Source organism: Lissotriton helveticus, chromosome 2_1 (genome assembly GCF_964261635.1).
Source record: "Lissotriton helveticus chromosome 2_1, aLisHel1.1, whole genome shotgun sequence".
Lineage (NCBI taxonomy): Eukaryota > Metazoa > Chordata > Amphibia > Caudata > Salamandridae > Lissotriton > Lissotriton helveticus.
In genome coordinates, this window is record NC_136059.1 from 1995258850 (window position 1) to 1995330938 (window position 72089).

The following is a 72089-nucleotide window of genomic DNA, read 5'->3' on the forward strand; positions in this document are numbered from 1 at the left end:
CATAGTAGGAGCAAGAATGGTGAATACATATACTGGCTGTAGAGGTTTATGTTAATTGTGCCCACGGAATGTCATCATTGAGCCCTGTTACATGTGTGCCAAGGCGGAACACCCAACGCTGTTCTTTTACCAATAGACCTCTCTCATTCTGGATCTGTTCAATCACAGTCCACTGCAGATCTTTTATGCTATGACCCATTGTTAGGTAGTGGTTGGCCATCTTGGTTGTGCTTTTTTTGCATCGGATATTACTCTTATGCTCGCCGATCCGTATCTTGACCGGTCTCGACGTCATACCCACATATTCTTTGCCACAGGGGCAGGTGATCAGGTAGATGACATTCTTGCTGTTACAGTTCGTGAAAGTTCTCTGATCCCATGACATGCCATTTGCAAATGTTATAGTCTTGCTCTTCTTGGTTAATTCACAGGTGCTGCATGAGCCGCAGGGATGATGTCCCTGTACTGATTGTAATCTTGTCATGCAAGAGTTTTGTCCTCCAGTTATCCTTGGTCTCGTATGAACCAATATGTCCCTCAGATTTCTACCTCTCCTGTGTGAAAACATAGGTTTAGGGAAATCCAGAGTGCCACAATTGAGGATTTTCCAATGTTTATTAACTATTTTGGAGATCTTGTTGGAATTAGTGTTGTAGGTAGTCACACAGATGGGGCTTTTTTCTGGTTCCTTTGGTGACAGATTCTCTAACAGAGCTTCCCTGTTGTTGTTCCTAGCTCTTTTGAGACCTTTCTGTACAATTTTTATAGGGTAGTTTCTTTTTAATAGTTTCTGTTCCAGATCTGATGCTTGTTTTTTAAATTCAGAGACATCAGAACAGTTTCTGCGGAGGCGAAGAAACTGTCCATAAGGGAGATTGTCTCGCAGTTGTCTCGGGCGAAAGCTTTTGTACAGTAGGAGACAATTTTTGGCTGTAGGTTTGAAATGAGTGTTAGTCTTTAGTTTTCCTTTGTCTGGATAGATGTTGAGATCTAGGAATACCAGATTTTTATTGGATGCGGTGTGGGTGAATTTTAGGTACCTATATTGTAGGTTCAACCATACTATGAAATTTTCAACAGATTGTATGTCTCCCTTCCATATTACAAGGACATCGTCGATGTACCTCCTCCAGGTAATCACCTGGTTGTAGAAAGGGTTTTGTTTGTGTAAAATCCGGGTGGACTCCAAGTGGTGTACATAGAGACCAGCCAGGCTAGGAGCAAAAGTGCTTCCCATGCTGGTCCCATGCTTCTGTAAGTAGTGGACCCCTTCATAAAGGAAGAAATTGTTTTTCAGTGCCAGACTGATGCACGCCATGACAACATTTCTAGGTGTGTGGTAGTTCCAAGGTGTGGAAAACAGAACCTCCTCAATTATATCGAGTGTTTCGTTGTGGTTTAGACTGGTGTATAAGCTCTCGACATCCAGTCCCAATAGTAGGTTGTTTTCAGTGTCAAAAGAGTTGGAGTACAGCCTTTGTGTCCTTTAAGTAGGTGTTACTTTTTTGGACTACGGGTCTCAAAAAGGCGTCCGCGAATTTCGAGAGGGGTTCGAGTATGGACCCTATGCCGTATACGATCGGGCGGCCTGGTGGATATATCGCTTCCTTGTGGATCTTGGGGATTGTGTAGAAGTATGGTGTTCTTGGTGTCTTTTGGATGAGGAACTCTGCTTCATTTTTAGATACCCAGTCGTGAGCAATTGCCTCATCTACCATTATTAGGATTCTGATTCGGATTTCCTCAGTTGGGTCGTCTCGTAGAATTCCATAGTTCATTTGGTCATTGAGTAGCTTTCTGCACTCCTTGTCATAGTTTGTCAGGGTTTGGATGACAATTGCCCCACCCTTGTCAGCTGGTTTTATGACTATGTCAGGGTTATTTGCCAATTCGTGTAGGGCTGCTTTTTCCAACCGTGAGGTGTTTTGGAAGGTATCTTCCTCCTTAGCTGTCAGGTTTGCCAGGTCCTCCATGACCGCTTTCTCAAAGGTTAATATCTCCACATGTAAAGCTGAATCAAGAGGAGTGAAGGGGAATTTCTGTCGTAATCCTGTGTCAGTATGATGTTCATCCATTGTCTCATTGCTTTTGGAATCCTTGAAGAAGGCACGTAATTTCAATTTGCGTATGAACTCTTTCATCTCTTGACAAACTTTAAATTTGTCCATTTTATTTGTAGGGACAAAGCCAAGGCCTTTCTCCAATACCTTATGTGGCGATTCCGTAAATTGTAGATCGGACAGATTGACCACTAAGTGTTCCCGCTGGTTGAAGGTTGGTGAGTGGATGCCGTCAAGCTCCGTGTTGAAACCCGTGGTGGGTCTACCAGATTCTGGTTCCAATGCACCTGGTTGCCTCTCCGGTTTCTGCCTCTTCCTGGTCCGCGGCGTTGGCCTAGAAAAAGGCGGTGGACCATAGTAGCCATATTCCGGCGGTGGGTTTTGCTTCCATTGTGGGTACGGGTTGCCTGCAGCAGGGTAGCCTGGAAGATAATACATGTAATGGTTCCAGCCTCTCCCTCTTGGTAAGTATGGTCTTTGGAATATGGCTCCCAAATATATTTTGGGTATTGTAGTTCTGATTCACTTCACCTGTGCCCTTGGGGATAAAGTCATCTGGTAAATTTGAATATAGGAGTGTTATGCTTATTTTCTTGCACAGAAGACAGTACAAATAACACATTTTATAGCAAAAGTGCAATATTCTGCTTAGAATTCTGGGCCTTGTATTCTTACTGAACCCTAACTCAGGATACAACTAGGACCGCTATCCCTAGAACTCCACGGAAACAACAGGACTGGACTATTGAGTTACACATGGAACTGGGAAACTTGTCAGATGTGTAACACCCCTGCGAAGGGTTTTGGTTCAAGACTATTGTAACTAACCCAGCTTTTTGAAATGCTTTGGAAAATTACCTATACATTGGGGAGAGTGGAATCCTGCACATAGCATCCGGATTTGAATAATAACTTGTTAAAAACACAGACATGAAATGTATGCATGAGATAAATCCATTTACAGATGTATTTGGAGTTGAATTTTGAGCTCAGAGAGCTGCATATTGACCAGAGTCCATAATGTCACAGCATACAGTGAGCTGTTGGTCCATATTAACCTATCTAGATAACCTCCTATTCTCTCTCTAAAAAAGCATTTGGTTTGCATTTTCTTCATCTCCAAATGTGGCAATTTGCTTTGTTTACCTTGAGTATGATGCAAAAGAATGGAACACAAAGTGCACCCAATTAAAATGAGTATTTGCACACCCATAAGGGCCTGCATTACTGGCACTTTATTTGCATGCTGCAAATTAAAGGTGGGCGTGCCACTGAAAGTTTGAGCCTAAAGCCTGGCTCAGCTCAAGGCCATGCTGTAACCTCGAACAAATGACGAGCTAAACTTTCATGTGGCTTCTGCCTGCCCCCTCATTTTACCCAGAATGTTGCGTAATGGCCAACAGGGCCGGACTGGGAACCAAAACCGGCCCTGGCAAAGTGCTCGGCCGGCCCCCCCGCCCCCCAGGCGGGAGGGGGGCGAGCGCTTTGCCAGGGCCGCTTTTCAGCCGATTTTGTTACAGGGCCGATTTTGCAGCTATGCTGCAAAAACGGCTCTGCAACAAAAATGGCCCCCAGGGCCCAAAACCGGCCCCCACCCTTACGGCCGACCGGGGGATTGCCCGGTGCCCACAACGGCCAGTCCGGGCCTGATGGCCAAAGCTCCCGACTTTGGAGCTGGGTAACCAGGTTGGAATCTCAGTGTTGGTTCAATATACTGTGGTTCTGGGGAAAATGACTTGGGGGCACATGCATCAAACATATATTTTGCAATTAACAAATAGAGATTTTTACGGAATCGCTATTTGATAATCGCAAATGCCTATGCTTTAAAAGATTCGCATTATTTTAGGGAATCGGTAAAGATTTCAATAGCAAGTAGCGATTGCCAAATTGCAATTTGCAAAATAGCGAATCCGCAATTGGACAATCGCTAATAGCGATTCCGGGATTTTGATGCAGCATGATGACATCACAACCAGGAAGTGAGGCATCCCATGCTGTTACCTGTGTACTGGGAGAGAGGAGGAGAAGGCAGACTGCAGGAGCACAACACAAGGAAGCCTTTTGGGACAGCATGGCTACAGGCAACAGTGAGATAGAGGTAGCACAGCACAAAAGGGAGCAGAAGTTCAACAAAAAGGAGTTGGAAGTCCTCATTGAGGAAGTGGTCAAGAGCCATGAAAACTGTTCGGGAAACTGTCACTCCAGGTCCCTGAGTCAGAGAGACGAAAAGTATGGCTGGAAATCCAAGCTAAAATCAGCACAGTGGGGGATAACATAGTGCACCATTGCAGATCTGCGCAAGCGTTGGTATGACCTGCGTAGGAAACAGTTTCTGCAAGGCTTGCTGATAAAAAGAAGACTGGAGGAAGACCATCAACCCACTTTTGTCCTGATGAATGCCTGGTAAATTGACACCGTTTCAAGGCAGAAACATGTTGACTGACTATTTATAGTGGAAATAACCAAACAATTTATTTGGCCGAATTTTCCACGCCTTAACTTTTAATATGTCCAAGTGATCAAACATTAAATCTTCTTTTTTGATACACTATAGACATTTTTAACATCACTATCACCTTAAATCACTCACTTACACGTCTACTCACTAAAAACCTGCTCCGCAGTAGTTCTGGCGTTGTAGCACACTGGGGAGGCACTCGGCCTCTCCATTGAGGCCCAATGATGAAGCATGTCACCTACCAGGTAGGTGAGTGAGGGCTTTTTATACACACCTGAGTGGGGTCGTGTATTTACTCTATACAGTTGCTCCTTTTGTTACTTTTGACTGACCTTGGACACTCTTACTTTGTTGAAATTAACTTACAGATATGTGCATAATCATATGCTAATTGCGTGATAAATGCCCTTTCGGCCTCGTCAGAACGTGAAGGCCCCTTAGGGAATAGATTCTCTCTGGATCTCCTCAGTGCAATCCGAGGTGGGTGTTCTTGCCCGATCACTTTCAAAGATCGCCTGCCACCAATGATGTCACTGTTTCACCGAATAAGAGTTTCAAATGGAAGGGTGGGTGTTTCAAGAAGTTTCCCCTGTTTATTCTTAGCAGGTAAGGTGGTGGTAACATAACACAGCAATCAGGGCTTCTAGTTGGGGGTCCTCTTTTCAGAGGGTGGGCGCCGTCCCCCCTGCCAAGAAATTGGACCTCATGGGGCGTGGATGAAAAAGGAAACCGTTCGTGTAAGCAGTATTGTCCTAATTGCAGTAATATGAAACGGCGTTAATTTGCCGTCCAGTGACTTTAAAACACAAATCAGCGAAGGACTGGGTTAATCGTGCAGCATTCACGGTGATTCTTTGCTATCGAGTGTTAGGGGTCCATTAGGATGTCGCGGCAGTGGCGGGGCAGAAAAACAGCTTTTTCCGCCCGCGAGCAGTGGAATTGACGTCCGCCACATTAGGATAGGTAAACACAGGTCATTTCCCATCCGCCGCGGAGCGCCGCGCACCGCCATCAAGGTGCGCCCGCCACCGCGGCGGCTGCAGCCAATCGAGACCCTCCGCCGCGGCCGATGACGTCCGCCTCGCTCGACAAATTAGGATGGCCCAAACAAGCAGACGCACCGCAGCGGATACACCGCACAGCTCTAGCAGGCGGAAAGTCGACAGCGGAGCACGAACGCCGAGACCTGACAGGAACCCCATGGACCCAGCCCTCCACATGCATCCGGTCATGTACCTGCTGCAACACTGTCGCCAGATGGGCCGCCGCGGACGCCGTCGCAGGTACGCCACTACACATATGCACCACACATCTCACATGCCGACACAGGGCCCAAAGTGAACACTGGCATGCTGCTGGGGGGCACACCACATCCACATGGGCACCCACACATCACCCACCTCACAACAAGGCACCCCACGGCATCCGGAACACACAACGTCAGCCAACCTGCAGCAACGTCACGATCACGGACACGTCACCGCCGCGGTCAACACATGTGCACTATGCAGAAGGCAGGGCAACACCAAGGCATGGGCAGGGCCCAAACATCACAGCGACACACCACCCCGACCAACACTGCACACCACCCGAACTAGTCACAGGCCAGGTGCATATCCCGTGCACCCCCATGCACATCTACAAGCACTGTAACAACAAGCACAATACACACACACTGCAACACACAACCAGGGACACAGGCACTGCAGGATTGGCTGACAACGAACACACAACACCAGTGCACTCCCCACAGGCCACACAATTGCATACAATCATCCACACAGGGCAAGACAAAACAAACAACAGGCATACAACTCCTGGCTGACACATGTGTGTCTCACACCATACAGGGGAACACATACATACACTACAAACTAACGCCCTTCACACTGCACACCTCTGCCACACCCAATACCACACATGCCATGTAAGCCATGCCACCAGGACTAAGGGCCAACACAAGACGACCATACACATACACGCCTGGGCACACAGAAAGGAAAACACACACCTCATCACATCATAGACATCTACCACACCACAGCACAGCTGCACACCCTGTGCTGCCAGTGTCCCCCAAGGTGACCTGTGAACAGTGTATGCAGCAATAGCAAATCACCAACACGAAAACTGCATAGCCTGCAAAATAACCATCACAGAGTACAACATCAGCAGGGCCACAATGGACTGAAGACCCTGTCCCCCTGTCTAAAAATCATATGGCCACATAGAGCCTTGCAATGGTGATGTACAAAATAGACCATGGTACTCAGTCAAGCATATGCAAACAAGAAAAGGACTTTAATCAGTAAGGAGACAGAGAAAACACACCATAATTTACTGTATTTATTCACATATTGCACAGATGTAGCTACACAACATTAGTAGACACCAGCAAGTCTCAAAATCATGTACAAATGGCATAGACTATGCACTGGTCAAACACAATCGGGAACTGCAAAGTCCTTGGCAGGGCAGGGGAGAGCACATCAGAGCAACAGGCCCAGAGTCTTTGGCAGGGTACAGCACATCAGAGCAACAGGCCCAGAGTCCTTGGCAGGGTACAACACATCAGAGCAACAGGCCCAGAGTCTTTGGCAGGGCAGGGGAGAGCACATCAGAGCAACAGGCCCAGAGTCTTTGGCAGGGTACAGCACATCAGAGCAACAGGCCCAGAGTCTTTGGCAGGGCAGGGGAGAGCACATCAGAGCAACAGGCCCAGAGTCTTTGGCAGGGTACAGCACATCAGAGCAACAGGCCCAGAGTCTTTGGCAGGGCAGGGGAGAGCACATCAGAGCAACAGGCCCAGAGTCTTTGGCAGGGTACAGCACATCAGAGCAACAGGCCCAGAGTCTTTGGCAGGGTACAGCACATCAGAGCAACAGGCCCAGGAACACACCCACATCGCTAACAATGGTCTAGTGTAGCACACCTATGTGTGGCACAGGCGTCTGAGGGTGTTGACAACTCACTCCTGGCTGTCATGTGGAGTGGGACCTGGCTGTGTGTCAGGGACTGCAGGGCCACTTGACTGGTGTGACAGAGGGACATGTGATGTGGCTATTACAGAGGGCCTGCAAGGTGGAGGGCTGTGCGGCCCAGGTGGCACCGTGGCACGTGGAGGTGGAGTCATGCATGCCCTTGACACAGTGTGGGTGGGAGAGGTTGGAGGGGTGCCCTTCCACTTCTTTGGAATATGAATTTGCTTCCCTGTCATGGGGTTGATGGGAAGTGGCTTTGACACCACCGGCACACCCCCCAACTGTCCCACATCAGGGGCAGACACTGCCACTCCCTCTGGAGAAGTGCTTGATCCTGCAGTACGCTTGGGCTGGCTACGCCTCCGGACCACCTTACCCTCTCTGGAAGTTGTACCCCCCACAGTGACCACCTTCCCACTTACCCCAGGGGTGGTGTCTACAGTGCCCTCCTGTCCCTTCTTGCCAGGGATGGCCACTACACTGCCCTCCTTTGCCACAATGACTGGGCTGGTCACGACAGGGGTCTCCTCTGCCACAATGACTGGGCTGGTCACAACAGGGCTTCCCTCCACCTGCCTCAATGTAATTTGTTCTGGGGTTGATGTGGTAGGTGGTTGTGTCCCTGTGTTCTCCCCAGGTGTAGCCATGACATCCCACACATCCTTTGTGGGCATAGCAGAGTCAATTTCTGGTGATGGCTCTGCAGCATGTGAGCCTGGTGTCTGACACAATGCTCTTCTGGCCTTGCTCTTCTGTGACTTCACATTGTCTGTGCATATTGTGGGGTCCCTGCTCTTCTTTGGGGATGGAGTCTGTGGACGGGATTGTTTGCTTTGGGTCTGACCTGTGCTCCTAGTGTTGTAACGTTTACCCGATGTAGGTCCCAAGTGCTCACTGTCATCTGATGTGGCCACTGACTGGGTGGACGTCACAGGCACCTGAGCTGCAAAGGGGGCATGTGCTTGTTGGAGGGCTGACGTCACTGTACCTGACAATGACAGGAGTGTACGATGTAGGCCACCCACGTCAGAGTGTATGCCTCCATGAATGCCAGAACCTGGCCTAATTTGTTATCGTGTGCACTAAAGGCATTGAGCAGGGCGGTCTGGCCCACGCAAAGTTGCCGCAGGAGCTCTACGCACTCTGCACTGAGGGCAGCAGGGGGGACAGGTGCAGGTGCAGCGGTGCCATGTGTGAATGTCACACGTCCCCTCTTTGTGACACGGATACGGCCAACCCCCGAGGAAGTGGATGGGAGGGTGGGCAGTGGCCGTTGGTAGTCAGATGCAGCAGCAGACTCCCCATCTCCTGTGGCTGCTAACAGGGACGCCTCCCCCATGCCCTCAGATGAAGTGGTACTCCGTGTCTCAGCCACAGATTCCTCATGCATACTCCTGTCACCCTCATCAGCGCTGGTGTGGTCAGTGTCACTTTGCTCCGTCTCACTCTGCTCTGCTGCCGCTGTCGTGCTGGTCTCGCCACCACTTTTAGGATCATGTTCCGCCGTGGTGTCTTGCGAATCTGCATTAGTGACAAAAACATGGTTGTATAAGTCTCATTGTCTGGTCACACGATATCAGAGCAATGCAGCACATGAGAGGCCTAGAGCTACATGGTAACCACCACACCCTCAAATCAATGTGCAGCTACACACCATATAGACCACAACTGTGCCTGTCATGCGGACAAACAGGCAGGAGTGGACCAATGTCGATGACACACAGCACTACACCCTGCCCATGGATGTTGTTCCCCCAGCACACATGGACCTGCCCCATGGACATTATGTAGCCACAACTAACATCACCACTTACAGACCCAAAAGGGATCCAGAGGGGAATACACACACCTGTATTGTCTACACATGCCACATTGTCAAATAGGCCATTACAATCACCATGTGCCAATCTGGGTTCACATTGTTGTCAGATGTGTGGGCCACTACCATGAAGGTGCATGCAAAGTAGACAGACATGGTGTCACACTCATTAAGTGGACACAGCTGTACGGCATAATAGGGACTCCACCCACCATCACAAAGAAGAGTGACCATGTGGACAACAAAATATCTGTCAAGGAGTGAAAACTGCAGGCAGGAGCTGCAGAGTAAGGCCATGGTGGCCCAATGCCTCATACAGCCACACATCACAGTCGCCACTCACATCACATATCACAGCCTGGCAGCACACGCACATCACATGTGTCACCGCAGGCACAGGCACTGTACACATGCATCCACTCCCAGACAAACTCTCCCTCCCCGGATACTCACCATCTCTGTCTTGCTGCTGAAGGCCCTTCAGACGTGCATCCAGGTCTGGATTGGTCACTGCCAGTATGCGTCCCATCAGCGGAGTCATGGTGCGCCGTGCCACACGCCCTGTGCGTGGTACCATCCCCAAGTTCATCTCTGCCACTTGCTTAGCCAGCCGGCTGATGTCGTCCCACCTCTTGTGACAGTGTGTGTGTCGTCGGTTTGATACCCCCAGGGCTCGCACCTTTGCTGCTATGGCCCTCCAGACAGCCTTACGTTGGTGTACTTTGAGCTGCAGGTATGAGAGTAAAGAAAGCCAAATTAACATTTACACATTGTCATATGTCAGCATCTATCAGTACAGCAGCCAGACACTGAATCGGGACTCACAGTGACCGACCTCCCTCCACAACTGGGGGTACCCTCACAAGGCCACTCTGCATGGCATAAACATTAGTGAATGGATGCACACATTGAGCTTCGTAGTCTCCATGATAATCACACTAAATAATGATGCTTCAACACAAATGCATCGACAGCACTGTGTAAATCTGAAATTGTACAGGGCATTGATGGGGCATATCCACTAATCAGTGTGCAGCAACTGTAGCATGTAAGTTGGCTGATGGACAAACTTTGGCTGTGCAGCCACTGAACCTACTCTGTGTGGCACACTGACTATGACTACAGGGGCACCCTGAAATTACATCACAAGCGGACACTGTCCAACCAGCAACAAGGCAAACAACCGTTGGTCATGTCTGCCCCAAAAAGTAGCAAATCCCACTCACACATACAAGTATAGGCCTAGGACAGAGTCACAATGCAAAACACACTCTCCCACCACCTGGAAACATCTTGTCTGTCAGTGTTTGTCTGCACCCCACATCCAAAATAACATAGTGCAGCATCATGAATACACGTCTGACACCACCCTGCCCTACTGCTCCCTACATGGTGACTTACCACGACATTGGGGCCACCAAACAGGCGTGGGTACTGTGCCAGCACCTCGTTCACAAGGACATCCAGCTCCTCACTAGTGAATGGACTGGCACGGATCTTATCTGTTCTTGACATCCCTGTGGATATGGCAGACCTGTGGCGGAAGTGAGTTCTGAGGTGTCCCAGGCAGCAGGCTCTGTGAGCAGCAGGAGAGGGTCCCAGGCAGCAGGCTCTGTGAGTAGCAGGAGAGGGTCCCAGGCAGCAGGCTCTGTGAGCAGCAGGAGAGGGTCCCAGGCAGCAGCAGGAGAGGGTCCCAGGCAGCAGCAGGAGAGGGTCCCAGGCAGCAGCAGGAGAGGGTCCCAGGCAGCAGCAGGAGAGGGTCCCAGGCAGCAGGCTCTGTGAGCAGTGGGAATGTGTGGCTCACTCCCACAGATTTATAGGCCCCTGGGGTCGTAAGGAAGCTAATAAGGTGCTACAATTGGTTGTCTGGGTCTGCCTTATTCAAAAGCATCCAATGACCGCCTCCGCGGCGGCGGAGCACTGCTTCCGCATTTTTGAAATCTGCATCATGCCACAGAGAACACCCATGCCATTGGCTGTATGCAATGCTCCACGGCGGTGACGCACCGCGGGTGTCCGGGGTGCGCTACCGCGATGGTGCATCATTCAAAAGCATCCAATGACCGCCTCCGCGGCGGCGGAGCACCGCTTCCGCATTTTTGAAATCTGCATCATGCCACAGAGAACACCCATGCCATTGGCTGTATGCAATGCTCCACGGCGGTGACGCACCGCGGGTGTCCGGCGTGCGCTACCGCGATGGTGCATCATTCAAAAGCATCCAATGACCGCCTCCGCGGCGGCGGAGCACCGCTTCCGCATTTTTGAAATCTGCATCATGCCACAGAGAACACCCATGCCATTGGCTGTATGCAATGCTCCACGGCGGTGACGCACCGCGGGTGTCCGGGGTGCGCTACCGCGATGGTGCATCATTCAAAAGCATCCAATGACTGCCTCCGCGGTGGCGGAGCACCGCTTCCGCATTTTTGAAATCTGCATCATGCCACAGAGAACACACATGCCATTGGCTGTATGCAATGCTCCACGGCGGTGACGCACCGCGGGTGTCCGGGGTGCGCTACCGCGATGGTGCATCATTCAAAAGCATCCAATGACCGCCTCCGCGGCGGCGGAGCACCGCTTCCGCATTTTTGAAATCTGCATCATGCCACAGAGAACACCCATGCCATTGGCTGTATGCAATGCTCCACGGCGGTGACGCACCGCCGGGGACCGGCGGTAGTTACCGCGACTCATGCGGCGGAGCATAGCCAGCGGCATGTACACAAGTCCATGTGCCAATGTCTACCTTGGCTGGGTAGATGGTGGTGCTGGGGTCACACCGCCGGGGACCGGCGGTAGTTACCGCGACTCATGCGGCGGAGCATAGCCAGCGGCATGTACACAAGTCCATGTGCCAATGGCTACCTTGGCTGGGTAGATGGTGGTGCTGGGGTCACACCGCCGGGGACCGGCGGTAGTTACCGCGACTCATGCGGCGGAGCATAGCCAGCAGCATGTACACAAGTCCATGTGCCAATGGCTACCTTGGCTGGGTAGATGGTGGTGCTGGGGTCACACCGCCGGGGACCGGCGGTAGTTACCGCGACTCATGCGGCGGAGCATAGCCAGCGGCATGTACACAAGTCCATGTGCCAAGGGCTACCTTGGCTGGGTAGATGGTAGTGCTGGGGTCACACCGCTGGGGACCGGCGGTAGGTTATGGAATTTTCGTACACATTGCTGTTTATGTCAATCCTGGACAATGTATAAGTACCATGCAGCTACATGGTGTAGGGCACATCATTGTACACACGATGCCACAGAGCCATTGCATCCACAGGAGGACGCACGTTCAGTGTGAGCCACTTTAGCATGTGTTTGTGCCATTTTAGTAAGGGTTTTGATGGGTGATGATGATTGACAGACGTCAGGTGCTCTACATAGATGTCGTGAGGTTTAATGTGTTGTTGGTCAGTGCAGACCTTGACCGGACTGGTGGCACTGCATTGTATCGTACATGACTTGTGCATTCACAACTGATCATGCACACAACCAGAAGTGTCCCTGCAATTGTGATCATTGTGTTAATGAATGGTTGCAGAATGTACATGATGCATTGAGGTGTGGCAGGTACGGCAGATGGGTATGACAGACATGTTAAGTCACATTAGATTTGTGGCTCTAGTGGCTCCATGTCTGCGCATGTCACAAGTTCAATCATTATATCCACTTTCACATTACTCGATGTGTTGCTGTAACTTGGGTATTGTCACTGGAGAGGCCTGCCCTCTGTGTGTAGCTATTGGCCAGCCATGTAACCAGATGTGCCATGCATCTCTCTGGCCCTTGATGTTTTCCCATTACATCATTGATGCTTTGTGCTATGGCCATCTCATGATGCTTGTCATTGACCTATTCTTTTTTAATCCTAAACTAGGAGGAGGCCAAATCTCCTACGTCAGTTGATTGTGCTTGAGGACATGGAGAATGAGGCAATCATCAGGAAATTCAGGCTGGACAGACCGACATTGAAGATCGTGTGTGATCTATTGGAGCCCCACCTGCAGCCTCGCCGTCACTATCCTACGGCATTCACACCCACCTACAAGGTAATGGCAGCACTACACTTCTTTGCGACTGGTTCCTTCCAGGAGACCGTGGCTAACGCTGGGGGAATGTCGCAGCCCATGTTCAGCATGGTGCTGAGGGATGTACTTGAGGCCATGATGATATATCGGAATCGCTACATCCATTTCCCCCGGGGACGTGAATTGGCTGCCGTTAAGGGGGACTTCTATCCACTTGGGCACATCCCACATGTAGTCGGTGCGATAGATTGCACCCATGTGGCTCTGGTGGCACCGCAGGCGACGGAGCACATTTATCGGAACCGCAAACACTACCACTCCATGAATGTGCAGATGGTGTGCCTTGCAGACATGACAATTTCACATGTGTGTGCTAAGTATCCCGGTTCGGCACATGACTCTTTCATTATGAGGAACAGCATGGTGCCACGGATGATGGAGAATCTGCATCCCGAACGTGCCTGGATTGTGGGTGAGTTACACTACTGCTATCACGTGCTATGTGTCACTGGCTTTACTGTGGCCGTACAACATTACTATGGGTGTTTTTTATTCACAGGGGACTCTGCATATCCCAGTAGGCCATGGCTGTTGAGCCCACTCCGGAATCCCCAGACACCAGCAGACATCCGCTACAATGAGGCCCATGGCAGGACACGACGGGTAATTGAACGGACTTTTGGACTGCTGAAGTCAAGGTTCCGGTGCCTTGACAGGACTGGAGGCGCACTCGCATACTCGCCTGGGAAGGTGTGCAAGATCGTTGTGGCATGCTGTATGCTACACAACCTGGCCATCCACAAGGGGGTCCCCCTGCTCCTGGACGACGGTGAGGAACCAATGGCACAACCTGCTCAGGGACCTGAATCCAGTGATGAGGACAGTGGAGAGGAGGAAGGAGTTGACCAACGGCAGCAGCTAATCCAACGCTACTTCACTTGAAGGTGTGTGACGAGTTTCAACGTCTACATAGTCTAGTGTGGTAGCTTATGTTGTGAATGGATATGCGCAGATGTTCCCAATAGCCACTTGTTCTGTCACCTATGTATGGTATTGTTGGAATGGACGTTACGTACGGAGATGTATTCTGGACGGTATTTGTGCATATCAGCTAGACAATGTGTATTGTACCTGTGATAATTTGGATATTTGTGGAGCAGTGATCTGTATGTGTTGCCACAATGAGACCAGTGACTGTACTTCTGTTGTGTCTCCCTAGGTGCTCCAGAGTGTTCCTGCCCTGCATACTGTACATCATGTTTACATATCATGGACATTATCATCATTGTAAATACTGCACTAAAGAATTCAATACACAAAATCTGGATTGTAAGGTATTTTATTTACGGGGTGGACATGTGAATTGTGCGGGAATATTTACAGGAAGGTGGGGAATGAACAGTGAGTTGACAGTCATGGTCGCAGAGATGCAAGAGTAGACACCACATGGATGTGGTGACCCAGTCCAACAGACAGGTGCCATTGCCAAGGCAATGTGGGGAAAGACAGTCCAAAAAGTCAATGCAGTTGGGGAGAGGGTTGTCTTCACGGCTGGCTCCGTGACTGGCGTGTGGCAGGTGCTTGGCTTCCAGAGACTCCCAGGCTCTTCTTCGGACGCCCCCTAGATCTTTTTTGCGGTGGGGGGCCTGCTGAATAGCCAGCGGCGTCAGAGGACTCGCCCCTCTCTGTTGGCGCAGGGGAGGATGGAACACTGTCATCCTGCGGCACAACAGGAGGGGACGGAGGTGGTGGTTGGGACACAGGCCTGTCCCTCTGCAACGCCACTTGCTGGCCCATGAGGTCCACCATCTGTCCCAGCCGGTTATCGATGGACCTCATCAGCAGGATGAGCTCCCTTAATAGTTCATCCGACCGGCCACTTGGTCCCTGGACCTCTTGGTAGGCCTCCACAACTCTGGTGAAGTGGTCCAGGGATGGTGTCCACTCCTCCCGAGGTCTGGTGTTGACCCTGGCCCTCCCACCTGCTCTGCTGCCTCTTCCCTCGCCACTAGTGCGCCACGCACTGGCTCCCTGCCCTCCACAGTTGTTGGTGTGGGCTGGTCATCCCTAGGGACAGGGAGGGTGCTGCAGGTGGTACTGGTGGTAGTGGTGATGTAGATGGCAGTGGCTGCGGTTGTGGTTGCGGTGGAGGCAGAGGCCGTGACAGCAGGGGTCTGCTGCGTTGTCGTTGCAGCAGAGGTGGTGGTGGGGAGGATGGGGGCCTGGGACCTCTGGGTCTGTGGAACACCGGATGGGCCGGCCTGGAGCTCATCATCCAAACTGTCCTGGGAGTCTGCATCTGTGAGTCCATGTGCCGGAGGTGGAGACTGGCTCTGCTGGTCGTTGGTGTTGTCCCCAGCAGTGAGTTCTTCATCACCTGTGGAGTAGATGGGGAGTGGTCAGTGTTTGTGTCATCTGCGTATCATCATCTGTCTGTACACTAGTGCATTTTGCTGTCATCAGTTGTACAAATCATGGCAACACCGTGTTACATTACATAGTGGAGAGTTACATCATGGAGTCCTAAAGGTTGATTGTCTATGCATTTTGTTCAATAGTAATTTGATTAATACACACACTTCATGAAGATATACGGTAGTTACATGCCTGTAAGGTGAGTGTGCAGGGTACAATGGCTGACACTTGCTCCTGGGTGGGGCAGGCCTCCATGCTGCTGGGCTGTGGAACAGGGGGGCATGCTGGGAGTAGTGAGACAGGCCTCCCTCCCTCCCTCACACCCACAAACAGGCTCCAAGTGAAGATGGCTACCAACCTGTAAGTTTGTTTGTGAAACAGTGCAATGGCTGACACTTTCTCCTGGGTGGGGCTGCGCTCCATGCTGCTGGGCTGTGGGACAGGGGGGCATGCTGGGAGTAGTGGGACAGGCCTCCCATCACACTCCCTCCAAGTGAAGATGGCTACCAACCTGTAAGTTTGTTTGTTAAACAGTGCAATGGCTGACACTTGCTCCTGGGTGGGGCTGCCCTCCATGCTGCTGGGCTGTGGGACAGGGGCTATGGTGAGAGTTGTTGTACTGACATTCCGGCCCCATACAGGCCTCCTCAGCAGAATGGCTGGCTACATGTTGGTTAGGGATGGACAGTGTATTGGTGGTTGGGTATTGCAAGGAGGTAAAAGTCAATGTGGTTGTCTGTACTTACCAGCCTCCGCTCCCCCGGCTACTCCTGTGAAACTCTCAGGTAGCAGGATAGCAAGCACCTTCTCCTCCCATGGTGTGAATGTCTTCAGTGGGATGGGAGGGCCACTGCCAGTCACGTTTGCCAGATTCCAGTTCTTGCTCCTCTTCTCCTTGACAACCCTCTTGAGATCATGCCACCGCTTCATGATCTCCTTCTTGGATCTTGGGGTGGCCCCAACTGCATTCACCCTTTGGACAATCCTTTCCCACATTTGGGTCCTGGTGGCTAATGGTGTCTGTTGGACTAGGTTCCCAAATAGTTGTGGTTCTACTCTCACAATCTCGTTGACCATGACTGTCAACTCAATCTCTGTGAATTTTGGCATTTTTTGTGATGTCATGGTGTGGGGGGGTTGAGGTGTTTGTGGGTGCAGGGGTGTGTGGGTGCAGGGGTGTGGTGATGGGGTGTGTTATGTGCTGGGGGTTTGATTGTGATGGTGTGATGGTGGTGTTGATGGTGGTGATGTGTGGATAGGTGTGGTGTGCGATTTTGCCTCTCCTCTCAGATGTGGTGTGTGGCCTTCTGTTCTGGAAAGATGCAAAGGATTGTGGTGAGTGGAGGGGGTGGCTTTGTACTCAGCTGTGTGGGTGTGTCCAATTGGGTTGTCGTTGTCAGGTGTGTTGTGGGTGTGGTTATGTAGTATTGTATATTTTTTTGCCATTTCTGTGTCTGTGTGTGTGTGTGTGTTGTATCTATTGGAGGCAGGGCTACTTTGTTTATGCAGTATTTGGCATCACTGCGGTGCTTTGACATCGACCGCCATGTATTTCATGTTCGTCCGCTGCGGTGACTTTGCTGGTGCGTGTCTGCCATTTATCCCATGCAATCCTGCCTTCGACCGCGGCGGTCGGTGCCTGCGGTTCCGCCCGCGCCACCCTCGGGGATATCGTAATTTCCTGTGCGGTGTCTCCGCTTTCCCTGTGGGTGGTTTTGTATTTTCCGCTGCTTTTCCGACCGCCGCGGTCGGAGTTTTGTCATCACCGCACACGTCGGGCGGTTTCATTATCACCGCTACCGCCGCGGTCGGTCTCTAGTGGCGGTCGATCCTAATTTGTCGGCCGGTTGCACCGCCTCCATGGCGGGCGGTTGTTTTCCGCCTCCATGGCGGGCGGGGTGGTTTTCCGCCCGCTATCCTAATGGGGCCCTTAGTATTTGATTTAATCTCGGGCAGCTTCCTCTAGTAATGCAGAGCCCCCCCGCCCCCGCTTTCCCATAATCTTGCGTGGGAAGTTCCCTCAGTCCAGGTTTTTACTTTGTTTACGATGTTTTTATTTGCGCATTTTCGAATGGGATAAGCAGGACTACAAGTTCCAGAATACAGAGTAAAAACTTGGACTGGACGTAGGAAACGTGCGAGCTCTGCTTTTCATGATGTCATGAGGTAATTTGCATATTGTCAGTCCGCCCCACTTCTTTTCATAGGACTTGTGCCTTGACAGCTATAGATTTTAAGTTATATGCTGTAAAGTAAATGCATTTGAGAAAGATGTAAATTCAGCAAGCTCCTTCCAGGCATTGTCACCTGACAATGTTCTTTGAGAAGCATGCCTTTGAATGTGTTATCAGCTTTGTAATTGAAGATAAAATATAATTCCGATTTCATATCGTGAGTTGAATTTTATAATATCTCGCTTTGATGAAGATAGACAAAGGATACATGGGTGAGTTTTTGATTTCTGAGTTCTCAGTGAATGCGCCCAAGCTGAAAGAAATAAAGGCCCTGTAAGACAAGAACAAGTGGATCCTGTCGCAGACAGTGGGATTGTGTTACCACTCATAAAAAGAACGTGCACTTTGTTAAAGACAAATGGCTGCTGTGCAAGCGAACAATGCCGTCCACTGAAGAGCGAACCAAGCTTATGATGGAATAAAAATAGACAAAGCGTAGCCTAATACACTTTGTTTACTGTGCTGAAAGCATGAATAGGGTACAACTCAAAGTGCGAACTACAAGAAGGCACCTTTATCAGTGTTCAACACAACGGCTTGCAAATCGGGGCGCGCTTTTGATACCCTTAAGGTTCATCTCTTCTATGATCTTCTTTTCTCATTCCCTAATTTTATCTTGAAAGCTACTGTGCAAAGTCTGTGAGTGAATTTGGAGTGTGAAAGTAATGCTTGTATGATACTGGGTTGGGAGCGGTGCAAACTGAAGTCACCCCATAGCAGTGCCAAGTTACGCTGCTCCAGGTAGGCATCATACTGGCTCAGACTGAGGAGCAGGGCAGATTAAAGCTTATGCAATCTTTCCTCTTCACTGAGAGCGACCGCCAAAGTAGCCATTGGCATAGATAGAGGGGCAGATTTACGAGCCCCTTGCGACACTTTTACACCGCCGTTGCGTCACTTTTGTGACGCAGTGGCGGCGTAAACAATGCGCCATGTTGCGACTTATTTACAACTTGACGCATCTAGGCAGATGTGTCACGTTGTAAAGCCCTGCGCCACATGAAATCTGCGTCAGGTTTCATGTGGGCGTTCTGTCGCAGGGTGGGCGTTCCCTCGTAGGAAAGCCCCGTAAAACTGACGCAGTGAAATCTACAAGATTTCACTGAGTCAGTTTTACGACGCTGCTGCGTCAAATCCTTACGCCTGCTTGAAGCAGGCGTAAGGAGTGACGCACCACGTTATGTATGGGTGGCCCCTGTGCATTGCAGGAGTTGCGTCGCGCTTGTGACGCGACTCCAGCAATGCGCCGCCCGTACGCCACAAGATGCGTCACGCATCTGCCCTTCCTTGCAACATGGTGCGCCGCATTGTAAATGCGGGGCATCTGTGATGGCGGAAGAAGGGAATTGCATGACGCATCAGTTCTGGCGCATCCCTGCTGATTTGCAGAGATGCGCCAGAACTTGTAAATATGCCCCAAAGTGTTTTGTGTCAAGTGGTAGCTAACTTCTCATCCATCTTCCTGTCACGGTCCTAACACAATGAGCAGTTCTCCACGAAAACCTATTACCTAGTCAAAAACGTTCCTCCATGATGGCACCTATTTTCCAGCATTCTAAAAAGGAGGGGCCTCATTTATGAAAAGTGACGCATCTCTGCGTGAAAACAGCGATGCGTCACTTTTCACTGCGCTCTCCCTGCGACATGAATAATGCGTCATATTTATAATATGACGCATCATGTCGCAAGGATTTACAGATATGTCAGTATTTCTGACGCATCTGTAGGCGTAAAAGTGACGCATTGCTGGAGTGTGTCACAAAAGTGACGCAACTCCAGCAATGCTTTCTTTCACATGGGGAAAGCCCCATGTGAAAGGGCTTGCGTCAGTCTTACGCCTGCTGTGAGGCAGGCGCAAGATTTTGACGCAACAGCGTCCTAAAAGTGACGCAGTGAAATCTCATAGGTTTCACTGCGTCACTATTATGAGGCTTTTTGCGGGTGAACGCCCTCTGCATACATTATACCTGACGCAGGTATAATGTAGCGCAGGGGTTTACAAAGTGACGCATCTGCTTAGATGCGTCACTTTGTAAATAGTGCGCAACAGGAGGCATGTTTTACGCTGCCGAAGCGTCACAAAAAGTGACGCATCAGAAGCGCAAAACTCACGCAAGGGCTCATAAATGAGGCCCGAGAAACTTAAGCTGATCACTAACTGAAATACAAAGCAAAAATGAAAGAAACAATCACCATGAAAATAGAGGGGAAGGAGGGAGGGGCTCAGGACTGAGACAGGCAGGCCTTTACTCAAGGTAATGAAGATTACCTGTAAGTAATTCGGCATTACACCTGTGTCCGTCTTCCTGTTCCCGTCCTAACACAGTGAGCCCAAGCGTATGGTGATTGGTCCCATCAGAGCTGGAAAATAGGTGCCATCGTTGAGGACGTTTTTTGACTTCGCTAGGTAATAGGTTTCTGTGGAGCATAAGAAATGCTCATTGTATTAGGACTGTGACATGAAGTTCTTGAATCTGAGTAATAAAGATTACCAGTAAGTAACAAGGCATTTGATCACTACCCTAATCCACACATGTTGATAGTTTGCCAGAAAATAAAAAATGTTCATCCTTACCTATCAATGTCAGACTGTTGACCACTTTGCTGTACCTAGCAGTTGCACCAGCCATTTTTTCCCATGCACAAGGGTTTTTTTCCTGTTATTTTCCTGCTTCAATATCTGAGACTTGAGCAAATATTCACAAGCCCCTATCACCACAAGAACATCACTTTTAGTGACTGTAAATGTTTGCCTTATTTACAAGGCAGCGTTAAGCCACGTAACATGGCTTAACCCTGCCTTGTAAATAAGACCCCCTTTCAGGATACACTCAGCATGAAAGGGAGTGTAATGAGTGTTGTGGTGGGCGTTCTGACACAACACCCATTGTTTTTGATGCTGCCCCCTATTTACAAGGATGGCATAAATAGGAGGCAGTGCCAAAATGAAGTCTAAAACAAACCTGGTTTTAACATGGCGAAACGAGAAGAAACACTTTATTTCTCCTTGTTTTTGCTTTTTCTATGTGTGCTGCATTGTGCAGCACACATAGAAACAGCAAATTGCCATTAATTATCGTTTACGTGCAGGAAAGTGTCCCTTACTGCACATAGGCAGTCATTTAAAAAGTGGCGATTTGCAACTTCTATGTGTGTTGCACAATTCAGCACACCTAGAAGTTACAAATTGCCATTCTGGATTCTGTGCAGGAAGGGACACCTTCCTGCACATAAAAAATCATACCCTCAATGCAGGCACCCTTGCACTATGGTGCCAGTGTGCCTGAATTGGTGCTAGGCAGTTGAATTTAGTGCTAGGGCAGGGATAAACACAGGGGTGCACCATATTATTGCAAATACGGCTCATCCCTGCGTTTCTAATGTGACTGAGCGCGGTGTTAGCAATTTTGTAGCTAACCTGCGATCTGCCACTTTACTTTCTTATACATATGCTACTGGGTGTAAGTTTTACTAAAATCTGTCACTGACTTCGAAGGTCTTTCTGACTGTTTGTACTCCTCTTTTAGGCATATAGGACCTAGATTCAATTACCTGGGCTTACTGAATCATGGAAGGGCCTACAGTCTCATTTTGTTTTTGTGGTTTAGACAACATCCATTCACTAAAGGCTTGTTTACCATTTTGCATATGTTGACCTAGAGATACTAATTGAACAATCAACACAATTTTGATAAGTTAGTTTTAGAAATTGGTTGACAATATTTTATAGGATAGCTGTTCAACTGCCTAAACTATCTTTGATGCGTCAGACCCCATATTTGGGGCAGCAGGGGGGGGGGGTTAGGGCAGACAGGGGCTACTGGGCCATAACCTTGGTGGGTGAAGTCATTTTCTTCTGGTGTAATGGCGGATGACATGCTACGGCTCTGCACCCTAAGTCAAGTATACCCTTTCTGCCCTTTACTCTAGCAGCAACGAGCAGTCAAAGGCTTCACAGGGGAGTAGTGTGAGGGGCAAGAGCAGAGTAGTCAGCCAACAGACACAATAATGTATTCACCAGCTAGAGATTATCTTTTAGATTGACAGAAAATACTTGATTCAAGCACTATAATGTAATGCTATACAGTGCAATCAAGGAGCTCAGATACAGTGTTTCAATCTTGTTTGCAATCTTTCATGAAGCACTACACCCCTTGTTACCCTCCCCCCACTGATGGAGTTTCCTAGTGCCTATTAACCCTGGTGGATAATTTTAGACACTTCACAGTTTAGGCATAAGTGCAGGTCAATCACAATGCCCTCAAGGAATAGTTCAGTTTATTTTACCTTGTTGTATTTACCCATTAAAAGTCTTAGGCTCATTTCACAGATCTGGGTCTGCTTCCTCAGCCTTTCATTCAACTCGCAGTTTAAGGCCCGGGTTACCTGCCCTTTGGCTTTGCAGTTCAGCTGGTGCAAGAAAGACATATGCAGCAGTCCTACTCCTGCGGTGGTAGTTCTTGCACTGTACGGGTTGCTGATGCAGCCTCACTCAGAACTTGATGCTTGGGAGATTTCAGCACAGCCACTCACTTAATCCATTACAGCTTCCCTAGGCCACGTGCAGATGAGACACTGCATTGGAAATTTTGACCTAATCATGTGAGCATCTTCAGCGGTAGTGGCCTCCAGGGCACTCAGACCTTGCAACATGGCAGCAAAGTGTTTTGACTCTGACTTTACAAGGTAGACTGTCAATCTCACACAAAGGATGGCACATGTTAGAAGACTTGATCAAGTTCATCACAAGAACTGCTCAGGAAGACCGTGGATCCCAGAACATATGGGTTGCCCTTGCCTTTGTTCCATCATAATCACTTTCTTTGGGAGTTCCCCATGCCAGGAATGTGCTGGCATCTCCTACTGGACAGACTCTCCTCCTACAGGGCCAAGGAACTCCTTTCCTACCTAAGGAAGCAGACAGACTTCTAAGCTACAGGCAGACCCTCAGCTTCCTCAGCAGAAAATGCAGACTCTATATGATGCCCCTCGCCTCTGGAAAACTCGCTGTCATACAGACACCAGCCCTTGTCATGCAGCAGTCCTTCGACTACTCGGTAGAGCACCTCTTCCTTGGTCTTGAAGATTTTGGAACTGTATCAAAGTAGGATGATGTTGACCCTACTTTGAAACACATTTTCGAAACAAGGGATGTGGATCCATTGTATAAGGTTTAAGAGCCATTGTTAGTTCTCTCTTTTTGAAATTTTTCACATTTTACTTGCTCCTAAGACATAGCTTTTGTGCAAAGCCATGGCTTTCACAACAGGTAGTAATGGTGCTGGTTCCAAGCAAGGGCACCCAAATAAGCAAATTCCTCAATGAAGAAGTCCATTTAATAACCAGCAATCCAGGAGTAGAGTCAGCACTCCACTAGCAGCAGGACTTGCTTACCACTCCTGGATTAGCAAGTGAATATAACAGCCTAAAAAGTTTATCTCACACATATATTTAAAAAATAAGTTTGAGATGTCATAAGTGATGTCATCAGTGATGTCACTGACCATGTCATGAGTGATGTAATATGTGACATCATCAACAGTGCATTGCAGGGTGCCAGTTATATTTATCTCAGCTAACTATAATGGCTGAATTTCTCTATTTGTGTATGAGTGGAATGTCAGCCTAACTATAACGTCCCAGAAACCTGTGTTTTTTTTTCAGTGAATGGCTAAAGTTTTTGAAATGCTAATACTAACTATAACGTCCCTGAAACCTGTTGTTTTTTTCAGTAAATATCTAAGGTTTTTGAAATGCTAATTTCTAACTATAGTTACGTAGGTAGGACATGAACAGAAAGAGGAAGAAAGGCGTAGAAAGAAGAAAGAGATGTGCAGAAAGATGCAAGAAAGGTGCAGAAAGAGGAAGAAAAGTGGAGAAAGAAGCAAGAAAAATGCAGAAAGAGGCATCAGGAGTCCAGGAAGAGAAAGAAAGGTGCAAAAAAAAGCAAAACAAGTGCCGAAAGAAGCAACAGGGGTGCAGAAAGAGGCTTACTTCGACTGTACCTTTCCACAGACTCATACAAAGTAGCCGCATCACTAATCCTTCTCCCAAGATGTCTTAAACCTCATTTTTCTCTAGAAGGTTCGCGAATCATCGACTGCTCAAAATCTTAGGCCTACCAAATGTAAAACAGCAATCTTAACCATATCACCGTTGTAAATCTGACTAAGTTTGTGCTAATCCTAGACCTGAACCAAGTTTGAGCGACTCAGTGGGGAACAGGATAGAACTTCAGATTGTTATTCACCATTAGCATCTCCAACTGGAACTTAATGAAATTGAGTAGGCGATTCGACCGAGCAAGCGCAGTAAAGCCCCAGGGACAGATGGCATTCCGCTAGACCTTTTGAAATATAATATAGATTTTTGGGTACTGATCTTAACTCAAGTCATCAATACATGCATTTTGACCAGCCTCATTTTAACTTGGAGTGAATCGATTCTGGTCCAGATCTTTAAAAAGGGAGATAGCCATAATCCAGCATGTTACTGGCCTATCTTGCCCCTAGACGCTACTGTTAAAATAATCGGGAGAGTAATTTTATCTAGATTACAGGTCTGGGCAGATGACCACTCCATTGTTAGTAATATCTAATATTCGGTTTCGAAAGGGCCTGGGAACAAAAGACCAGTGCCTAAATTTAGAACTAACCATCACTAAAAATACCAAGGCCAAAAGGGACCCTCTCTAACTGGCCTTTGTGGATTTGTCATCCACAACAAACTCTGGCTGATCATGGAGAAGCTGGGTCTGGAACCATCTTTAATCTCCTTAATGCGAGAATTTTACATCGGGGTCAGAGCCAGGGTGTAATTTGGCACAGGGGGCGAGTGTACCGTCCATTTTATCGTTGGAAGAGGAGTAAGGCAGGGTTGTGTCCTGGCACCCTTTCTATTCACCTTGTATATTAACAACTTTGACTCGGTGTTGAGAAAGGGGTGCCAGGACCTCCTGGGGGTAGGGAAGCATTCACTCCCTGTGCTCATGTACGCTGATGAGGCAGTGCTTATGGCCTGCACCCCAAATAGTCTACAGAAAGTTTTATGTAGTTTTGCAAATTTTATGTCCAATTTAGGCCTCACAGTTAATGCATCCAAAACATTTATACTGAAATGTGGCTTGGGGAGTAATAAGTGTCGCCCCTTTATTTCTAGAGAAGAATCGTCTAACCTGTGCTAACACTTTCTCATATTTGGGGGTCTATTTGACCGCAGTGGCTCATGGACACAGGCTGTAAATTTAAGGAGATTGTTATTTTCTAAGGCTGTGGCAGCCCTGACTAATTTTGGTAGAAAATTGGATAGACACCACCACCCCACAGAACCACTCCATATTTATAAAGCTAAATGCGTCTCAATAGCGATCTATGGAGCAAGAATTGTGGGACATGTAGACGTGACATCTTAGCAGAGGGTTGAAAACAGATTCCTTAGACACTTGCTTGCTGTCCCAGCCAGTGTCTCTACTTTCAACTGCCACTTGGAATTGGGTTTATTGCATTTAGAGGATGTCATCGGTATTCGTGTGGGAGAAGTGTGGCTCACTGGTTAGAGGAGGCAGACCCTGAAGCAGAGGTCAGACCCGGGACCAGGGTTCAATTCCCGACGCGGCAGGGTCTTGAGCCCAAATATCCACGGACTCGATAATTCTCGTTTCGGTGCCTACTCGAATCAAGGGTTCACACTCTGCAGCTCTGGGCATTAGCTGCTTAATCTCCACTACAGCCCCCCCGCGGCGGGATGCCTGGCTTTCACCTTGGGGATGCCCAGTACGGGTATCTCACAGGGAAAAAGCCAGGACGGGTTCCCAAGGCAAGCGCCGAGATGCCTACGGGTAATCGAGTGCTATATAAGAACGCATAATAATAATAATAATAATAATTCAACCAATCCTTCTCTGGCACCAAATCTGGACCACAGAGCAGACCCGTCTAAATCGCCAAATAATCAGTGACTGCTGTTGGTAAGATGGGGTTTCACACATAGGGTGGCTTAAGTATGTTAAGGATTTTATGTGCAAGCTAGGCCGTCAAGAATATTTTGACAAGCACATCACTCTGACTGCGATTGAAAGGAAAGTTTTTAAATGCAGCTGTCCGAAATATCTCAAAAATATAAGAACACATACAGAGATTCAAAAAACCTCAGGCTTGGCCCACCAAAATATTTTTACTACTTTTAAGATGCAGCCGTACTTAATTTATGTTATTCCTGATTTTGAAAGATTTTCATTAGCATGATTTAAGATGTGTATTGTTCACAGGCTACTTAACTTCCCAATACATAATGATTGGCCCAGACAGTTGTCCAATTGCCCATGAGATGACCTGTCTGCGCAATCCACTATGCATGTTTTATTCTTTTGTAAATTTTACACAGTCCAGAGAAAAAGGTGGATACTTCCGGTGCTCAGACCATTAGGCATGAGACAATGTCATCCTGCTCTTTTAGTTATGCAATCTTTGGGGGAAGAACTTATAACCTTATTTGTCACGTCGTTTTTAAAGTCTGTTTTTAACTGTAGAAAGACTATTCTCATGTAAGAATTTGTACTGTCTAATTTATTTCATGATCCTGTGGTTTTTATCGATACTAGTAACATGAGTCTCCATTGTTTTATGTGCTTTTATGACTATTCTTTTAATTGAATTAAGCTTTATTGACCGACTAAGTTTGTGAAGATATGCATGCATGTGTCTCTGATTTTAACTAGTGACATGTTACATAAAAATAACATACAAATACTTGAATATATGTGTTTCAAACAGCATACTCTGTAAATTTGTGTGCAACAATTTGTATGTATTTGTTTATGCTCATAATACAGGGTACATGGGTATTCAATAGTATATTTGAGGGGCTCAATAACACTTATATACATAAGTCATGTCTGCCTGTGCAACCGAATGACAGAGCAGAACTGAGAACACTTACCCACCTATAGGAGAAGCTACCTGCTTTTTAAACCACTATCTTCAGATGCATAACACATGTGACAATACATATGCAAGTAGACATATACCTCAGTCACGAGAGCACACAGACCTTTAAACTTGAAAGCTTGCACTTCCTATTTGAGTAAAGGTGAAAGAAGTACAGAAAGAAGCAAGAGAAGTGCAGAAAAAACCAAGAGAGGTGCAGAAAGAGTAACAAATGTGCAGAAAGAGACAAAAGAAGTGCAGAAAGAGGTAAGAGGGGTACAGAAAGAGGCAAGAAAAGTGCAGAGAGGAGCAAAAAAGGTGCAGAAAGACGTAAGAGAACTGCAGAAAGAGGCAAGAGAAGTGCAGAAAGAGGCAAGAGAGGTGCAGAAAATAGAAAGGAAGGAGTAGAAAGAGGTCAGAGAGATGCAGAAAGAAGCAAGAGAAGTACAGAAAGAAGCAAGCAAAGTGCAGAAAGAAGCAACAGAGGTGAGAAAGAGGCAAAAGGGGTACAGAAAGTAGCAAGAGAGAGGCAGAAAGAGGGAAAAGGGGTGCAGAAAGAGGCTAGATTGGTACAAAAATAGGCAGGAGGGTAAAGAAAGAAGCAAGAGAGGTACAGAAAGAAGCAAGGGAAGTGCAGAAAGAGGCTAGCGAGGTACAGAAAGAGAAAAGAGAGGTGTAGAAAGAGGCAAGAGAGGTGCAGAAAGAGGCAAGAGAAATGCAGAAAGAAGCAAAAGAGGTACAGAAAGACAAGAGAACTGCAGAGAGAGGCAAGAGAGGTGCAGAAAGAGGCAAGAGAGGTGCAGAGAAAGGAAAGAAAGGTGCAGAAAGAAGTCAGAGGGATGCAGAAGAAAGCAAGAGAGGTACAGAAAGAAGCAAGAGAAGTGCAGAAAGAAGCAACCGAGGTGCAGAAAGAAGCCAAAGGGGTGCAAAAAGTAGCAAGAGAGATGCAGAAAGAGGGAAAAGGGATGCAGAAAGAGATAAGAATGGTGCAAAAAGAGGCAAGAGGGGTGCAGAAAGAAGCAAGAGAGGTGCAAAAAGAAGCAAGGGAAGTGAAGAAAGAAGCAAACAAGGTACAGAAAGAGGAAAGACAGGTGTAGAAAGAGGCAAGAGAGGTGCAGAAAGAGGGAAGAGGGTACAGAAAGAGGCAAGAGAAGTACAGAAAGAAGCAACAGAGGTGCATAAAGAGGCAAGAGAGGTGCAGAACAAAGAAGCAAGCGAGGTGCAGAAAGAAGCGAGAGGTGCAGAAAGAAGGGAGGTGCAGAAAGTGGAAAAGATGTGCAGAAAGATGCAAGAGACATGCAAAAAATGGAAAAAAAGGTGCAGAAAGAAGGAGGGAAGTGCAGAAAGAGGCAAGAGGCGCAGAACGAAGCAAGAGTGGTTTGCTCACCATTAGTACCAATTTAACTCCCTCATTTAGCAATAAATACCATGTGACCATTCCAACTTTGCAAAGGGCCTTCCACCATGCCGTAACACTTGTCGCTGCATTTTTGGTAAAGTTTGAGCTGCTTGAGCTAGAAACAAGGTTTTTTCAGTTCAAATCTGCAAATTATGCTGCAGATGATGGGTGATGTGGAAAATGCTGAAAATGTATAATTATGCTAAAATTGGTGCAGCCAAACAGTCGCATACTTCCTTGGGGGTCAATTACCCCTACTATTACCTCCAGTAAGTCACACACAGCAGGATTGCTAAATTATCATAGCAGGCCAAGTCCTCTTTGCCTATCATTCTGCAAACACGCTCCCTGGCATGCTCTTGGATGGGGATTGAAGTCCCCTTCACTGCTGGGGGTCCTTAGGGGTCAACTAGCCCACCTGTTACCTCCAGTAAATCCCACACGGGGGGATTGCTGAGGTGGTCACAGGCCATGCTCCCTTTCTCAACCACTCTGCAAACACTCCTCATGGAGCGCTCTGGGTTGGGGGATGAAGTCCAGTTTACTCCTGAGGTCCTCACGACACAAGGGGACCTCATCGCCCAACCACCAGTAGCACCACCACCACCAATACCACCACCACCATTACCACCACTAATACCACCACTACCAATACCATCACCAATACCACCAATACTACCAATGCCAATACCACCACCACCAATACCATAACCACTAATACCACCACCACCACCAATACCACCACCACCAATGCCAATACCACAACCAATACCACCACTACCAAAACCAGTACCACCCCCACCAATACCAATACCACCACCAATACCAATACCACCATCAATACCACCACCACCAATACCACCATCACCACCAATACCACCACCACCACCAATATCCCCACCAATACCACCCCACCACCATCACCACCAATACAACCACCACCAATACCACCAATACCAATGTCACCACCACCATTACCACCACCAATACCACTACCACCAGTACCACCACCCCCAATACCCCAACCACCACCACCAATACCACCACCACCAATACCACCAGAACCACCAATACCACCACCAATACCAAAGCCACCACCAATACCACCAATACCACCACCGCCACCACCACCACCACCAATACCAACACCACCACCACCAATACCAATACCACCACCACCAATTCCACCACCACCACTATTACCACTACCAATAACACCAATACCATCACCATCACCAATAACACCACAACTATCAATACCACCAATACCACCACCCCAAAAACCACCAATACCACCACCACCACCAATATAAATACTACCACCACCAATACCACCACCAACAATGCCAACAATGTTATCACCACCAATACCCCCGCAACCAATAACACCACCACCAACACCACCACCACCAATATAAATACTACCACCACCAATACCACCACCAACAATGCCACCAATGTTACCACCACCAATACCCACGCCACCAATAACACCACCACCAATACCACCAGCATCACCATCAATACCACCACTACCAATATCACTACCAAAAATACCACCACCACCAATACCACCACCACCAATACCAAAACCCCCACCACCAATACCAGTACCACCACCTCAGCGCTTCTCGCTCACTAGTAATAGCAGGGGCACTGTACGAGGCCGGAGCTGCAGCCGAGACCGTCCCTTCCCCCATGCACAGCCCACCCTGCACCAGGCGGTGAAGCCAGGGCCATACTACAGCTGGAGTGTTTTTTATTAGGCCAAAGATAGCAATAACATTACGCAATGCCACACTGCACACTCAAATCATGGAGAGGGCAGGAAATAGCCCCCCGCTCTTCCGCCTGAGCCGCGACAGTGTAATCACAGAGCGAAAGGTGTTGGAGCACTTTGTTAGTGTCCATAGCTTGGATCATATGTAACTCTCACTTCACACTTTGGGGCCCATTAGGATGGCGGGCGGATTGCCCCCGCCAGGCTGGCGGTAGCCACTGCCGGCCTGGCGGGGGCAATCCACCCGCAATCGTCTCCTAAATGCCACCCGCCATATTAGTATGTCGAGGGGACCACGGCGGACGGAAAGACCGTCAGCCGCTTTTCCGCCCGGTCGCCTTGTGGCCGGGGCGCAAAAGGTTTAATATGGTGGCGGTGTCTATTAGACACTGCCAGCCATATTAGTATGGGCCGAAAGAGATGCCTCATCGCCGCCACGGAAAGGCATGCGGTCTTCACTCTGGGGCCCCCTGTGGGCCCCCAGAGTGAAGGAGAGGGGGGGGTGCACACGGGGGGGTACCTGTGGTACCCCCCTGCATTTGCAGAAACAAAGCGGCAGGCACCGCGCGGTGCCTGCCGCTTTGTTTATGCCAACGCATTCATGCATTTTTGTTTATGCCAATGCAGTAATGCATTTTTAGCATTGTGGCGGGCGGTGCTGAGAGCACCGCCCGCCACAATGCTAGAAATGTAGGATGCGCCGGGCATTAGGATGTGGCGGGAACATCCTAATACCCCTCCCCCACCCTCATGGCGGGCGGTCCCAATCCCCGGTAGGATGACGGGCGGACAAAGTCCGCCCGTCATCCTAATGACCCCCTTTGTGTCTGTGTAATTTACAACACTTACACATATTCTTCAATGCACTATTCATCACTACTTTGAAGACGTCGCAGGCCGGTCTCTTCCTCTGATATTTACAATCTAACAAGCGGTTTAGAAGGCCCTTTATTGCAATGCAATAGGTCTTGCATTTGGGAGAGTTTAGGCTAACAGTATTGTAGATGACAATGCCTTTTATTTATGCTTTAAAACTCAAAACATAAATAAAAGGCATTGTCATCTACAATGCCAATAGCTCGAACTCGAGTGAATGCGAGACCCATTGCATTGAAAATGCTTGTTTTAAATAGTCATAAGATGACTGCCAACACTTCCTGCTTTGATGTGTTGGCAGCCAATCAGAGTCAAGCTCGTGCTCGGGAGGGTTCACGGATCCACCGCGGTCACCAGATAGCCATATGTTTTTTTATATTTGAATGTCTTGGAAACTACTGAACGGATTTACACCATTTAAGAAAAGGTCGCTTTCTGAACCAAGAGCTACCATTTTGCCTAATTTGGTGTAATTTTGTTCAGCAGTTCTGTCTGTAGACTTATCTAAAGTTTCCTATAGAAATTAACATGGAGAAAACGTGTTTTGGCACCCGCCTTTATTCTCGGCCCCTGCTTGATGAATCACCACAAAACTTTCAAGACAGGAGATGACCTGAGGGGGCCATGAGTTTTGAACATTTCGTGAGGATTTGTCAAACAGCGCCAAATATATTAGCAAAAGAAAAAACGCTTTTTGAATAGAAACAAGGTCATATATATATACAATATATATATATATATACATATATATATTCACTGAAAAAACCATAGGTTATAGACCATATATAGTTAGGAATTAGCATTTACAAAACCTTGAAAATTCACTGAAAAAACCATAGGTTATAGACCATATATAGTTAGGAATTAGCATTTAAAAAACCTTATTTTACTCACACAAAACCATTGAAATTCCATATATAGTTAGTTGCACTAACTATATATCGCGCACCCGCAATCCACTGCTGATGATGTCACATATTACATCATTCATGACATGGTCAGTGACATCACTGATGACATCACTGATGACATCTCAAATGACATCACTGATGACATCACTGATGACAACATCCAGTGACTGTATGTTTCTGTAAAGTTAAAATATGTCTTACATATTGAAGAATGAGTGGATGTATAAGTGTCTGGATGAAGGATTTAGTAGGTGCATGACTGACTGTATGAGTGAGTGATTAAATGTGTCTCACTGAGTGCGTGGGTTAGTGACTAAACTGTTTTAATTTGTGCATCATTGTGTCTGTTGTTCTGTAATCTGCTGCATGTGTTGATCATTAGCTATATGACTAACTATATGGGTTATTGATTGGTTGCCCAAGTATTTGTATGGGAGACTGAGTGTGTGTGTGGGTGGCTGGAAGGTGTATGACTCTGTGCATAGATGTGTGAGCAGTTGATTCACTAGATGTATGGGTTCAAAAGTGCACGTGGAAACAGCTGTATGGGCGGTTGACTGTGTGCATGAGTGTATTGGTGAGTGAATGGATATCTCAGTGCTACATGTCAAAGTAAGTACATATGTAAAACACAGTACATGTGAGAGTTGACATATATAAATAACTGTGCATAAGAGTCAGTGAATGTGTGAGTGGCTGTATGGATCATTGTGAACTTGTATCAGGGATTGTATAAGAGAGTAAATATGTGTTAGTATATGTTTCAATAAGTAAGGTGGGTATAACTATATAGTTGAGGAAATGGAGGTGTGATTGATTCTTTGCAAGACTGACTAGGTGTGTGAGTAACTCCATGGATGAGTGACAGTCTGTGAGTGTCTGTTTACACTGAGTGTATCTAAGGTTATATTAGAGTCTGAAGAGGTTCATCGTATCATCACATGAATGATGTCATCAGTGATGTGATCAGTAATGTCAAATGAGATGTCATCAGTGATGTCATCAGTGATGTCATTTGAGATGTCATCAGTGATGTCATCAGTGATGTCATTTGAGATGTCATCAGTGATGTCACTGACCATGTCATGAATGATGTAATATGTGACATCATCAGCAGTGGATTGCGGGTGCGCGATATATAGTTAGTGCAACTAACTATATATGGAATTTCAATGGTTTTGTGTGAGTAAAATAAGTTTTTTTAAATGCTAATTCCTAACTATATATGGTCTATAACCTATGGTTTTTTCAGTGAATTTTCAAGGTTTTGTAAATGCTAATTCCTAACTATATATGGTCTATAACCTATGGTTTTTTCAGTGAATTTCAATGGTTTTTTAATAGCAAATATCATAAGCTGTCGAATGTCAAGTACGTGGTAAGTGAAAACATTTTCATGTTTATGCACACTGATCTGCTTTGAATGGTGCCCCCCCCTCATTTCTATTAGGAGTACTCTCTCTTTGCAGATAGTGAAAGGTAGTTAACGCAGGCCTTTGCCCCCGTTGTAATACGTCGTGCCTGCTTCTCTCTCCATTTGATTGATTGTTATCCAAGCATTTACTGTTTTAGAATTGGTTCTCTTTGGTTCATTCTCTATTTACAAACAAACACAGAGTCGCAATACTCTGTTTAGTCTTTGCAGATAACGAAAAATCGTGTAAAAAAAAAGAAAAGGAATCGAGCAAAATCAGTAGGCCACTAATGGGATCTCTTTTTGACCTCGCTAAAATAGAAACATTAGGAACAACCCCTCATGACAAATACAAAACTAGTGAGATGAACTGAACTCCACACAATGATGGCTGCAAAACAGCTCGGCTCCGCCACCCACCCCGCCCAAAATAACGATAAAGAGCGGCTGCCATGATTGGTTGCGGAATGGCCACGACGGAGCTACGAAATGGTGGTGCTCTCATGCTAACCCCAGCTTCAGTCTGAAACATCCAGAAACACTGTAGACTACCAATTCGATCAGTTCCGGTAGCGCCCCAATGTAACCCGGTAGAGAAGAACTAGCCCTCCCCTCTTTGACTGATGGTTCTTGTTGCCTGTCCCTTCTGTTGTCATTTAACAGAACTATTTAGCCTGCTGAAAGGGGTTGTGTTCCGACCGCTGGTTGGTGGAGACATTTTGACTATATTCTGGACCTGCGTTGTCGCGTAATGCGTCATATGACGCGCCGCGTTAGCGCATCCGGAAGTCATCCGGGGCGCGACGCGCAGCGCGTAACGTAAGCATAACAAGTCATGTGACTTGTTAATAAAACTTTTCATTGGTTCATTTTACTTTTCTTATTCTAATGATGAAAGGCTTGGTCATATGACCTAAAAATTACGCTTTTTATTACTTCCGAACATTATTTTTTCTTAAATATATGTTATAATGTTCCAGGCTAATGTACTTTCCCGGAAAATTTACAACTGTCCTGCAAGTAAAATATATTCTTTTTTCGAGAAAAAGAGCGTTTCTTCGTCCCATGACGGAGCCGTTGAGCAAAAGAGGGTCGACCTGCTGTCTTAGTCGCCGATACGCCTGAATATGAGATTCTTATCGATCACTTTATGTTGCAGGAGTAGAAAACACAAGAGCCCTTGACCATTTATCTTTACTGCGTTCCTGCGTATTATACCTTTTACCCTTCATGTAATTGGTCTGCTTTATTTCACTTGCCTTTTAATGATTCTAAAACAGTGACTATTATTAAAAACTTTACCAATGTATATACTACTACCATGTTTTCTTTTAAAAACCTTTATTGTGAAAATTTCATTATACAAATACGAGCCTATAACCACGTGGGCCGGCCACGGAGCAAACTGTAATCGTATATGATGAGTAGACATTTACACTGTAGAGGAACGTAACGGGCGGGCCATTAGGTTGCAAGAACTAAGGTGTCTAACAGTTGCGGAATCGGTGGACGTACATTTTATAATTAAAATACGACAGGGCCAGTTACAATAAAATTATCTAGATATACATTTGCGGGCAAGTACCATGGGTGACGTTAATTCGAACTTTCAATAGTACAGTAATCAATAACACATCAGAACTTAATATCAATAGGGATGTCGAAATATTCAATCAATTCTCGTCCCCGCCCGCCATATGCTTCAAAACTGCATACGTATCTCGTGATTTCAAGGTTCTGCAACCAGTACACAACAAGGAGTTACGAGTCCCATTTATTCCAGCGCCATTTTGGGCGAGGACGGGCAGGTCCAGGATATAGTCAAAATGTCTCTACCAACCATCGACTATGATGATGTTCATATGCTGTATTTATTAGAGTAACACTCATCTGTCCACATGAAATTAATTTGCGACAATCTAAACATGTCATTTTAATCTTTCCAAAGTTCTAAATATTTGGGACCATTTCCCTTGCCTCTGATGCTGTCAGTGCCACTTCTTTGATGAATGTACTGGCAGGTCGGGGGTTCTCCTCCAAATCTCTCTTTTATGCAGCACTATAATTAATTGGTGCCACCTCTCCATATGACGATGCATGGTATAGTTACCATAACTATATTTTTTTTCGGTTCCTCTGGAGAGTACATCGTGGCAGATGAAGCGTGTAACGTACCGGGAATTTACCTTTTTTTGCATGTACAGGAAAGGGAAAAAAAAAATCGAGCGTCCGAGTTCTAAAGTGTCCCAGGGCCATTTTAGTAGACCAGGCCCAAATCCAAAGAACAGGCCTCCATTTTGAGAGTCCTGTTGCAGCCGCCTGTCGCTGTAGCATCAAGAGCGGCCGAAACTCAGCTGAATGGCAACTGAAACGGTAAAGGGGCGCCCCACTACAGCAGACGAGCCTCCACCTAGGAAGGCCCGTTCACGCCGCCCCCCCCCTTCGGGCACCCCACGCCGTTATTCGGAGCAGTATTGTAGGATGGCCACACCAGTGCGGCAACTTGCTAGACATCACCTCGGTGGTAACCGAATCTCAGCGCCTTCTGGTGTCTTCTCTTCAGAAAATATTCTTGCGCTACCTTTGCCCCATTCGCACATCGGTCCGCTACTGACGCCATCTCACAGGCTAATGGGGCGCCCCACGCCGAGTTTCAGCATTGTAGGATGACCACACCAGTACAGCAACTTGCTAGACATCACCTCTGTGCCATCCGGATCTCGGCGCCCCACTGCAGATGAAGTGCCTCTCAACTATGAAACCACCACGGTGCCATCCGGATCTTGGCGCCTTGTGCTGGTTCCGGCCTATTCACACATCGGTCCGCTACTGACGCCATCTCACAGGCCAACGGGGCGCCCCACGCCGACTTTCAGCATTGTAGGATGGCCACACCAGTGCGGCAACTTGCTAGACATCACCTCGGTGCCATCCGGATCTTGGCATCTCAACGCCTAGTGGTATCTTCCATACAGAAAATATTGTTGCGCTGCCTTTGGCCCCATTCGCACATCGGTCCGCTACTGACGCCATCTCACAGGCCAACAGGGCGCCCCACGCCGACTTTTACCATTGTAGGATGGCCACACCAGTGCCACAACTTGCTAGACACCACCTCGGTGCCATCCGGATCTTGGCATCTCAGCGCCTTGTGGTGTCTTCTATTCAGAAAACATTGTTGCGCTGCCTTTGGCCCCATTCGCACATCGGTCCGCTACTGACGCCATCTCACAGGCCAACGGGGCGCCCCACGCCGACTTTCAACATTGTAGGATGGCCACACCAGTGCACCTTACTAGACACCACCTCGGTGCCATCCGGATCTTGGCGCGTTGTGCTGCCTTCGGCCTATTCGCACATCGGTCCGCTACTGACGCAAACTCACAGGCCAACAGGGCGCCCCACGCCGACTTTCAGCATTGTAGGATGGCCACACCAGTGCTGCAACTTGCTGGACACCACCTCGGTGCCATCCGGATCTTGGCGCGTTGTGTTGCCTTCGGCCTATTCGCACATCGGTCCGCTACTGACGCCGCCTCACGTGCCAACGTATTTTCTCCGCATTTTATACCCTATGCCGCATAACAGGTCATGTGACTTGTTTATAAAACTTTTCATTGGTTCATTTTACTTTTGGTTTCCTAATGATGGAAGGCTTGATCATATGACCTAAAAACAACACTTTTCATTGGATGAAAACTTTTTTTTTTCCCCAAACGATGAAAGCCCCACCTTGTTTCTGGATGTTTCAGTCTGAAGCTGGCGTCACCATGAAAGCACCACCATCTCGTGGCTCCGTCGTAGTCATTCCGCGAGCAATCATGGCAGCCGCTCCCCACCAGAAGCCTGCAGGAGTCGGGGGCCCCCAAAACTTTTGATGAATCCTCAAGGCGGAGGGGACGCTTTTGAGAATGGGGTCCAAGACCTAGCAGACAAGCGTCCGATTTCCAAGGTGTCCCAGGGCCATTTCAGTGGACCAGGCCCAAAAAGGAAACAGCCTGCCGCCATTTTGAGAGTCCTGTGACAGCCGCCTATCGCTGCACCGCAAGAGTGGGCGCAACTCAGCTGAATTGCGGCTTTTGACACAGTGGACCAAAAGCGGACGGAATGGCAACTGAAACGGTAAAGGGGCGCCCCACTACAACAGACGAGACTCCACCTGGAGAGGCCCGTTCACGCCGCCTCCCCCGGGGCGCCCCACGCCGTTATTCGGAGCAGCATTGTAGGATACCAAAACCAGTGCGGCAACTTACTGGACATCACCTTGGTGCCATCGTTCTGCTGCCTTGGAACTATTCGCACAACAGTTTGCTACTGATGACCCATCCCCCGCGACGCCCCACGCCGGATTCCGAAATCAGTGAAATCTGGACGTTGTGCTGCGTTGGGACTATTCGCACAGCCGACCGCTACTTCGTTGTTTTTCCCTAAAAATGTTTATATGTTATTACTGTTTTTGTTTTCTTGTATATATTTATAAGTTATTAAAGTTTTATAATCTTACTACTTTGTTGGAGTGCTATATATTTTTAATGTGACACATAATTGTAAAAACTTTGATGTACAAAGAGTCATCCCTGGAATCTTCCGCTTCAGGCTCGGTCCCCTCCCCAATCACAATACAGGATGGTTTTCAGATAATAGGAACGCGTCTGCTGTGACGGATCTCATCGAGTGTGGGCCTTGATCTACTATAACTCCTTTGAAGAGGGGTGATTCTTTACAGCTGGGGCCATAAACTACATCTGCAGGGCTAGCTGATAGCCTAGGACCGGCCTGGACAATCGGACACAGAGGAAAAGGAGTGTCAGAGGGTGCGGTAGTGAATAGGGCGAAAGGGAGGTGTCGGGCGGGCACAGGGTGTGATTCTCAGGGAACAGCAGCGCAGATGGGGGGTGGTTTATTACCCATGCATAAGACAGAGAGCGGGGGTGACCACTGCCTGGGGGAGATGCTTGCGAGGGTGGGGAGCCATGCTAAGGATCGACTGCGTGCAGAGAGTGCGTCTGGTCAAGGCATCTAAAATGACTGCCGTGCACGACAAAAGTGTGGCATTTGAAAAAAGGCAAGATGGCGCAGACAATGTTTTTCAACACTTCCTGATTTCCTTCGAATCGAACGTTAACAGACGTTGGGGCATATTACCAAAGTTAAGCGATATTTATCCCTAACGATGCTTAGCAATGAATTTTTTACCGCTAAGCATCTTCAGAAATTATCGCAGATAAACCTTGCTATTATCAAGGTTTATCGCAAATACGATAAAAAACGACCGCAATGCATTAATATCGCTGAAAACTCAGCGATATTCATGCATTACCGAGCTAATGCTCTTAGCCATGTTATCCACCTCCCATTGGATAACATGGCTAAGAACTGCTCAGGGCAGGTGGTAGCTTTTGGAGATATTCGCGCTTATCGCGAATATTTCCAAAAGTTGGTAATAGGAGATAGCGATGTTAGCGACTGTTTCCAGTCGCTAACATCTTGGCATGCCCACTTTGCATGTCATTAGTGATAAATATCACTCACATGCAAAGTGGGGCCCAAGATGGTCGCTATCTCCTACTAGCCGTCGCTAACTGGTGTTAGCAACAGCTAGGTAATACAGAGATAATTTTATCTCCGCGAAGCGGAGCGCTGTTACAGATATATATCTTGTTTTTGAACGTTAATTTCTCAAAATCCACTGAAGCACATATATTGAGACCTAGCAAAGGCACATCGAGCTACCAGTCCCTACAATTTTGCCAAGTTTCGTGCAAATCCATTCAGCCGTTCGATTATTATTATTATTTTTTTTTTGCCCCGCGGGGCCCTTTTAAAACCTCCACATCAAACCTAAGAGGTCAAGGAGGATCTACTATGCCCCCTTATGGTCATTTGCCCCTTCGCTTTGGCCTCCTCTTGTCTCTCGATCCTACCGAGAGACAAGATGGCGGCCGCTACGGACTGTTTGCAATGTTCACAGACGCCAGAGAACCAATCAGCTTCGCTTCACAAAGCTCCGTAACGCGTAAAGTCCACGAACCGGAGCGCTGCCCGGTCCGCTGTTACAGATATATATCTTTTTTTGAACGTTAATTTCTCAAAATCCACTGGAGCACATATATTGAGACCTAGCAAAGGCACATCGGGCTACCAGTCCCTAATACTTTACCAAGTTTCGTGCAAATCCATTCAGCCGTTCGATTATTATTATTATTATTATTTTTTGCCCTGCGGGGCCCTTTTAAAACCTCCACATCAAACCTAGAGGGTCAGGGAGGATCTACTATGCCCCCTTATGGTCATTTGCCCCCTCGCTTTGGCCTCCGCTTGTCTCTCGATCCTACCGAGAGACAAGATGGCGGCCGCTACGGACTGTTTGGGATGTTCACAGACGCCAGAGAACCAATCAGCTTCGCTTCACAAAGCTCCGTAACGCGTAAAGTCCGCGAACCGGAGCGCTGCCCGGTCCGCTGTTACAGATATATATCTTTTTTTGAACGTTAATTTCTCAAAATCCACTGAAGCACATATATTGAGACCTAGCAAAGGCACATCGGGCTACCAGTCCCTACAATTTTGCCAAGTTTCGTGCAAATCCATTCAGCCGTTCGGGCTAAAAGTGAGGCCAACCGCCCTATGGAAAACTCAATGTTAAAAACACGTTTTGGGACCCCCCTTTTTTCTCGGCCCCCCCTTGACAACCCCCCCCCAAATTTTCAAGGGCTGCTCAGAAACAAAATGTGCCATTTTCCTGAAAATTTCAGCCAATTCCGTCCACAAACGCCAAAGTTATTAGACATAGAATTTTCAAAAATCCCATAGAGAAAAAATCCTAACTATATATACCTACTGGCGACCGCCAGTAGGTAATATATATATATATACACACACACATATAGATAGATAGATAGATAGATAGATAGATAGATAGATAGATAGATAGATAGATAGATAGATAGATAGATAGATAGATAGATAGATAGATAGATAGATAGATAGATAGATAGATAGATATTAACTCAATTTTTAAGCGCACAGCTGCCCCAGCTAAGGGGCGTCCCGGCACTGCGCCTGGAAAGGAACACAACACAAACCGAGCGAAAGAAGGAATCCAAAAATAAGGAAAGTTAACATCTGTTTGGGAAGATATAGGTTTTTACGGCTTTCCTGAATGTCAGAAGGTCATCAAGAGCACGCACATGGGCAGGAAGAGAGTTCCAAAGTTTAGGGGCAAGCACTCTAAAAGAGCGACCGCCGGACCTGCTCCTTAGAAAACGAGGGACTACAGCTAAATTTTGTCCACAGGATCTCAGCAGACGGGAAGGAGTGTAAGGAAGAATGAGATGCTCCAGTATCTGAGGAGAGGCAAGTTTTAATATCTTAAAAACAAGACATAGAGTCTTAAATTCTATCCTCTGAAGCACAGGCAGCCAGTGGAGCTTGATAATAGTGCTTCTAGCGGAACAGAATCTAGGGAGACCAACCAAAGCCCTAGCTGCAGCGTTCTGAACGCACTGCAATCTCGTAATTTCAGCCTGATTGGCCCCAAGCAGCAACGAGCTCGCATAGTCAAGCCTAGACAGTATGACTGCCTGAATAATCAATTGACGAGTCGGAGCGTCAAAATATTCAACACCGGCCTGAGCCCCTGTAGATTACCAAAACAGGTCGCAGCTATTTTTTTGGTATGACAAGAAAAACTGAGCATAGAATCCAGCCAAACGCCCAGATTTTTCACCTCAGCGACCGGAGTCGGGGTAGGGCCAAGGTCAGCTGGCCACCACTTATCACCCCAAAGGTTACTCTGTTTGCCCACAATCAATACCTCGTTTCTTTTAGCATTGAGCTGCAGGCAATTAGCCGTCATCCATCCAGCCACCGCACTGAGACCCTTGAGTCCCCACTAAGTGCAACCGCAAGCTGCGTGTCGTCAGCATAAGACATCATTGTAAGGTCCCAACGCTTGGCGACAACAGATAGATAGATAGATAGATGGCCTACTTACAGCTACTGTGGTTCATTAGACTGTGTTAGTCGTGGTGGCGGTTCGTGGACTGTCAGACTGGTGGTATTACAACATTGGGGGTTGGACCGCCGGAGGACCACTTCAACTGCCGGGTATCCTGATCCTGCGGTGGTAGCACAGCATTCAGTGGCTGCAATATACTGGTGGTGCTGCTGCAGCACAGCAAAGCATATTACAAGCTTCCTCACTGCCCTCCTTTTCATGGCCGGTGTCCACCATGAAAAGTGTAGCCATGAGGAGACGGTGTCTTCTCTGTGCATGGAAATGCATGCAGGGGGCACATGGTTTTCCCTTTGTATGTCTGCACCCACGGTTCATGCACAGGAAGGTATGCACAACATGGTGTATTTGTTCCTGTGTAGGAACGTGCTGTGGCCTTTCTAAGGCTTTCCTCTGAACCTTAGAATGCACCACCGTGGGACCGCCACAGCACACTCTGTCTGCCAGGATTAAACTTGTAATCTGGCGGGCAGTATGACTTCAAGTTTAGCATGCTTCCTGCGGGGCCTTGGTGTGGCGGCCGGCAGGAAGACTGCCAAACTTGTCATCAGGCCCATAGTCACTCAAGGCACTGAGAAACAATAATTTTGAGCTGAGCATAGATTTGCTATTCTTTTTCACTGCTTAGGGAATAAAGGTTACAAAATATTTGATCACCATATTTCACTTTGTGCTAATAGATGAATCTGAGAATTAGATGTATATGAAGAATGAATATGATGTATGCAGAACGATTGTGTACCACTGCACCCCAAATAGTCTACAGAAAGTTTTATGTAGTTTTGCAAATTTTATGTCCAATTTAGGCCTCACAGTTAATGCATCCAAAACATTTATACTGAAATGTGGCTTGGGGAGTAATAAGTGTCGCCCCTTTATTTCTAGAGAAGAATCGTCTAACTTGTGCTAACACTTTCTCATATTTGGGGGTTCTATTTGACCGCAGTGGCTCATGGACACAGGCTGTAAATTTAAGGAGATTGTTATTTTCTAAGGCTGTGGCAGCCCTGACTAATTTTGGTAGAAAATTGGATAGACACCACCACCCCACAGAACCACTCCATATTTATAAAGCTAAATGCGTCTCAATAGCGATCTATGGAGCAAGAATTTTGGGACATGTAGACGTGACATCTTATCAGAGGGTTGAAAACAGATTCCTTAGACACTTGCTTGCTGTCCCAGCCAGTGTCTCTACTTTCAACTGCCACTTGGAATTGGGTTTATTGCATTTAGAGGATGTCATCGGTATTCGTGTGGGAGAAGTGTGGCTCACTGGTTAGAGGAGGCAGACCCTGAAGCAGAGGTCAGACCCGAGACCAGGGTTCAATTCCTGACGCGGCAGGGTCTTGAGCCCAAATATCCACGGACTCGATAATTCTCGTTTCGGTGCCTACTCGAATCAAGGGTTCACACTCTGCAGCTCTGGGCATTAGCTGCTTAATCTCCACTACGGCCCCCCCGCGGCGGGATGCCTGGCTTTCACCTTGGGGATGCCCAGTACGGGTATCTCAAAGGGAAAAAGCCAGGACGGGTTCCCAAGGCAAGCGCCGAGATGCCTACGGGTAATCGAGTGCTATATAAGAACGCATAATAATAATAATAATAATAATAATAATTCAACCAATCCTTCTCTGGCACCATATCTGGACCACAGAGCAGACCCGTCTAAATCGCCAAATAATCAGTGACTGCTGTTGGTAAGATGGGGTTTCACACATAGGGTGGCTTAAGTATGTTAAGGATTTTATGTGCAAGCTAGGCCATCAAGAATATTTTAACAAGCACATCACTCTGACTGCGATTGAAAGGAAAGTTTTTAAATGCAGCTGTCCGAAATATCTCAAAAATATAAGAACGCATACAGAGATTCAAAAAACCTCAGGCTTGGCCCACCAAAATATTTTTACTACTTTTAAGATGCAGCCGTACTTAATTTATGTTATTCCTGATTTTGAAAGATTTTCATTAGCATGATTTAAGATGTGTATTGTTCAGAGGCTACTTAACTTCCCAATACATAATGATTGGCCCAGACAGTTGTCCAATTGCCCATGAGATGACCTGTCTGCGCAATCCACTATGCATGTTTTATTCTTTTGTAAATTTTACACAGTCCAGAGAAAAAGGTGGATACTTCCGGTGCTCAGACCATTAGGCATGAGACAATGTCATCCTGCTCTTTTAGTTATGCAATCTTTGGGGGAAGAACTTATAACCTTATTTGTCACGTCGTTTTTAAAGTCTGTTTCAACTGTAGAAAGACTATTCTCATGTAAGAATTTGTACTGTCTAATTTATTTCATAATCCTGTGGTTTTTATCGATACTAGTAACATGAGTCTACATTGTTTTATGTGCTTTTATGATTATTCTTTTAATTGAATTAAGCTTTATTGACCGACTAAGTTTGTGAAGATATGCATGCATGTGTCTCTGATTTTAACTAGTGACATGTTACATAAAAATAACATACAAATACTTGAATATATGTGTTTCAAACAGCATACTCTGTAAATTTGTGTGCAACAATTTGTATGTATTTGTTTATGCTCATAATACAGGGTACATGGGTATTCAATAGTATATTTGAGGGGCTCAATAACACTTATATACATAAGACATGTCTGCCTGTGCAACCGAATGACAGAGCAGAACTGAGAACACTTACCCACCTATAGGAGAAGCTACCTGCTTTTTAAACCACTATCTTCAGATGCATAACACATGTGACAATACATATGCAAGTAGACATATACCTCAGTCACGAGAGCACACAGACCTTTAAACTTGAAAGCTTGCACTTCCTATTTGAGTAAAGGTGAAAGAAGTACAGAAAGAAGCAAGAGAAGTGCAGAAAAAACCAAGAGAGGTGCAGAAAGAGTAACAAATGTGCAGAAAGAGACAAAAGAAGTGCAGAAAGAGGTAAGAGGGGTACAGAAAGAGGCAAGAAAAGTGCAGAGAGGAGCAAAAAAGGTGCAGAAAGACGTAAGAGAACTGCAGAAAGAGGCAAGAGAAGTGCAGAAAGAGGCAAGAGAGGTGCAGAAAATAGAAAGGAAGGAGTAGAAAGAGGTCAGAGAGATGCAGAAAGAAGCAAGAGAAGTACAGAAAGAAGCAAGCAAAGTGCAGAAAGAAGCAACAGAGGTGAGAAAGAGGCAAAAGGGGTACAGAAAGTAGCAAGAGAGAGGCAGAAAGAGGGAAAAGGGGTGCAGAAAGAGGCTAGATTGGTACAAAAATAGGCAAGAGGGTAAAGAAAGAAGCAAGAGAGGTACAGAAAGAAGCAAGGGAAGTGCAGAAAGAGGCTAGCGAGGTACAGAAAGAGAAAAGAGAGGTGTAGAAAGAGGCAAGAGAGGTGCAGAAAGAGGCAAGAGAAATGCAGAAAGAAGCAAAAGAGGTACAGAAAGACAAGAGAACTGCAGAGAGATGCAAGAGAGGTGCAGAAAGGGGCAAGAGAGGTGCAGAGAAAGGAAAGAAAGGTGCAGAAAGAAGTCAGAGGGATGCAGAAGAAAGCAAGAGAGGTACAGAAAGAAGCAAGAGAAGTGCAGAAAGAAGCAACCGAGGTGCAGAAAGAAGCCAAAGGGATGCAAAAAGTAGCAAGAGAGATGCAGAAAGAGGGAAAAGGGATGCAGAAAGAGATAAGAATGGTGCAAAAAGAGGCAAGAGGGGTGCAGAAAGAAGCAAGAGAGGTGCAAAAAGAAGCAAGGGAAGTGAAGAAAGAAGCAAACAAGGTACAGAAAGAGGAAAGACAGGTGTAGAAAGAGGCAAGAGAGGTGCAGAAAGAGGGAAGAGGGTACAGAAAGAGGCAAGAGAAGTACAGAAAGAAGCAACAGAGGTGCATAAAGAGGCAAGAGAGGTGCAGAACAAAGAAGCAAGCGAGGTGCAGAAAGAAGCGAGAGGTGCAGAAAGAAGGGAGGTGCAGAAAGTGGAAAAGATGTGCAGAAAGATGCAAGAGACATGCAAAAAATGGAAAAAAGGTGCAGAAAGAAGGAGGGAAGTGCAGAAAGAGGCAAGAGGCGCAGAACGAAGCAAGAGTGGTTTGCTCACCATTAGTACCAATTTAACTCCCTCATTTAGCAATAAATACCATGTGACAATTCCAACTTTGCAAAGGGCCTTCCACCATGCCGTAACACTTGTCGCTGCATTTTTGGTAAAGTTTGAGCTGCTTGAGCTAGAAACAAGGTTTTTTCAGTTCAAATCTGCAAATTATGCTGCAGATGATGGGTGATGTGGAAAATGCTGAAAATGTATAATTATGCTAAAATTGGTGCAGCCAAACAGTTGCATACTTCCTTGGGGGTCAACTACCCCTACTATTACCTCCAGTAAGTCACACACAGCAGGATTGCTAAATTATCATAGCAGGCCAAGTCCTCTTTGCCTATCATTCTGCAAACACGCTCCCTGGCATGCTCTTGGATGGGGATTGAAGTCCCCTTCACTGCTGGGGGGTCCTTAGGGGTCAACTAGCCCACCTGTTACCTCCAGTAAATCCCACACGGGGGGATTGCTGAGGTGGTCACAGGCCATGCTCCCTTTCTCAACCACTCTGCAAACACTCCTCATGGAGCGCTCTGGGTTGGGGGATGAAGTCCAGTTTACTCCTGAGGTCCTCACGACACAAGGGGACCTCATCGCCCAACCACCAGTAGCACCACCACCACCAATACCACCACCACCATTACCACCACTAATACCACCACTACCAATACCATCACCAATACCACCAATACTACCAATGCCAATACCACCACCACCAATACCATAACCACTAATACCACCACCACCACCAATACCACCACCACCAATGCCAATACCACAACCAATACCACCACTACCAAAACCAGTACCACCCCCACCAATACCAATACCACCACCAATACCAATACCACCATCAATACCACCACCACCAATACCACCATCACCACCAATACCACCACCACCACCAATATCCCCACCAATACCACCACCACCACCATCACCACCAATACAACCACCACCAATACCAGCAATACCAATGTCACCACCACCATTACCACCACCAATACCACTACCACCAGTACCACCACCCCCAATACCACAACCACCACCACCAATACCACCACCACCAATACCACCAGAACCACCAATACCACCACCAATACCACAGCCACCACCAATACCACCAATACCACCACCGCCACCACCACCACCACCAATACCAACACCACCACCACCAATACCAATACCACCACCACCACCAATTCCACCACCACCACTATTACCACTACCAATAACACCAATACCATCACCATCACCAATAACACCACAACTATCAATACCACCAATACCACCACCCCAAAAACCACCAATACCACCACCACCACCAATATAAATACTACCACCACCAATACCACCACCAACAATGCCAACAATGTTATCACCACCAATACCCCCGCAACCAATAACACCACCACCAACACCACCACCACCAATATAAATACTACCACCACCAATACCACCACCAACAATGCCACCAATGTTACCACCACCAATACCCACGCCACCAATAACACCACCACCAATACCACCAGCATCACCATCAATACCACCACTACCAATATCACTACCAAAAATACCACCACCACCAATACCACCACCACCACCACCAATACCAAAACCCCCACCACCAATACCAGTACCACCACCTCAGCGCTTCTCGCTCACTAGTAATAGCAGGGGCACTGTACGAGGCCGGAGCTGCAGCAGAGACCGTCCCTTCCCCCATGCACAGCCCACCCTGCACCAGGCGGTGAAGCCAGGGCCCTACTACAGCTGGAGTGTTTTTTATTAGGCCAAAGATAGCAATAACATTACGCAATGCCACACTGCACACTCAAATCATGGAGAGGGCAGGAAATAGCCCCCCGCTCTTCCGCCTGAGCCGCGACAGTGTAATCACAGAGCGAAAGGTGTTGGAGCACTTTGTTAGTGTCCATACCTTGGATCATATGTAACTCTCACTTCACACTTTGGGGCCCATTAGGATGGCGGGCGGATTGCCCCCGCCAGGCTGGCGGTAGCCACTGCCGGCCTGGCGGGGGCAATCCACCCGCAATCGTCTCCTAAATGCCACCCGCCATATTAGTATGTCGCGGGGACCACGGCGGACGGAAAGACCATCAGCCGCTTTTCCGCCCGGTCGCCTTGTGGCCGGGGCGCAAAAGGTTTAATATGGTGGCGGTGTCTATTAGACACTGCCAGCCATATTAGTATGGGCCGAAAGAGATGCCTTTCCGTGGCGGCGATGCCGCCACGGAAAGGCATGCGGTCTTCACTCTGGGGCCCCCTGTGGGCCCCCAGAGTGAAGGAGAGGTGGGGGGTGCACACGGGGGGGTACCTGTGGTACCCCCCTGCATTTGCAGAAACAAAGCGGCAGGCACCGCGCGGTGCCTGCCGCTTTGTTTATGCCAACGCATTCATGCATTTTTGTTTATGCCAATGCATTAATGCATTTTTAGCATTGTGGCGGGCGGTGCTGAGAGCACCGCCCGCCACAATGCTAGAAATGTAGGATGCGCCGGGCATTAGGATGTGGCGGGCACATCCTAATACCCCTCCCCCACCTTCATGGCGGGCGGTTCCAATCCCCGGTAGGATGACGGGCGGACAAAGTCCGCCCGTCATCCTAATGACCCCCTTTGTGTCTGTGTAATTTACAACACTTACACATATTCTTCAATGCACTATTCATCACTACTTTGAAGACGTCGCAGGCCGGTCTCTTCCTCTGATATTTACAATCTAACAAGCGGTTTAGAAGGCCCTTTATTGCAATGCAATAGGTCTTGCATTTGGGAGAGTTTAGGCTAACAGTATTGTAGATGACAATGCCTTTTATTTATGCTTTAAAACTCAAAACATAAATAAAAGGCATTGTCATCTACAATGCCAATAGCTCGAACTCGAGTGAATGCGAGACCCATTGCATTGAAAATGCTTGTTTTAAATAGTCCTAAGATGACTGCCAACACTTCCTGCTTTGATGTGTTGGCAGCCAATCAGAGTCAAGCTCGTGCTCGGGAGGGTTCGCTGATCCACCGCGGTCACCAGATAGCCATATGTTTTTTTATATTTGAATGTCTTGGAAACTACTGAACGGATTTACACCATTTAAGAAAAGGTCGCTTTCTGAACCAAGAGCTACCATTTTGCCTAATTTGGTGTAATTTTGTTCAGCAGTTCTGTCTGTAGACTTGTCTAAAGTTTCCTATAGAAATTAACATGGAGAAAACGCGTTTTGGCACCCGCCTTTATTCTCGGTGATGAATCACCACAAAACTTTCAAGACAGGAGATGACCTGAGGGGGCCATGAGTTTTGAACATTTCGTGAAGATTTGTCAAACAGCGCCAAATATATTAGCAAAAGAAAAAACGCTTTTTGAATAGAAACAAGGTCATATATATATACAATATATATATATACATATATATATATATATATACACACCCACATATAGATAGATAGATAGATAGATAGATAGATAGATAGATAGATAGATAGATAGATAGATAGATAGATAGATAGATAGATAGATAGATAGATATTAACTCAATTTTTATAATACACACCCACATATAGATAGATAGATAGATAGATAGATAGATAGATAGATAGATAGATAGATAGATAGATAGATAGATAGATAGATAGATAGATAGATAGATAGATAGATAGATAGATAGATAGATATTAACTCAATTTTTAAGCGCACAGCTGCCCCAGCTAAGGGGCGTCCCGGCGCTGCGCCTGGAAAGGAACACAACACAAACCGAGCGAAAGAAGGAATCCAAAAATAAGGAAAGTTAACATCTGTTTGGGAAGATATAGGTTTTTACGGCTTTCCTGAATGTCAGAAGGTCATCAAGAGCACGCACATGGGCAGGAAGAGAGTTCCAAAGTTTAGGGGCAAGCACTCTAAAAGAGCGACCGCCGGACCTGCTCCTTAGAAAACGAGGGACTACAGCTAAATTTTGTCCACAGGATCTCAGCAGACGGGAAGGAGTGTAAGGAAGAATGAGATGCTCCAGTATCTGAGGAGAGGCAAGTTTTAATATCTTAAAAACAAGACATAGAGTCTTAAATTCTATCCTCTGAAGCACAGGCAGCCAGTGGAGCTTGATAATAGTGCTTCTAGCGGAACAGAATCTAGGGAGACCAACCAAAGCCCTAGCTGCAGCGTTCTGAACACACTGCAATCTCGTAATTTCAGCCTGATTGGCCCCAAGCAGCAACGAGCTCGCATAGTCAAGCCTAGACAGTATGACTGCCTGAATAATCAATTGACGAGTCGGAGCGTCAAAAAATTCAACACCGGCCTGAGCCCCTGTGGATTACCAAAACAGGTCGCAGCTATTTTTTTGGTATGACAAGAAAAACTGAGCATAGAATCCAGCCAAACGCCCAGATTTTTCACCTCAGCGACCGGAGTCGGGGTAGGGCCAAGGTCAGCTGGCCACCACTTATCACCCCAAAGGTTACTCTGTTTGCCCACAATCAATACCTCGTTTCTTTTAGCATTGAGCTGCAGGCAATTAGCCGTCATCCATCCAGCCACCGCACTGAGACCCTTGAGTCCCCACTAAGTGCAACCGCAAGCTGCGTGTCGTCAGCATAAGACACCATTGTAAGGTCCCAACGCTTGGCGACAACAGATAGATAGATAGATAGATAGATGGCCTACTTACAGCTACTGTGGTTCATTAGACTGTGTTAGTCGTGGTGGCGGTTCGTGGACTGTCAGACTGGTGGTATTACAACATTGGGGGTTGGACCGCCAGAGGACCACTTCAACTGCCGGGTATCCTGATCCTGCGGTGGTAGCACAGCATTCAGTGGCTGCAATATACTGGTGGTGCTGCTGCAGCACAGCAAAGCATATTACAAGCTTCCTCACTGCCCTCCTTTTCATGGCCGGTGTCCACCATGAAAAGTGTAGCCATGAGGAGACGGTGTCTTCTCTGTGCATGGAAATGCATGCAGGGGGCACATGGTTTTCCCTTTGTATGTCTGCACCCACGGTTCATGCACAGGAAGGTATGCACAACATGGTGTATTTGTTCCTGTGTAGGAACGTGCTGTGGCCTTTCTAAGGCTTTCCTCTGAACCTTAGAATGCACCACCGTGGGACCGCCACAGCACACTCCGTCTGCCAGGATTAAACTTGTAATCTGGCGGGCAGTATGACTTCAAGTTTAGCATGCTTCCTGCGGGGCCTTGGTGTGGCGGCCGGCAGGAAGACTGCCAAACTTGTCATCGGGCCCATAGTCACTCAAGGCACTGAGAAACAATAATTTTGAGCTGAGCATAGATTTGCTATTCTTTTTCACTGCTTAGGGAATAAAGGTTACAAAATATTTGATCACCATATTTCACTTTGTGCTAATAGATGAATCTGAGAATTAGATGTATATGAAGAATGAATATGATGTATGCAGAACGATTGTGTACCACTGACAAGTGTGGCTGTAGAACGACATACTTTCTATACTACCTATCAACAGTCATATGAGCCTATAAATATACATGTTGTAGCTCTGAACAAATGATCAGTGGTCAAATAATTCTACAATGGTATGCCAAAAGTATAAAAGAAAGATTGTTAGCATCTAGAATCCCCGGTTCAGGGCAAAGCATCGCAATAGCAAAAGCCTAAAACAAAATTTGGAGTCTTCCAAGGTTCTCAAAATAATGGAACAATGAGGCAGGGGTAGGATTGTTAAACTGTGGTAGAGTTCAAAATGGGGAATGACACAAAAAGAGTTAAGGGGAAAACATATCTACAGCACCATAGCAGCAAATTTCAAGCAGAATGTGTTACTATAAAAACCATGGAAGCAGCAGAAGGTTAGGCCCTGCATGGAAAAACAAATGCAAAAACTGTGAGCAACTGCTGAACATTTCCAAAATGTGTGGGGGCTAATAATAATAATAATAATACAGAATTTTGTAAAGCGCGTACAGTCACCTCAAAAAGAGGTGTCCCGGCGCTAAGTGTGCAGAGCAAGCAAAAAAAGAAACCGCGTGATGAGACAGAAGGAAAAAGAAAGCTCATTACTTAAAAAGCCACGTTTTCAGTAGCTTCCTGAAAATAGCTTCAGATGGTGCCCACTGTATAGCCAGCGGTAGGGTGTTCCAGAGCTTTGCCGTGCTAGCTGAGAAGGTCCTGCCCCCAACCGGGTACGCCTAACTCAAGGAACACAGAGTTGGAGCAAGGAGTTGGAGCGAAGATGTCTCGACTGTACATATCTAGGCAGTCGAGCCTTCAGGTAATGGGGACAGGTTCCATGGAAGGCTCTAAAAGCCAAGGTTAGGGCCTTAAATTTGATTCTACTAGCTACCGGTAGCCAGTGTAATCTGTACAAATGCGGAGAGACATGCTGCTTGAATGGAATATGCTTTACCAGTCTCGCAGCCGCATTCTGAACGGTTTGTAACCATTGAATCAGATATTTTGGAAGGCCCAAGTATAAACCGTTAGCATAATCCAGCCTTGAGGTGACCATAGCATGGATTACCGTTTTACGGCATCCCTCTGGCAGAAGCCGGAGAAATTTCCGTAAGTTCCTCAACTTACTTAAACATACTCCGACCACCTGTTGGATGTGGGGCATAAAAGATAAACTATCATCCCACTGTACTCCCAAGTTTTTAGCCTTAGTGCTGGAGATAGGCACCGTGCCCATCTCTGTAGGCCACCAGAGCTCCGCAGAGGGGTGGGGGCCTTTCCCAAAGAAGAGCACCTCAGTTTTTTCGGCGTTCAACTTCAGTTTGTTAGTGTTCATCCAACTAGCCACGTCACGTAGACACCCCTTGAAATTAACAAATGCTGCCTCTGACACCTCCGAGTAAGGAAAAACTAACTGGGTGTCATCGGCATACGAAATTACCGTGACACCCCAGTTAGAAATTAAAATAAAAAGTGCGGCTAAGTAAATGTTAAAAAGCAGCGGGCTGAGTGCCGAGCCTTGTGGTACCCCGCAGTCCAGCCGCCTAGATTTGGACACAAAGGTCCCCAATGCTACCTTCTGGGACCTATTAGTCAAATAAGAATGAAGCCAGCCGAACGCCTGGTCCTGTATTCCTACCTCTGCCAATCGATGCAGAAGCCTTCCGTGGTCAACCGTGTCAAAGGCGGCTGATAGATCCAGGAGCACCAGCATAGCAGATGCCCCTGAATACAACGACCACCTAACTGACTCGGCCACCTCAATCAGGGCGGTCTCAGTACTGAAACCTGCCCTGAAGCCCGATTGGGTTTCATGCAGGATTTTATTGTCCTCCGTAAACCTATTTAGTTGCCGTTGGATCAATTTCTCCAACATTTTACCAGGAGCTGCCAGTTGTGAAATTGGTCTCAAGTTGCTAAGATCCTCTGAATCTCCATTCAATTTCTTTTTCAGAGGGAGAAGTGTGGCATGTTTCCAACAATCCGGAAACACTCCAGAGGAAATCGATGTGTTCCACACATGCTGGAGAACGGGCGCAATTGACTCCGCCATCAGACTCCAGAGCTTAGGTGGACAGGGATCATCGGGAGAACCGGATTTACACCTTTTTATTTCTTGCAGGGCGTCAGGTAACGAAATCGCCTGGAATTGGTATAGGAACACAAGAGGGCAGCTGGCCTCGGCCGCATCCTCTTTTTCCGTGGGTCTTGGCAGGGAGAATGAACCGTAAACTTTCTTAATTTTATTATCAAAAAATTTCGATATGCTATCACAGAGTGTTACCGAAGGGACAACCTCTGTCTCGATACATTTGGGTTTAAAAAAGGACTGTACTATTTTAAAAACTTCTTTGCTTGAGTGATCTGCTTGCTGAATGGAGGTGGCAATAAAGTGTTTTTTAGCCTTTCTTATTGATTTGTGGAGTTTACGAATGGCTGCCCGGTAGCGGGCACTTGCCCATTCACAGTAATTTGCCCTCCACTGCCGTTCCAGTCTTTTACAAGCTAATTTTTCTGCCTTCAGTTCCTCTGAGAACCAGGGGGCCGAGGGGGATTCCCTCCCTGACAATACTCGTTTAAACGGGTGCAACTGCCTCCACCATGTCACTAATCCATTGATTCACAGCATTAGCATCAGTATTTGTATTGGCGGTTAGGGGGGGGGGGGGGGGGGGGGGGGCTAAGGCTGGACCAATAATTTCTGGTCTCAAATTTTTCCACTGTCTCTGCAGAACGGAACGTTTTCCCCCTCCAACCTCTCTCCCAGTGCTATAATGGTGAAAGGAATTAGGGCATGATATGTACACAGCAATGGCTGTGGTGCCTCCACTGACATGTCCCTAATGTTGGAGAATATTAAGTCGAGCGTGTGACCTGCTGTATGCGTGGGTCCAGTAGTCATGAGTAACAGGTTGGCCGCGCTTAGAGTGGAAATTAGCTGCTCTGCCCGAGGGCAATCAGTTCTATCAACATGCACATTAAAGTCCCCTACCACTAAAAAATGCGAGTGAAGGAGAGAAAATTGGACAATAATATCCATAAGCGCAGTTGAGTTCTCCTCTGAACAATCCGGGGGTCGATAACTAACAAAGCCCGCCAAGGATTGTTGAGGGGAAATTTGGAGACAGAAGTGCAAGCCTTCCACCCCTGCAATCCTGCAATCATAGTCGGTGCTGAAGATGTAAGTTTGTACCAGTCTTTAAAAATGAGGGCCACACCCCCACCCCTTCTGTTTCCATCTCGATTAGAAAAACACATTTTAAAACCTAGGGGCACAGCTAAGGAAATGGCAACAAGAATAATTAGGTGAGCATTATTGACAATCAGAAGATATAAAGTAAAACATAGTCAACCCAATTTTACCTATAGACAATGACCAATCAATGTGACAATGGAAATGGGTGCAAGCCAATGTGCAATCCTAACATTTGAAATAGAAACCTAGAGAGTACATCAGATTCAGGACCATATATAACAATCTTAGAAAGAAAGGGTTTCACTGATGAGTGGTCAACCATTATACTCAGAACACCTGATATCAACCCTTGTAGCATCAGAAATTTACTTACCTAATGGATGATGGAGATAATATTTTCAAATGGCAGCATCAAAAAGCCATGAGAATGAGGCTTTACCATTGTGCCAATCGAAGGTGCTAGTAGTAGCAGCTTCAATTTCACTGGGGAAATGGTAGAAAAGTAAGGAGAAGTCTTTAATTAGAAGCTGGGAAAATTGTGACTGCTTGAATATATTACAATTAGGGGAAATATCTGTATGGTATCACATTTAAATATTGCTTTCTCTGAAGAGGGGGAGATGGGCAGTTTGTTTATAGAAGTGTGGAAATATGATATAGAGCTAATGGATTAATCCTAATGGATATTTCAAAGGGTCATGGTAATAATGAAGAGTAGTGATATTAGACTTTACATAGGATTTAGACACTTAAGTAATACTGTTTAGGTGGATTGCAATCCTCAGGTGCAACTAACATATAGACTTTGCACAGACCTTTGAACATCAATGGTTGGGTGGTTTGCAAGTTCATACTAAAAATGAATGCATGAATGGTTCAGGCATCTTCTCCACAGTGTACTGAAAAGGCATTTATGGTCAGATTGTCTTGGAAATAAACGTGAGATCTTACAGCATTTCTAACATCTGAAGGCATTTTAGATATTTTTTAAATGCTATTTGGGCTTGCATTACTTTTTCTTCCAGTCCAAAAGTCTTCATTAATTATTTATTAAGAAATGGGCACAGAATAACCACTTTCCAAAAAAACATTAGAAAATGTATCCAGGGCAAATAAACTGGAGACATTTTGGGATGTGCTCAGTGCAATGCACTAAAGTAATACATGGCAGGGTAAAGGTCCTTTGTCATGTAGGAAAAATAATACCCCAAACCTATTTTACTGTGTAGGCTTTGCCATATTTTCCCATGATGGCTTTGATGCGTATTAACATCTATATTTCCTATCTCAGCATGGGAAACTGCTAGAAACATGTTCCAAAGGTATTTCTTGACTAATGGTGTAATTTGATTTTTGATAACTTAAGTGGAAAAGTGCATTTACAAAAATGTACTTTGTGCTGCCCGAGCCAAAACCAGTCTTAAACAGTTTGCCACTCACCCCCTCTAGTGCTGGAATTCACATCATTGATTGTGAGCCCTAGCTCTTTTGACCAGACCTGTCTTCTCTCATTCATTTCCATAACCCTCCTAACAGTCAAGCTCCAGTCACAATTGGGTAGACACTGTCACATGGGAGGAGAGCTCATATAAATAGGGGAGTGGCTAAGGAGCTTAGGACAGACCTCTAGTTGGCAGCTAGATTCTGCAACTTTAAACAGAGGATCCATGGTAATTTTCCAGTAAGTCAAAGAGGAAGTTGATGTGTAAACTAATAATATTCTTTTAGTTCTACAAGATCTGACTTCCTCAGCATTGAATGCCTGAACTTAGTTCAGTGCACCAATGCCTGAACCTGAAAGCCCAGGTTGTTGTAGCCCCACACAACTTCACTCAACTCTCTGGTTGATGTGGCATCAGTATTCTCTGGGTTACTAACAGTGCTGAAAGGATTTCAGGGACACAGTAGTAATTCATACCCAATTTGAATCTTTAAAATATCACACATGGGATCCGGAGAGCTGGAAGTGAGTGTTCTCTTGAAAGTGAACACACAACAGCTGGGCTTAGCTCTACTCATCCCAGTGCAGGAGACAGTAGCACATCCATCTGGTAGGCCATGTCGGGAGAATCTTGAAAAGACTCTAGTGCAATAATCCAGGGTGAACATCTCTATTATTTGAGGGTGATTTCAGAGGGTATTTATAATAAACTGACCATAAGTACTATTAAGAAATACATGGTATTTGGACATATAATTGGATCCTTAATATCAATCCACAAAAATATCATATTTGTATTATCGTAACACATTAATATCCTAATGTAGAAATATCGATTTTTAGGTAAGTAATATCGTTTACAAGAATATCAGTGTTTTTAATAGCGTTTGCAACATGAGTGTTGTAAATAATATTGTTTATTAATTATTTGTATATGTTTTAGTACACATTTTAATTGTATATGCTATATATTGTTTGTATAGTTGTTAACAATTTTAAATTATTATAGTTTTTAGTTTAAAGTTGTTTATAATTTTTTATTTAATTGGTAATTGTAATTTATACTGTTGTAGCGGGCTGTGAGGTTTGCAGGGGTTCAGGTTGGGAAGTAATTAGGTATAATGATTAAAGAATTATTTTTTTATTAAAATTAATTTATTTATTTGATCATTTATTTTGTAACTTGTACAATTATTATATTTTTAAGTGATACTTAAGGTGCGGGTTGTTTTGTTTGTAGGGGTTACGGGAAGTTTATTAAGTAGTAATTGATTAATTAGTAAGTAATTGTTTATCCTTGATTAGTTAATTGGATAAATTATTATGTAAATTGTGTAATTATTTTTTAAGTGATATTTTAGGTGTGCATTATTTTGTTTGTAGAGTACAGGGTGGGGAGTCAATTAAGTAATTTTTCAATAATTACTTAAAAAAATATTTTCAATAAGTTACATCATAATTAATTAGGTAAATTGCGTAAATATTGTTTTTTCAGGATATTTGTTAGGTGTGGGTTGTTTAGTTTGTAGGGGTATAGGGTGTGAAGTTAATTTAGTGTTAATCAATTTTCAATTCAGCATTAATATTTAGTTAAATATTTAATTAATTAATAATTATGTAAATAGTTTATAAATTATATTTGTGTTGTGTTTGTTGGGCAATAGGGTGGGAAGTTTTTCAATTATAAATAATTAACAAATATGAATTTGTTTAATAATAATTTATTTATATATTACCTAATATGTTAATTGGGTTATTTTTATATTTTAAATATATTTTAATTGTATGTTGCTATGTTTGTGGGAGTATAATGTGGAATTTTAATGTAATAATTTTTTAATTACAAATATGCACATTTTGAGTTAATTATCAATATTTTTTAATAATTAATTAATTTTATTATTGTTTTTTACATTTATATATGATTTTTTTTTATTAATAGTTTTATATTTTAGTTAAATAATATAGCTTTTAAAATATGCTATGTTTTTAATTGAAATACTTTTTCTACCATTGCATAGATTGGAGCTGTGAAAGTAAATTGTACCCTTACGGTGTCCAGCGCTTTCTCTACAGTTGCACAGACTGGAGAGGGAACAGTAAATGTTACCCCTCCGGAGTCCAATGCTTTCTCTACTTTTGCAAAATCTTGAGGGAGAATAGTAAATGTTACCCCTCTGGAGTCCAATGCTTTCCCTACTGTTGCACAGACTGGAGTGGGAATAGTAAATTTTACCGCTCCAGTGTACAGCGCTTTCCCTACTGTTGCACAGACTGTAGTGGGAATAGTACATTTTACTCCGCTTAAGTCCAAAGCTTTCCCTATTGTTGTACAGACTGGAGCGGATATGGTATGTCTATTTTTTAACATAGATTATTTTTTTAATTATTGTTTGAATATATGTAATAATAATATTAGTTGTTTAAATTATATATTATTTGTGTTTATACATTTTTATTTTTTATTAATATTTTATTAAATTTGTTTTCTAATATTTTATTTGTTTTAATTTCTAACCTTGTTAATATGTTATGTATTCATACATATTTAAATGTATAGATACGCCTTTTATATTAATTAATAAAAAACACAACACACGTAATATAATGTAAAATATATATATTTAATAGTAGTTATTTGCTATAGATATGTATAAATAAACATACACTCATGTTTTTGTGTGTATTTTATGTGTGTATGTTTACATAAGTATATATTTGTTTTTAATAGTAAATTTTACTTAATTTTTTGTAATATACATTATATTGTGTAGTTACAAATTCAAATATTTAGGTTTTACTATTTTAAACTGTGTTATTATGCAATATGTTTTTCATATTTTTAATGTTATTAGTGTACATGGTGTATTTTATTCAATATTTTTGTACTTACCTTTATAAGTATAGACAAACAATATTATGTGATTAATATTTTTGACATTATATTTCTGTGTCATGGTATTTGTGTTCTCGATATTCTGTCACTGAACCATATACATATTTCAATACAGACGACACTATTTGGGTTATAGCTGTTATTTGACCTTAAAAAAGGCACCTCTTCTTGAATGCTGTCACACAAAGAACTTTTATTTATGCCACTACCGGGAGTCATTACCACTTATGCATTGTACATCGCGAAGTTAATTACTACGCATTGTTTTAGAATGCATGGTCATTTACCATGCATGCCTTTACAACGAATTTCGCTGTAAAGCTATGTATAGTAAATGACCATGCATTCTAAAACAATTTAGACCATCAATGTCGTTGTAAGGAAACAGAGGCTGTTCCGTTTCCTGAGAATGACGTGCACCGCCCCTCAGAGAGGACATGAAGCAGGAACCACAGAGAGAGAGAAACCACAAGGAGAGAGAGGTAAGTGAGTTTGGGCATGGGGTGGGGGTTACTGTTTAAGGGAGTAGGGTGTTCGGGGGGTTTGTGTAGTGTAGGGGGTCGTGCTGGGGTAGTGGTTTAGGGTTTAGGGTAGTGTAGTGGTGTTTGTGTAGTGTAGGGGGTCGTGCTGGGTGTGGCGTTTTAGGGCTTAGGGTAGTGTAGTAGTGTATGTGTAGTGTAGGGGGTTGTGCTGGGTAGTGTAAATGTAGTGAGAGGACTGTTACATACCGTAGAAACCTTTGCCATGACTATACCTTTACCACGCATGTTTTTGCGTTGTAATGGTATGCGTGGTAAAAGCATAGTTGTAAAAGTTTGCGTTGCAACGGTACCTCGTTGTAATTGACAACACGTACTAATTCCTGTGTTGTAATGGTATGCGTTGTATTGGCACGCGTTGTAACGAGTGCTATTCAGATGTGACACCTTTCCACACAAAAGGCATGTGACATATATATTTTCCCCAGGAAGGAACTTACCACCATGTTTTTAACCTAAGAAGCAAATGTTTGCCATTTTCTAAGAAGGCCTAAAAATGGAGTCACAATTATGGACAAAATGAGTCAGGTAATAGGGTTTACACGACAACCCCAGCTTGTACATCTCAGGTTGATGGATTGATTTTTAGGATTGATAGACATAGGGGTGATCATTGTCCTAACGTCCATGTTCTCGGATCTATCTATCATGTATATCTCAGTGAATTAAACATACAAATAAGATAAAAGTAGTTTCAAGAAAAATATGAACAGTTGATAAATACAAAAGACATAAAATATTATAAAATGAGGCAATAAGTATTGCATGAATATTTTGTTAAGCCTTTCTAGTTTTGAACTAAAAAGAGAAATATAGTAAAACTTTTGTACCATTTAAAATACGTTATACAAAGATGCATTTTGACAATTAAACACATCAGATACAAAATTGTATTTGCCAATCGGAAAAAAAATAATGCGGATTGTTTAAAAATGAAAAAAAACAGCTTGATGGGTTTTTGTGGTGTGAATATCTAATTTTCATCTGGTGATAGTTCATCAACATTTATTTCACACACATCATCCATATCATCATTTGTTTCACTTACAGCATAAGTGTGAGCATGGCAGAGCAAAGTCAATGCATGTATAGAATCCACAGCATTCTCAGCTTCCATGGAATTGTTATTAATGACATCATTGTGGATGTTATTGTTGATTTTAGCACTGACTCGTGAGGTTGATGGACTGGTTAGTGAATGTAATTCTTAAGCACTCAAGGATGGAGACAGTGCTTTATTTAGAGGCTCAGGTTTGATAGGTTGCCAATAGAATAGCCAATCGTCGAGAAGTTCATCCAGGATGGATACTGGTGAGTTTAGTCCATTATAGCGAACATACTGTAACAGGGGTAAACGCATTGTTTCGCATTGTCTCTCTTGTACATACGGGGGTTGCACAGGGGAATATACATCAAGAGAAGCCACAGTGGGCCTCTCCAGAGGTTGATCCGGAATAACCTCAGCTGCACAGTTTTCACACCAGAAACCAGCGTTCCTGCGTATCCGTGTTTTTTGCAGAAAGTTAGCATCAAGTTTTCACTTACCGTGGAAATCCACGCAGATCCTAAGTAGCTTGTCATATTTTGACAGCATTCTTATTCAGCTGGATACGTTTACTCCTCGTCATTGCGTTCCACATCAAATCAGGAAAAGGATGATAATTATATATCTAATTAACAAGATGATGCCCAAGAATGGAAAAAAGATTATATCAATCCGAACACAGCTTTATACCTAGTTACAAGACCAGACCTGGAACCCTTCAAAAGTGTGCATTACCAGTCATTGTTAAAGCTTTAAAGATGGCCTGGACCATGTCAGCAAAGCATGTCAGATATTATGTCTGCAACAGACTCGGGCCTTATTTATGAGACCATGCGTCGCTTTTACGCCACTGGTGCGTCACTTTTTGTGACACACCAGTGGCGTAAAAAATGTGACTTGTTAGACCATATTTACAAAGTGACACATCTAGGGAGATGCGTCACTTTGTAAACCCCTGCGCCACATTATAGCTGCGCCAGGTATAATGTATGCAGGGGGGGCGTTCCTGGGCAAGAAAGGGTCATAGCAGTGACGCAGTGAAATCTATAAGATTTCACTGCGCCACTTCTAGGCCGCAAATGCGTCAATATCTCACGCCTGCCTCACAGCAGGCGTAAGACTGACGCAGGCCCTTTCACATGGGGCTTGCCCCATGTGAAAGGACACATTGCTGGTGTTGCGTCACTTTTGCGCCATACAGATACGTCAGAAATACTGACGTATCTGTAGCTCCTTGCGACATGATGCGTCATATTATAAATATGATGCATCAATCATGTCGCAAAGAGGGTGCAGTGAGAAGTGACGCATCGGTGCTTTCACGCAGCGATGCGTCACTTCTCATAAATTAGGCCCTCGGAATCTCTGAATCGCATTTGAATGCCTATCGGTTATAACCTCTAACACAGAAGGGGACTTCTTTTTGTAGTAATATTGATACTAATTTACTAAGGTCATCAAAACACGTCTTTTAAACCAATAGATGGTCAGAGGGCACTTTTGATTGCATGTTGTGGTGGGTACAAGGTCATTCCACTACACTGTACTGTCTCAGAAACTGCACTAAAATAGAGTTGTCCTGGTTCCAACTCGCAACAGCTTATATTAGTTAGCATTAAATTGGAACCATTATTTAACAGTTCATGGCGCATGGGATGGATGAAATGGGAGTACTGAAAGGGAACAACTAAGCCCAAGCATCAAAGCATTACACATTCCACACAATGAAATGGAATCACAAAGTAGCGAGTTCCTAAAGGATTCCTGCATCTGGCAGCACTGATAAACACAGGGTCACCTTCATTTAAACAGGTGAGAGAAGGAACATTTAGATGAATGAAACAATTGTATATTTTTAACAAGCTGAAGTATCACCTCTTTCTCGGCACAATTCGCCGAGAAAGCGACGATACTTCCAGCGCCCTATTAACAAGGGCATTGCAACGCCTGCCTCAAGCCCACTTTGCATGTCAGCGAGAAACATCGCTAATGACATGCAAAGTTAGCGTTCCCACGTCCAACCACATGTAAAATGTGGTTGGAGGTGGGAACACCTCATCACCAAGGCAGGCGTTGGGAGGAAAAGACCTGCGATAAACGAGTTTATCGCAGGTCTCTCAACGCCTGCTCTGACCAGGCGTTAGGCATTAATAACATGGGGGTGTGGATCATAAAGCTGAATCCACCCCCCCATATTATCAAGGCACACATTAAGGCATGAAAACAATTCTTGTTTTCACGCGCTAATGTTTACTATCGCCGGCTATCGCAGGATTTACTATCGCCTACGTGTTGCGTGTTGATAATAACGCGCTAACACAGCGAAAAAATCTGGCGATACCAGGCGATAGTGAAATGTGCGATGTGAGTTCTTTAACGCACATCTTGTTAATATGCCCCTTTGTTTCTATTCGGATAGGTATAGGGATAGGGTCCTGGAGGAAGTCAGAGAAATTCATGCATAATTAAGGACAGATGTTCTTTTATGACAGAAAGACTAGAATGGGCTAACTAACATTATCACACATTACCCACATTTTGGGCCTTATCATGAGCTTCAAGGTCGCGCCCTCCAGAAGACAGCAGTCTTACGAATGCCGAATTACAAGTTGACTGGGATGTGACTGTGGCGGTCCTGCAGCAGTGGTGAGTACTTTCCCATATGTATCATTGCATGTTTGAGTATTTTTACTGCATATGTGTTGAAAGCACACATATGCATGATACATGTGGAAAAATAACACCTACCCATTGCGGAATCAGGCCCATATGTGTCAAGTCCTGGCAATGGGAATATGGTACAAAGAGGACTTACCTGTAGATCGCCGCAGACAGGGTCCTATTGATTGTTGATCCTGCTGTGAAGGGGGAGCTGTAGAATGGACTCTTCGTCAACTTCTGTTGGAAAGAAGGAAAGGGTTGAGTTTGCACTCCAAATCCTCTGTTACTGCTGGTCTGAAGACGGTGGTCCTACCGCCATAGTCAGCTTGTGGAAAAGCCAACGTGTAATACAAACGGCAGTGTAGCTCCTCTGTACCACCATCTGGCAGCTGCTTTCCCCTGACTTAGAGCCCGGTATTTGACAGTGTGCTGGTGGTGTCAGCGGTTCAGCCGTGGTCTTTGCAAAGGCAAGCAGACTAACTCGTAATACAGCAGTCGGCCACAAAGCTCGCGGAGGTCAGACCGCTACCATGGGTACGGTGGTCCACAGACCGCTTAACTCCCAATAAGGCCCTCTATGTAGTAACTACTACAGGCACCTGGCTGCTACACTGTAAATCAGAACGATCAACCTTTGGTCCAGGGATATTGGAAAGAAAATAATGCATGCAGGTTTTAGACCAAACCTTCAGTAGGTGAATAAGAATCATATCATTTATAGCAGGCCCAGAGAGATTCATTTGTGTTTGCCAATTAGTTAATAAAGTGGAATTAACCTTAGATATGGAAGGTTTCTTAAAATCTTTCATGTTCCTATATCCCAGGCAGGTAGTCTGCTGGAAAGTTTTGCTGGGAAAATTATATTCTTTGCAATCAATCAATCAGGGATTTTGTAAGCGGGCTACTCACCCGTGAGGGTCCCAATGCACTGGGGAGGGAAGGTCGTGCAGCTCTGAATGAGCTGAAGAGCCAGGTCCTGAGGCCTTTCCTGAAGGTGTGCAGAGTGGGGGAGCATCTGATGTTGAGCGGGAGTTCGTTACAGGTCTTTGCCGTGATGTAGGAGTAGGCTCTTCCACTTCTTCTGGCTCTGCAGATAATCAGTGTTTCGGCGAGGGCAAAGGCGGCGGAGTGGATGTTTCTCTTGGGTGGGATGAGACTCTTTCGTTGAGGTATTGGGGTCCGGTGTTGTGGCGGGATATGTAGGCGTGAGTGAGTAGCTTGAAGGTGACTCTCTTCTCGACGGGAGCCAGTGGAGGTCTCATAGGTGCTGGGTGATGTTTTTGCATCGTGGAATGCCAAGGATGAACCTGGCAGCGGTGTTCTGGATAGTCTGGGGTTTATGGAGTAGGGATTTGTTGATTACGGCATAAAGGGCATTTCTGTAGCCCAGTCTGCTGGTTCTAAGTGCTTGGGTGATGGTCTTTCTGGATTCCGGAGGCGGTATCCATTGAATGTCTTGCGCAGGATGCGGAGGGTTTTGAAGCACAAGGAGGAGATGGGGTTGATCTGTCAGGTGATCGTGAGGAAGGAGTCGAGTATGATGCCAAGGTTCTGGGCGTGGTCCGTGGGCGTCGGGAGCTGCTGAGGGCAAAGGGCCACCGGGTGATGTCCCAAGCTGAGGGGATGGGTCTGAGGACTTCTGTCTTCTCCGAGTTCAGCTTGAGACAGCTGCTGCTCATCCAGGATGCAACATCTCTCATTCCTTACTGGAAGCTGAGTTTGGTGGTTTTGGGTTGCCTCGTGAGGGAGAGGAGGAGTTGGGTTTCATCTGCATAGGATACTATGCTGAGTCCATGTTGTTTGACGATGGCGGCTAGGGGGGCCATGTGATTTTAAAGAGCATGGGGCTGAGCGATGATCCCTGGGGTACTCCGCAGTTGGCCTCTGTGTGTTCGGAGAAGAAGGGCGGGAGTCTGATTCTTTGGGTTCAGCTGGTGAGGAAGGAGCAGATCCAGTGGAGGGCCGACGTTGTGGAGTCTGGTGGTGAGGGTGCAGTGGGAGATGGTGGCCCTTATCAAGGAGAGTGCTGATGTTGTCTGTGGTGGCGAGGAATGCTTTTGGGATCATACATGATCTGAACAGGCCTTCTTTACCTTGGATCTGCCAATATTTAGTTTCTAACTGAATTTGCCTGAATAAATTAGCTTATTTGTGGTAATTAGGTATTGAGGGAGTTGGGAAATTTGTGAAAACTCTAAGCATAGGGTTCTTTAAGACGCTTAGATGACTGTTAAGAGGTGGAGCCTCCCAATCTCCCACTTGTGTATAATTGTTTATTTCACTAGTATAACTTTTTCTATGCATGTAATACTGTGAATAGTGATGAAAACAATACATGTCTTTATAATTTACTTTTCCATTTAACTAAGGATCTTCATTGTTCAAAATTGTATATGTCTGTGAATCAGACATCATGTTTTACAGTCTTAGTATCCAGTCATCTGAAATAGAACCAGGATTAATTACATTAACATTTTTAACACATAAGGCAATTCCAATGTCTCAGTGGGTCCCATCATTTGGTAAGGAACTTTATTAAAACTATGCCCTTTGGCACCAGATAAGCTGTGATGTTGGCAGCTTAGAAATCTAGTTGAACTCTGTGGGATGAGAGGTTAGAATACAGATCATGAATGACCAGGTTTGGGATAGTTCATGCAGGAACATAAGGTCCATTTAGTATCAACAAAGCAACAATTTGGCCCGGATTACGAGTCTGGCGGTCCGAGGACTGCCAGACTCGTGTGGGCGTGTCGGTCTCCTGACCACCCGATTACGACTCAGGCTGTGGGACTGCCATGGCATTGCCGCCATGGAACCACCATTCTGTGGAGGTGGTGTTGGGGCCCTGAGACCGCAATATGCTTGGCGGGATCGCCGTGGTCCTGCCAAGCATATTACGAGTTTCCTCTCCACCAGGGTTCCTCGTCCATGTAAATCCTATTGGAGAGGAAACATGCCAGCGATTAAATTCCCCATATCACTGATTTCATAAAAATTACTTAATATAACTGTAGTCCTTTATTTGGATTGCTACAGGAAAGTTACTCTTTCTCTGCCTACTTAAGGCGTCTGTATCTCCGGGGTGTGCCTGGACAAGAAACCTTACCTCTCATTTTGCAGCGCTGCCATACCGGCGCAAATCGCTTTTAAATATCCTGTTTTTTATTTGTTTTTGTTTCATTTGTATTTGCCCTGTTTTTAGTCTGCCTTCCCTTCTGGCCACATTCCTGCATTTTAATTGTTGATACCACCGCTGGTCGAGCGGGTCCGGTTCCCGGGGGTCTGCTTCAGCGCTCGCCATCTTGGGAGCGAAGGGGGCACTTTCGGACGCCATTCTCGAGCGTTTTAGCGTTCTAGCACTCTGGCAATTTGGGAAACGCCTACTTAAGGCGCCTGAGTCGTGCCAGAGTCCTGCCCGTCTGCGCCCGTCTGCGCCAGTACGAGCCTAGGGACTATAACGACTTCACCATCTCGGCCGGTAGTACGAGCTACACCCTCTGCAACTCTATCATACTCCGGTGAGGCTTTGAAATCTTTTCGCCCTCCGACTTCTTTAGATTGCACTACCTGTTCTCTACCGACCCACAAATTTCAATGCGCGGGCTGTAAGTTCTACACTGGTAAAATGTCTTCTTGTAAGGCAATGAACCAGGTTCGAACGCGAGGCAGACGGAGGACAAAAAACAACTCCCTCTATACATCCTATTCTCCAGTTTTGGAGCATTAACTGTAGGTCCCTCCCTAAACATAAACTAAACATCTTTGATTTTCTTGTTACTGAGCAGCCAGACGCTTTGTTTCTCACTGAAACCTGGCTCCACGAAAGTTCTGGCCCAGATATTGCCACCGCAGTCCCCAATAACTATGTTATGTTGAGGCAGGACAGAGCCTCCGGAAAGGGAGGGGGCATTGCTATTATTTTTAAGTCCTGTTATTTTTGCACACTTGAGGCCTTTTCCCTGTCTGGATGCAAAGCGGCGCTTTTTAAACTCGCAATCCACCCTCAATTCATAATGTCTGGCCTCTTGGTCTATCGCCCCCCTGGCAATGCCCACGCATGGACATCTTCGCTTGCCGACTCCATAGCCCCGCTGCTTCTTAGGGCAGCAAATTTCACAATTCTTGGAGATCTAAATTTGCATCTCGAAGATCCCTTATGCACTATCAGTAAGTGTTTTCTAACCGATTTAGAGGTTCTTAACCTTACGTTGTGCAATTCGGGTTCTACCCACTCTGCTGGGCATCTACTGGACCCCATTCTTTCTAACCTTCCTTTTGATTGCTCTCAGAGTGCTCGCCCGCTAGAGTGGTCAGACCACCTTGCAGTCCACTTTGCTCTATCTAACATCAAGCAAATTGCTGAGAGCAGCCATGGCAAGGGCGAATTAATTCATCGGTGGGGTAAACTCGACGTTATGAAGTTTAACCAGCATCTTTTTAACACCCGCCCTGAGAACAGCGACGTCCCACTTAGGGATTTGAATACTGCTGTAACATATTGGCTTACTAACGCGGTAAATACCGTCCTTCCCCCTACCCCGAAACATTCTAGATCTCATCGCTGCCCGGCACCTTGGTTCTCGGCCGATTTAAAGGCCTTACGAGCTAATTGCAAGGCTCTTGAAAGAAAATGGAGGCACTCTTACTCGGCTTCCCGGAAAATTGCCTATAAAGAAGCCTTGAAGGGATATCATTCCCAATGTAAAGCTATGAGAGCTGCGTATACTGTAAACACAGTGACACAAGCACAGAACTGCCCTCGCACCCTTTTTGCGGTTGTTAAAATCCTGACAGGAGCAGACACCATCCCGACTCCCCCGGCCCTGGAGGAAGCTCAGTGCAATGCTATTGCGGAATTCTTTATTGCCAAGGTCGAGCACATATACGAATCCATGAGCACTCCCATGACAGTAAATGAACATCTATCGGGACCAACCGTCGTGAAAGAACTCCCGCATCCAAAGGCAGTGGTAACTCACTGGCAACTGTTCGATGACATCTCATTTGCCTCCTGCCTGAACAGCGTAAGATCTGGCTCACCACATGATCCGGTACCTGCAAAGATCTTAAAGCTGCTGGATCTCGAATCTCTGCGAGTTCTTATGAGACTCCTGAATGCCTCCTTAAATGAGTCCCACGTGCTACCGGGTTGGAAGCACGCAATGGTGGTCCCTCTCCAAAAAAAGGCCAGAGATGATATGTCCAACCTCACCAATTTCAGACCTATATCCCTGTTGCCTGTTCTATCTAAAGTGTTGGAGAGGCACGTGAACATTCAGCTTACCCACCTTGCAGAAAACCGGGACTTTCTACATCCTTCCCAGTCCGGCTTTCGTGCGCACTATTCCACCGAGACTGCGCTACTCGGGGTAACGGAGAGGTTACTGCACGGTATCGATCGCGGGGAAACTTTTGCCCTCATCCTTTTGGATTTCAGTGCAGCGTTCGATACCGTGTCTCATTCCATCTTATTGAACTCTCTCCGGTCCCTGGGAGTAGACGGTCCTGCATTGGCCTGGATTGCCTCCTTTCTAAGTGAGCGCACTTTCCAGGACTTTTCCACGAAAGCCGCATCTGATATTTGTCCTTCGGCGTATGGCATCCCTCAGGGGTCCATCCTCAGCCCTCTATTATTTAATATTTACATCAAACCTCTAGCTTCCATCGTAGAGGACGCTGGGCTGACCATTTTTTCATACGCCGTAGACACACAAATTGTTTTCTCCCTCTCCAGCACTGAAGGCAACAAGGTGTCTAGTCTGAAATCTGGATTGTCACGAGTGGCTGAGTGGATGCAGAGGCATCTCCTCAAGCTAAACGGTGACAAGACCGAGATTGTCATCTTGGGTAAACACAAAGATCTCTGGGGCCCGCAACACTGGCCTGGGGCCATGGGTCCCCTTCCTCAACCGGTCCCCGTGGTTCGCAACCTTGGATTCCTCATAGATGACAAGCTCTCTATGAGGCAACAGGCTACCAAGGTGGCTGCCATCTGTTTTTCCACCTTGAGATGGCTCCAGAAAATTCTCTGGATGTTGCCATATGCCACTAGGAGAACCGTCGTCCAGGCGTTAGTAACCTCTCGTCTGGACTATGGTAACGTCCTCTACCTTGGTGCCGATTCTGCGACCAAAAGTAAACTGCAGGTTGTACAGAATTCATCGGCCCGACTTTTATGTAACATCCCGAGGAGATCTTCGGCCACTCAGGCTCTCCGCGATCTACATTGGCTCAAGGTCCCGAGCCGCATTAAATTTAAAGCTTTATGCTACCTTTTTAAAATCAAGCAGGGCTCAGCCCCTCTGTATCTTCAGAGCCTTGTTCAACCTTACAGGCCTATCCGCACATTAAGATCCTCGGCTAACTGTGACTTTGTCATTCCAAGATTCAAACTTGTGAAGATGGGGGGAAGATCTTTCTCCCATCTAGGCCCCAAATCCTGGAATGCGTTACCCACTGCTCTGAAATCCGAGACTAATATGTTCTTGCTCCGCAAAAAATTGAAAACTTTACTCTTCCAATAGATTTCGGCCGTTCTAGCTGTAAATGATGCTGTTGTAATGTCCATTTTCTTCTTTAGTCTATCCCTTGCGCCGGGAAACCCACTGCGGGTAGCTGTCGCGCATTATAAGTTTTAAATAAATAAATAAAAAATAAATAAATAAAAATAAAAATCACGTGACTAATAAAACTCAGGGCTGATTATGAGTTTGGTGGTGCGGCAACGGGTCCGCCCCACCGCTGCACTAGCAAACCCACGGTGAGGCTACCCACCAAATGATGTGTTTTCTCGTGTCTGGCTGACATTTTATTGGCATTCCCGTGGTGATGCCTTTAAAAATAGGGAACATCAATAGCAGTTCCTAGATGGCATGGACTCGGAAGTCCATGCCTTGCAGGAACTGATAGACATGCGCCGAGGGGTCACATGTTGTGCCACCCTGTGTGCATCAACACGGTGTGAGGCTCAAGGGGGCCCTCTGCCAGGGTTTACATAGAGGAGGAAGTACCATGTAAACCCTGGCAGAGAGAAAGCTCGTACTATGCTTTGCAGGACCATGGAGGTCCCGCCAAACATATTACCGCAACAGGACCACCGCACCACCTCCAAGGAACAGCGGTTCCCTTGTCGGCAGCAGCGGTCCTATGGCAGTCCCACCTCCTGAGTCATAATCTGGCGGGCAGGGGACCGCCACCACCGCCGCGCCCACACAAGCTTGGCAGTCCTCGGATTGCCAGACTCGTAATCAGGGCCATAATGGTTTAACAAGGTCAATGGACGACTGCCTGTTTTTCTTGGAACCATCTTTACGAGGAGAATTAGAGTTTGTTTACCTTTTACCCGGAGCACTACGTGGTCTGTTAGAATGCTAAATCTGACTAGATCCCCAACCATAGGAGGTCATCGGTCTGCTACTGTGAAAAACTTTTCTCCACTGGTGGTAGATTATGAAGTCTCCAAATGTACCCGCTTGTCTCTGACCTCTTGGACGGTCTGGAAAATATTCAACGGTTGGTACATATGAAATTCTTTTTTGCCCACCTACTTCCCTGGATTATTTAAGCCAAACACATGCTACTTCAACTAAGACCTGAACCAAATACAATAGCAGTCAAAGCTTGATTAATTGAACCTTTAGCACACTCACCTACTTTTTAATGTGCAAGGATTGCTTAACTGCAGCCGTGCTTCCTTCACAGGAATAGCACCACTGCAAGCCTTTTCCGAATGAAATGTATGGACTGCTCCCAAGGCTACAAGACACATCTTTTATATCTACTCAAGAACCTGTATTTCTCTGAGACCTTACCCACAGGAATCGAAAACATGAATCAATTGCTACCAATATGTACTTATGCTAGTTTGTAGAATTTTGTGGGCTGATATAGTCTAAATATATTTCACTGGACAGGATATGAGAGACTATAAGGGCTGTCTGTGATGGTCTTCTGACAGTAGAACCTTTCATTTGTTGTCAAACATCTCTTTGTCCAACATAATCTCTGGTCGGTGTATATAAACAGGGCCACAAATAGCGCAGCTGTAGCATGTCTATTGTTGCATTTATACCAACATGGGCAGATGTAATGCCTTAATTGAATCTAATCTGGCAAATTTGATGGGAATTATCTTTCCTCAGACCCCAGTCCACTCAAGATTGACAGCACTCGAGTGTCCAACTCCCTTTGTACATGTTGAATTCAACATCCCAAATGTGTTCGGTATCAGTAAGTCTATGTTACATGCCTGCACCTCAGCCTGTTTTTGACAGGCTTCACATCCTGGCCAAGTCATTAAACCAAACACACAAGCTATATAATTGATCAATAGTAATTTGCCTTCCTCTATTTGTGTCTGTTTCAAAAAAGGGAAGAGATTTTGTATTCGCTGTTGTCCATGCATATGATCTTATAATTTTCAGCCTGTGCATGAGGGTAGTGCATGCCTAGTAAACAAATATATAGGGCTTCGAGACTGACAGGAGGTTACCTTCTGCCCACTCGCTGTTCACCCAGCCCTCAACTGAGTTCTCCCAATAAAGTTTTTACTTCACTTTCTTTTATCAGTACTTCTCACAGTTTGAATAACAATAGATTAATGTCAACAATAAATTCAGAATCGAAGGACGCAGCCATGGTAAAAAACTACAGACTTAGTACAATAAATTCTGGGGGGATTTAAAAACCAGAGGTGGGTTTTATCAAAAGTAAATCAATATTGCTGCAGCAAATCCTTTGATATGGTGGACTGGGACATCTGTTTAGAATCCTGTACACATATGATTTTGGACACACAATTGTCACAGAAATGTAGTTACTATATGATGTAAAGGTTGAGAGTGCTACCCGTGAACACCCCAGGATTTTATTTTACCTTTGGAACTTCGATCTTTCACCTCTGGCGTAAGTGGCTAGTGTGTGAAGGTGCTTCAGGATCCTAAATTCAGAAGTTGCTGTACCGGGGGCACTCTTCCTTGAACCATATATTCAATATTTGGACTTCATGCCAGTTAAATTGAAGCTGGCTCCTGATTATGCTACTTTCAGACTGTCTTTAAAAGCCAATTGCAGTATGTATGCCATAAGTTTCAAATATTTAGCATAGTGCTAGGAAATCCATTTCTTGGAGTAACAACATGATTGAAAAATACGACATATTCATATGTAGAGGCTGGTCTGCACTGAAGATCCTGTGTGGCACTGCTGAAGAGCTGAAGGGCTCCATGTCAGAAGATCACAAAGGTTGGATGTTAGGGCAGGACCTGAACCCTTAAAGTGAAGCTACTTTTGCAGGAGGGTGAAGCAGTGATGCAGAACCTGTGGAGGAGCTGAAAATATGCTCCGAAGAAACTTTCGGCAAGAAGGCTTCTAGCTGTAGGAGCCAATGGATGAGGGAAACCCCTGCAGCAAAACACTCTAACCCCTTGCAAAAATGTCCAAAATGTTTGATTTTACTTTTCTACTTGCACTTTCCCAGTTGCAGCCGGTGCCCTG